This window comes from Sminthopsis crassicaudata, chromosome 6, assembly GCF_048593235.1.
Source record: "Sminthopsis crassicaudata isolate SCR6 chromosome 6, ASM4859323v1, whole genome shotgun sequence".
In the NCBI taxonomy this organism is placed as follows: domain Eukaryota; kingdom Metazoa; phylum Chordata; class Mammalia; order Dasyuromorphia; family Dasyuridae; genus Sminthopsis; species Sminthopsis crassicaudata.
Genome location: NC_133622.1, coordinates 53,389,642 through 53,453,061, shown reverse-complemented (window position 1 = coordinate 53,453,061; position 63,420 = coordinate 53,389,642). Strand labels below are relative to the sequence as shown.

The window sequence follows — 63,420 nt, the reverse complement described above, 5'->3', positions numbered from 1 at the left end:
TCCTTCCTTCCTTCCTTCATTTATCCTTCCTTTTCTCCCTTCCTTCCTTCCTTCCGTCCTTCCATCCTTCCTTCCTTTCTTCCTTCCTTCCAGTCAAGGGCACCATTATCCTTCTAATTATTCAACTTCACAATCTTAGAGCCACATTAGGTTCTTCACTCTCTCCCAATTCTCCCACACAGAAATATATCCAATCAGTTGCCAAGTACAGCTTATATCTGTCTCATTCTTCTCTCTACTCATATGATTACCACCCCAATCCATGTCCTCATCATCTCTGAATCATACCCAAACCACTGAAATAGCCTTCTAGATGGGCTCCCTGTCTCAAGTCTCTTCCCTCTCCTTTCCATTCTTCATACAATCTCCAGGTTAATTTGACATAGGTCTGATCATTTCTCTCCCTTGACCATGAGGCTCCAGGATAAAATATAGACTTTTATTCTCTTAGATATTTCAAGTTGCTTGCAAATGGACTCCAGCCTATATTTCTAGGATTATTACAGATCACGACATGCTCTCTGTATTTCAGCTGTACTGACCTTGTTGCTTTTTTCCCTCATCCTCCATTTTATGTTCCAAATTCTCTGGAATGTAGTCCCTCCTTACTTCAGTCTCTTAGAATTCCTATTGTCCTTCTAGGTTTTGCTAAAGTGGGTAACCCCCCCCCCGTCCCACAGTTATTAGGGTCTATTACCATCCATATTATTCTGTATTGACTCTGCATATAAGTATCTTAAAAGTTTTAGTGCAGTGTAAATTTTAAGAGTTTAATATTAATCATTATTAATAATAATCCTGTAAGAATTGCATTAAGACTTTGGGGATAATTTGTATACTCTTGTGTTCAACTTCATAAGCTCATAGATTGAAAACTACAAAGGACCTCAGAGCCACATAGTCTAATATCTTTCTTTCAGTTATGGAGGAAGAAACTGAGGTTCAGATAGTATTTGCCAAACATCACACACATGGGTGTAGGTGCTACTCATTCTGTTAGGCCCAGTATCATTCCAATTGATATAGCACTTTGACCTATTCTGTTTCACACTTGGGCCAATTGACTCTTCCTTAGACAATATGGTGTGCCCCTTTACTCTAAGAGTCCTCAGTATATTAAAGTCAATCTAAGTGTGGATCTTTGATCGGCTCAGGCCAAAGTAGCTCAGAACTCCTTAGCTACATCTCTACTGAAGTATAATGATTCATATCACTTTTGTAAATAATATGTCATTATAACCAATTCTATTTGTTGTTATTGTTTTATAGATCCAGAACAATGACATCATGTCATAAATATTTTTGATTACCATTAACACTGATCAATAGAATTTTTTTGGTTATAATTGCTCTGCAATCAATGGGAAAATTGTAAGTCAGAGACATCATACTGGTAAATGGAAATTGTTACTCCTAAGTAAACATATCTAAGACATACACTTAGTCATATCTTAAACAGGAGAAACTACTTCATAACAAACCATCATGACTTTTGCATCATGTTGCCTTGGCAAGTATACATGCAAAAAATAAGTGATGCCATTTCCTGAGACTTCCCTTCAATTTCCAGACATAGGACAAACAGGTTTACAAAAACCAAAAGCTTTTGTCAACGAACAGAAATTAAAACAATAAAGAAAAATCCATTGTTCAAGAGTGGGAAACAAACCTGCTACAGTGTGGGACTTATTAAGTAACTGGGCATTGGGAAAGCTTCAAGTACTATTGTTTTGATCAAAAGATTGTCCTTTTAATAAGTCATTACTTGTAGCGAGCTGTCGTCTCCAGAAGCTGCCGGATCACTCTCTGGGAAGAGATCTGCTGTGTCTTCTACTCAAATCTCTCCGACAGATTCTTCTTCCTGTAACGAACCGTTGTCTCCAGGTAGTTGCTGTTAACTCTTGTCCAGAAAAGTGACTTCCCTTCCTGCAGGGAGCCCCGTCAAGCCTGATGCAATGCAGAGTCTTCTTCTATCTCTGGATGTCCTCTCTTTTATTCTCCCAGAGAATGGGCATGGGATAATGCAAGGGCTTCTGGGAAGAACCACTTCAGCCAATGAGCTTGCTCCTTCTATCAAGTCAACCTGAGTTCTCACCTTGTAATTGTCCAACCTGAATTCTCACCTTGTCACTATCCAGACAACCTGAGTTCTCACCTAGTAATCCTAACAATTACTTGTTACTTACAGTGATAAAAAAAAAAAAAAATTAAGAGTTCCCCTCTTCTTTTCATTCAATAAATCATCTACTATGTGAGGAATCATTCTAGGGACAAAACAAAAGCCACAGTCCCTGTCTGCTAGAAGCTTGAAATTTCATAAGGGAAATGTTTTTGTTGGAGGTTTTTTGGTCATTTTGTAAAAGAACCAATGATTAGACAGGGAGATGTCTCAACAACTCATTCATGAATTGGATTTAAGGCAGAATTGCACAAAGTCAACAGTGTCATTCTCTCTTTCAGAGTCATCAGAGTCCAATGGCAAGACAAAACTTAGGATGACTAGTGATGGCCTGGGATACAATAACTTAACAACTTTGATATATGACAAGCTCTGAGCTTTTCACACCTTCATAGCCTTGGAAATAAATGCTTTTCAGCCTTCCATTCCACTGGGGGAAATCTTCACATGATTGGGGTAATTAATAATTCATCAATAGCTTTGTGGCCCATTGATTACCCTCAACCTGATGTCTGCTGAAACTGTTTACTCTGTTTACAAGCCATGCTTTCTTGGAGCCAGAATTGAGAGTTAAGTTCTAGATGGACACCAAAATGACATGAGCAACCCTGAAAAGGTCTGAGCAAATCCTCAAACCAGAGGTGTTAGTCTTCCTTGAACACTCACTCATACACCTCAGTAGGAAATAAAATGCACATTCACAAATAACTGTAATGTGGAATGGAACATGATATATCCATGAGAGAACCATAAAAACGCTGTGTGTGTGTGTGTGTGTGTGTGTGTGTGTGTGTGTGTGTGTGTGCACGTGTGCAACAGGAATAAGAAAAGGTCAGAGGGATAGGGGAGCAAAACAAATCACAAAAGAAAGGAACACATAAATGGATTTTGACATTTTAGTGGAAGGAGTACCAATGCTGATGATATTATGGATCATCAAAATCATCAATGCAACATACTGAAGTATTATAGAATATCCCAATCCATGTTCAGTTCTATTTCTATTAGCAGTAATTCAGAGTTTCTTAAGTGGTTTTAAAACCATCACCTCATCCTAGATGATAGGGGTGGAACTAAAAATAATTATTAAGTAGTCTATGCTATCAAACATATTATTTGCAAACTCTTATCATTCTTATTTGTCTCCCTTATAAACCAAATACAAAGCCATTCATTTGAAGGTTTTTCACTACTTTTGGGGAGCTTAAGGGAAATTCCAATAACAATAACAGATCTTTAAAGAGGTTGAGTGTCTGTGGGGAAAAATCTTATCTTTATGAGTGTGTATTCTATTTATTTTGTCTAATTTTCTCTCCCATATTGAGAAAAAGCAGAATTGAAGTTTTTAGCAACAAAATGTATTTGTGCAAATATAGGAAAAAATAGTTCCATACACTATGCAAAGGGAGAGTGAGATAATTTGACCCAGTTGGGAGAAAGGGAAAGTGGGAGACAGAGGGAGAAGCCGCTCTTCTTTGCAACAGAGATTTTCTTTTGGTTTCCTTGGGGAGGATGGAGTTGGAAGCTAAAAATGTATGGAGGAAAGAGAACAGGCAAAGAATGGAAGTTGAGGGAAGTAAGATGTCAAATCCGAGACTACTTGAGAACAGATTAAACCTCTTATTTTTTGTTGTCTTTATTTTAAGCTTTAGTGATTAGCTAACCCCCTTGAAATATGATATAGCATATTACTCACTTTAATTTGCTACAGAATTAAGAGACTAAAAAATAAGATGAGCAAGTTTAAAAGAAAAGCCAGCATCCTTTTCCATTTCTAATATTATCCATCTAATAAAGAAGCACTTTTCATCATTTTTACATGTCTTCAAGAAAATTTACCTTGATAACTAAATTTTTTAAAAATTTCTGTCAAAATTAGAAATTAATATTACTATTTCACCTTCCTAAGCCATAAGTTTTTTTTTTTTCCCCTGACATTGTGATGGGCTGCACCAAGTGATTCATACCTATAGTTTGGTCTCTCTTCCTGTTGACTAATGGTACATGGCTTTTCAGAAAATTTTCCTAGGATTACATCAGTTGCTATATTGAACCCAAACTCTTCACTCAGATAAAAAATAGAGCTAATCATAACAGCTATTCAATTGTATGACTTCTTTGCTTCTTTGCCATTTTAAATAGATTACTTCCACCCTCTCCTCTCTCTTTTTGAGCAGAGGGGAGGAAGTTACTCCCCAGTTTACATCTTCACAGATTGGATAACAAGAGCTCTGATATTTCATTTATGATGTTTTCCCATTTCCTTGTACTTATTTAATAGTTTCCTCCAGTGAATCAATATCCATTCTCCCAGCCCTCACCTACTTTATTGATTGATTTTTAAAATTTATTCATAAAGAATGAAAATAACTCTTCCACTCAGCAATGCTCACAAAAAATCTTTTGCTTTTTAGCATATAATTCTAGGACACTATCTTTCTTTCCGTGTCAAGCACATAGTAAGTACACTGAATAGACTGAAAATTGGACAACACCTTCATGTTTATTCTCCTAATAGTGAGTGAAAACTAGAATGGTATTCTGTTATAATTTTATTGCTTGACAATTGATAATTGACAATTAATAACAAAATTAAACAAAATTATTGTTAGAATTACATTTCATTTATTAAATGCTCATTCAAAAAGCATTCACTGAGTGAGGACTATTCTGTTTAAAGCAATATTCTAGATTTTCTTCTTGCCAAGTAGGAATTTATAATCTAGAAGTGATGCCTGTAAAAATAATAACCAGTTGAGTGGGAAAAGGATAAAGGTGTAAAGGAAGAAGACAGGGATTGTGCTCTGGGCTGGGCCTGACTCAGACCAAGGCCCTGGTAGTTCGGGTGCAGTATAGGAACAAAAGGACACAACTGGCCATTCAGCCGTTGAGATTTATCTAGCCATAGCACAAGAAGGATTTTTAACAAAGCCAGGCACTAGAGTTGATTCAGTTGAGGAAAGCCCCATTGGTTGAGTGGTCCATTGTGATTCATTTCCGAATCATCAGAAGGCCAGACAGGAGATCTTTAGGTACTCAGGTGATGAGGAAATAATGTCAATAGTTTAAGCCAATTAAATTTTATGAATGTTCTTAATTTTAAAGAAAAACTAACCTAATGTACATCGAAGGAAGGATGAAGATACTGCTCAATTACATGAGATATGTTCAAGGAAAGCTAAGGCATGAGAATTTCCCTAAGTAGTTTATAATCTAGTGAGGAAAAGAGATAGATACATGAATAATCATATACAAGGCAATATATGTGATAAGTCTCATAAGTGTAAAAATCACTGGATTTGCATTCAGAATAACTGTATTAAAGTCCCAGATAGTAAACTTACTGTCTGCATTACTTTAGGCAGGATGATATAACATAGGGAAGAGCCCTAACTTGAGTCAGAAGACCTGGATTCAAATTCTCTTATTCTTAATGATTGTCTAAGTTTAACCAAGTCACTTAACTTCCCTAATTTCCTCATTTGTAAAATGAGGGGGTTGAATCACATGACTTTTGAGGTCCCTCAATCTTTGACTCTATTAACCTTTGAAACCTTTGAGCCTCGACATAAAGTGGACAGAGTTCTGACCCCACAGTCACAAAGGCTTATCTTTCTGAGTTCAAATCTGGTCTTAGCTGCTTAGTAGCTGTGTTACTTGGGGTAAGTCATTTAAGCCTATTTGCCTCAGTTTCCTCATTTACAAAATGAGCTGGAAATGGTAAAGCACTCCAGGGTTTTTGCCAAGAAAACCCAAATAAGATCACAAAGAGTCAGATATAACTAAATGACAAAAACAACAGCAAGGACGTCATATCAGATCACTTCTAGAGCCCCTTTCAGTTGTACATTCTATGATCTTATAGTCATAGTTCAGGAATTCAGAATAGGGAGAAGTCACTTAAAGCAGGGGGTGACAAGGGATTAAAAGATCAGGGAAGAGGCACAGCTCTGAATCTCTCTTTTTTTTTTTTATTAACCAAAGAAATTGTCAAAAGACAAAAGTAAACATTTGAATAGCCATTAGTAAGCACAAAAAAAATTGATATGGGAGAGGAATGGAGCATTTTTTGGGAAAAAACAAATATTTAACCCAATGGAATAAATCGCCAATGATAAAATTTTTCTATAGTCTTATACCTACAGAGAAATCTATTTATATGTATGTATATATACACACAAACACACACATATATCTTTGTATGTTTTTATTTATATACAAATAAATGCATTTACATATATATATATTTCAAACATAAATGATTTAACAGTATTGTCTAGATCCAAAAGAAAATTCCCATGATTTAAAGGTGTTACAACCAGGTTTTGTAAGGACCTCTGCAATGTTCCCATGACCTATCTTTTTAACTTTATTTTTTACTACTTCCCATTCTATATTTTCATTTCATGTAGGCTGTACTATTCACTGTCCTTTAAGCATTTCTTATTCATTCTAGTTCTTGTGCCTTTGCTCTGGCTGTATTATTCCTCATCTAAAATAGCTTCCTTTCTTTCTTGTTACCTAATTTAGTTTTATCCATGCTTCTAGGTTTAATTCAGTTCCTACCTCTTCAGAGAACTCTTCCTTGACTATTACGTAGCACAGTGTTATCTCCTTTCTCTGAATTCCTATGGTACCAATCAATTGTGCAACTAATTTGCTACACATTCACTATCATGTATTATTTAGTTTTTCACATGGTTATGACTTGTCTTCCTAAGATCATGTCCTTACTGTCAAAAAAGTGGATGATGATTAATTACTGTAAGCTTAAGATATTTTTCTATTGCAGATCTGGATTGGAGGAACTTCTCACAAAAGCACTCACCAAGGAGTGGGGCATCTGAAAGTGAGCCATCAATCTGAGAATACAGGAAATTGGTCAGGTCTAGTTTGCTAGACCTGTATAAGAATTCACTCATATTGTGTCAATTAATCTGTGTTAATGAGTCCAGAAATTTATTAAAATGAGAGGACTACATGAAATAGTAGATTAATTGGAAATCTAATAGAGGTCAGTGCCTTTGGACAGGAAAAAAAATGAGGAAAAAAACCCCAAAACTACAGAATCCCCAGAGTTGTAAGGATCTACTCCAATTCATACATAGAAGAATTTCTACAGCATATTCAACAAGTGCTAAATCAGTCTCTGTTTGAAGCTGTTCAGTAAGGGAGGACCTGCTAAACTCTCAAGCAATCTCTTCTACTTTTGGACAATTCTATTTTTTGAAAAGCTTTCTCACCTATCAAGTCAAAATTTATTGCTTTGTACTTCTATCCATTACTTTTAATTCTTCTCTCTATGAGTAGAACAATTTTATTCCTTCCTCCTAGTAATAACCCTTTGAGTATTTGCACAGAATTGTCATGTCATGTTAAGTTTGCCAAGAAAGGCAGAAATTAAGGTAATAGAAATTTCAAGAAGCCTGGCCATGCAACCTACAAATGGAACACAGCCCAGAAATATGTCTAAAAAGCAATTTATAGAGATGGTCAACTATAAGAACAGGTGGGTAAAAAAAAAATAAGCCATCTAGATAGAAATAGTGAATGGACATAAAAATCATCGGAATATCAACAAGGAAGACGGAGACATGGGCACACAGGCTTGGAGTCCATGGGAGAATAGCTAGGAAAATGCTTCTGAAAGCTGGAGACAGGGACAAATAGCAAATGAGCTCAGAGTCATTGAGATCAAGGAGACAACTGCAAAGCACTTGGAGGATGTCCAAAACTAAAGACGGAGGGAAGGGTAGATTATATATAAGTCCTTAGCAAAATGTCTGACATATAGTAGGAACTTGATGAATGTTTATTGATTAAAGAAAGGATATCAGATATCTAGGTCAAGGACTAAGATGATTTTGAAAAAGATTAAAAATACCTGTAGGTTGGATGATTTCAGAAAGGCCTGGAGAGACTTACATGAACTGATGCTGAGTGAAATGAGCAGAACCAGGAGATCATTATATACTTCAACAAGAATACTATATGATGATCAATTCTGATGGACGTGGCCATTTTCAACAATGAGATAAACCAAATCAGTTCCAATAGAGCAGGAATGAACTGAACCAGCTACAGCCAGCGAAAGAACTCTGGGAGATGACTATGAACCACTACATAGAATTCCCAATCCCTCTATTTTTGTCCGCCTGCATTTTGGATTTCCTTCACAGATTAATTGTGCACTATTTCAAAGTCCGATTCTTTTTGTACAGCAAAATAGCTGTATGGACATGTATATATACGTTTACTTTAACATATGTAACATGTATTGGTCAATCTGCCATCTGGGGAAGAGGGTGGGGAGGAGGGGAAAAATTGGAACAAAATTGTCAGTGCTGTAAAATTACCCATGCATATATCTTGTAAATAAAAAAAATTATAATAAAAAATAAATAAAAAAGCTTTAATAAAAAAAAAATTACCTGTAGGTCATATAGTAGATAGGGCACCAAAACTGGAGTCAGGAAAACCCAAGTCCAAATCTGACCTAAGATATGTACTTGTCTATATGACTCCAGACATATTTAATCTCTCCTTGCCTTAGTTTTCTCATTGTAAAATGGGAATAATAGCACCTGTCTTCCAGAGTATTTGTAAGAATCAAATGAGATGGTAATTAACTGAAGTGTTCAGCACAATTCTTGGCACATAGTAAGTGCCATATAAAGGTTACTTCAAGTCTTATTATCTTAGTTTTTAAAAATATAATATCTAATCCAAGTATCATTGGGATGGCAGACCCCTTGGTCAAGATCTGGATGAAGGAGCTCAGTCAACAGGAATGCAAAATTAAGAAAGATGTGCACCCTATTGGTCTGACTCTCTAGCTTGGAGTGTTCAAATATGGATGTAAGAACTAAGTATTTGATAGGGAGAAAAGCCTCAGGCCCTTATCCCCTCACTAAATCCATGAATTTATGGCTTTGCTGTTGCTGTGTGGCTGCTGTGGCTACATTTCCTTCTTTCAGGTGAAGGAGGTTAAAGACAGATAGGACCTTGTAAGCCTTGAAAGTCCAGAATGAGATTCTAGGAATAAATAAGTCTGGCAGCCGGGATTCGTGCTGGAAATCACCAGAAGTTAGGTGGTCAGAAGCTAAATCTACAATAATCTGCTTGATTCCATCCAGTCATCAGTATCAGAGATGCAGAATTATGAACTGCCTCCTTTGGGCAGGAATTTGGCAGGAGGCAAATGCTGTGTACAAAGAGCATTAAGTGTGAGCCATCTCCTCATCGACCAAGCTAGCAAAGGGAAGGAAATGTATTTATACTTTTTTTTTTATACTTTTGTGCTAGCTTCCTCTCTGAAATAAATATGCCCTTGTATTTTTTTAAAATAACAAATTACACGGAAAACCAGGGATAACTAATAAGACTGTGACTTTTTAGCCTCTTCTTTAGTTTATTTTAACCCATCTATGCTACCTTCCTAATGCTTGTTAGTTTTCTAAATTACTTTTAAGACCCTAAAAAACTGTTACATGATTCCACTTTTTATTTTCTTCTGTCTACATGGAAGATGAATAATGTTCAAAGGTTGTGGTAGTGAGAATATAATGGAAGAAACTAAAAAGCTGAGTAGCAGGAGGTCTAATGTATAAAAAATAAAAGTCAATAATTCCTCATAAGGAGGATAAAATCCTGTAAAGCAGGGACTAGTTCCACCTCCCAATATTCAGAATAGGATGCAGAGGTGCTCAATAAGTATTTACTTTATGGAGAAATGCATCACGTTTAATTCCTACTACTGAAGACAAAGAATTAGGTGGTGTCATGATCCACACATGTATGAATAGCATCCTCAGATCTTCTTTGTTTTGTTAAAATTTGTTTGGGCACTGAATAGGGTGCCATGACAATGGGGTGATGATCCATCAGCTTCTGAATCAGAAGTAGTAATTCTTGAAACATAACAGAGGAATCTTCCCTCTGAGTTGACACCTGTTGTTTCATTTATTCATAATTGTCCAGAACAAGGAAATTCTTACTTGTTTACGAAAGCCCTTGTGTCTACCGAGTCCATTCACTAAGCCTTGCCATTGGTTAAAGTTGATACTTTTAGACTTGCTAAACAAGTTATGTTTTAATTGACTAAGATTTCCTCCTTCATCCCCAGCCAGCACACAGATCACAATTAATACAAGAGATGACATTCATTTGAAGAGAAATCTCAGAGCAGTGGGGAGACCGACGAATCTTCTTTTCATTCAGAAAAAAAGAATGTATAGGTAAGTGGAGTTTTACCTTTCAAACTTGGGTTGCTTTGCTTTCAAATATGCTGTTGCGCAAAGTGGGGGCATGTTTAAGAATTTTAGATTTCTCTGCAAAATGCAAACTATGTATAACTCTGTTAATTTTATGTTCAAATTATTGACATTGGTTGTTTGATATTTTGTAAACCTGTGTAGACCTGAGTGAGGGATTTCTTTGTTTGAAATTTTACCAACATAAAATGAATGAATCTGACCACATATTCTGTCATTTGGGAGATAAAATCCTAATTAAAGCAGTGTTTTTCAGATATTTGTTTTATATACACACCTAGCCTCTTTTACTCCAAATTCTTGGGTATACAAACCAATGATTTTTTTTTAAAGCCATGTGTTTAAAATGTCAGATTTAAGGTTTAGGATTCTATAATTAAGCAGATAGTATTCTATCATCATTACATTTTAGAAAATAACCACTGTTGAACTTTACTTTTGATACTGATACAAAAAAAACCCTCTCCTTTTTAACTTAAATGGGGGCTTTTATTATGAAATTATCATGAAATCAAATCATCAAAAAAAATCCATGAAGAAATGGATTATAGGTAGCTCATTCTAAAGTGTACAGCTGGCACAGTTCTTTGTATATATGAGATACTTTATTATCTTTTTTTGTTGTTGAATCATATTGAATCCATGCTTTCAAAAGAAGAGTTTAAATTCAGTACAAGAACTTGTTAACCTCATCAAAAAATACATACCGAACAATATGAAGAGTATTGGAAGATATAATATTGCATAGGGAGTGTTTGGGCATGTAAATCCAAGTGTACAAGTCATTGTTTGTTTTTCTTTTGGATCAAGTCAATCATTTAATAAGGATATCACGTTTAGTAAATCGTCTAACAACATTTGTGAGTGTATTGTACCAATTTCATTGAAAAAATCCAATTGAGCAAAATTATTATATGTTGCTGCCTTTATTTGAATCAGTTCTAGTAACTGAATGTTCCATTAGCAGCAAATGAGAAAAAAACTGTTTTGATTATATTTAGAGAAGGGCCCAAACCACTGACAATTCCCAAAGATGATGCTTATCTTTTTATCCCAAATTATGCCTAAACATTTTCCCATTCCTTTACCTTTTCTTTTTCTTGTTGTAGGATCCAAATGATTTAAGACATTTCAAAAGACTCCAGTACATAATTACATACAAGTGTATGTGTGTACAAACACACAGATAGATAGATAGATAGATAGATAGATAGATAGATAGATAGATAGATAGATAGATAGATATACACACACACACATAATACCCAGGGATATTCATAGGCTCTATACTTTTATTTGAGTAGGTTGAGTTTAGGGAAAGGAAATAGGATATTCTCTTACTTTGGTATAGTTCAGAATTTAGTTTGAAGAAAATTTCAAAGTAACCGAGCAAAAAGCATTTTATATGTCAGACCTACGTCTTTTGTATGTCTTGACAAGGCTAACCATAAAATAGTCTCTGTGTTCTATATATAAAATATTCTGTGTTCTTCCTTTCTCTCTTCACAACCAAGAGGAAACCAAAGTGTATGGGAGAATAATTATGAGTCATAAGCTTAAAAAAAATCAACTCTGAGTTTCAACTTATTCTTTCAAAATCTGACTTTATGAATCTCTTACTTTTAAAAGCCATGCACTGAAAACCCAATTGATAGCTCTTTCATTTGCCAATAAAAATTAAACATCTTTGGATTGATACAAAGAATCTAGAGCCATGAGATCTCATATACTAATGGTACACACTAAAAACCCTTGGGATTCATATTCCCTTGTACAACCTCCTCTCTACCTCAACCCCTCTTTTATTCTCAACAAAAACACATCTCTACTTTCAATGAGTTCTTTGTAACTGAGAGTGGATTGAGGAGAAGGACCTAAACAAATAGTCAATTAATCTATAATTTATAGTTTCACAAAGTTCTCTGGGATAGTGAAAGGCTAAGTAACCTGTCCATAACTACATAGCAAATAGACTTCAATGGAAATACTTGACTTTACACATGCTTGTTTTTTTTTTGGAGAGGGATGTATAACTTCTTATTAACTGATAAAAATTAAGTAGCCATCATGAAACTCAATCATTGGGCAAACTTTTCAATCTGGGTGTAGAAAGATTTCGCATAGAATAGGGCAGGAAGATTTTCTTTATTTAATTCTTCAACTATTCTTGCCTAAAATAAGTCAAAAGATCACCTTAAATCCTCTGTTACAAAATAGTTTTCAATATTAACATAGGAAAAATACATGTGACAAAAAGCTCATATGAATTCATTCGTGATTTTAAATCAAGTTGTTATTTTTATTATATTATATATTTATATATAATATTATTTATATCATATATATATAAATATATATATATATTTATATATATATGTATTGGAAGGCTGCATGTGCCAATGGATAAAAGAAAACAGGTCTCAAAAGAAAGCCTGTGACAAAGTCCCACTGTGATCCATGCTGACTATATGAGCCTGGACAGTTATTTAACCTCTTTAAACCTTAGAAAACTCTGAGGATTCAGGGAAGATGTCAACCTACATTGGATGAGGGATTTTCTTTACTGTGGGAGTTCTCTATTTAAATGAAGTCATAGTTCCCATTCCTATGTTCCTTTGTTTTATTAATCACAATAGAATCTACATACCTTAGAAACAGCAATTAGCATATGTATGAGATATATTCTTCAATTAGAGAGATGGTCATATTTATGATATTGAACAAAGTTGTGTCTTATGTTAGACACAAAAATCAAGAGGCAGCATTGCACAGTAATTGGGTGACCAACCTTAGAGTCATGAAAACCTGGATTCAAAGTCTTGTTTTTGAAAATTTGCTTGACTTCTCTATGTCCCAAGCAGCTCCTGAACTAGAAATTGAAGAGTAGATGCAAATCTTCATGAGTAGAGATTTTCTCACTCTATACGTGGAAGGTGGAAAAAGAAGGTAGAAGGGAAAGGAAATGGGATAAACATTGATATATTGCTTACTATTTGCCAAGTACTGTACTAAGCACTTTTAAAATATTATCTCATTTATCCTCACAAAAGCCCAAGAAGGTCGATGCTATTGTTTGTTCGTTTGACAATTGAGGAAACAAGTGACTTCCAAAGGATCATGCAGCTAGTAAGTGTCTGAGGCCAGATTTGAAATCAAGTCTTCTGCTTCTGGAGTTCTGGGACATCTTCAGCATCAATAGAATCAGTCATTCAGTAAAATAAAATCACAATATCTAATGTACATTTGGATTCACAGAACCATTTTAATAATTCAGTGAACAGATTGGGATCCATTGCTGTAGTCATTTTTAAAATGTTATGACCAACTTGTTGTCACAGCACCTGGTCCTCCCCCACTCCTGTCCTTACCTCTGTTCATTCTTCTCCTTCATTCTACCCAAAGAAGAAATAAGCAAAAAACAGAACAAATTCATAACTAAAAATAATTTAGACAATGTAGCCTAACTACTAGAAGAAAAAAACTGAGAAACCCAACTAAAGAGGTGATGAATTCAAAATATAGAAAAAGATATACTTTTTTTGATATAAACAATGGAAGAAATCTGCTTTGCTTGACTGTACATATTTGTTACAAGTGTTTTTCTTTTTTCACAAGGTCATAGAAGAGAGGAAAAGATTGTTAATTGAAATTTTTAAAAAACCTAAAATGTGGAAAGATGAAAGTGTGATAATTTAGTTAACTTGAAAGAAGAAGGCAGAGGAACAGAAAGGATGAAATACTATTATAAATTAATATCTGAAAATTCACTTGTTTTTTGAATTTAAAAAAACTAGAAAAACTCTGTAGTAGGTTACCTTTTCCATTCAAATGCTGTTTATTTGAGTTTTAAAAATTGTGCTTATAAGATGGTTGTACCTTTATTCTACCAGTATGTTCTAATGGCAATAGCACCATACTAACAGGTCTGAAAACTTAGATTCTATATGTAGATTCTAGCACTGGGAGTCAAGCAATCACATCATTCTAAGGATCCATTTTCTTGTTGACAAAATGGAAATCTTAATACCTTTCCTTCTTTACATACAGAATTGTTGTGAACATCAAATTGGATACCACATGAAATAGTATCTTGAAACTGTAAAGTACTCATAAATATAAGAGATTATTATCATGATTGCTATTTCTTTTCTTTTTTTTTATTCATTTTTCCAAATTTGCTATTTATTTTCAATAACGATAACTAGAATTTATAGAGTGCTTTAAGATTCACAAACACTAACATGTTAACTTATTTGATCTTCACTATAAACCTGTGAAGTAGAAACTGCTAATGTCTCTATTTTACAGATGAAGAAACTGAGGCATAAAGAGATTAAGTGATTTACTTGGCATCCCAAAATTACTAAGCATTTCAGGAAGAATTCAAATTCAAGTCTTCCTAATTCCAAGTTCAGTGTTCTATCCATTGTACTACATAACAGCTCTCAAACCCAACTACTGTTGTTGTTTTTTGAGTTTATAACAAAAACAAAAATTTTATGTAGAGTGAAAGTGAAAGGAAACTTAATTTAAAAAAAAAAATGACCTCATCTTCATTTTTTCTCAAAGTCAGATTTCTAAGATCACATTTTCATTTTTCCAGGATTCTTTTCATCCCATAAAAGAAAATGGGATGTCCTCCCATTTCAGTCTCCCAATTTAATTTAAGCACCCATATATATTTCAGAATAATTAAAATGTGAATTTAATTTACAATCCCATGCTTAAATCTGAATTTGAGCAAAATTAAAAACAACAAAAAAAGAAAAACTTATGCAATATCCCCGTTCTGCCTGAGATGTATGACTTCCCAAAGTAATTATAAACAATCACATTCATAAAGCATTACATTATGACTTGTACAATGGGACAAAACGTAGTCATTAGTACAGATGTTTGCCTCGAGATTCAGAAACAATATTGAAGAGCAATGGGAATTATGATCTTAAGGTTCAATCTGGTTATTAACAATAAGTGTACCATATATGACTAAAGGCCTTTCTTTGTTCTTTGTTGGCCTATACATTGAGATTCTTGTAAGAGTGAAGTCCCACCTCTCAAGTGTGCGGGATAAGAGCTAAACATACATATGTACATAGAGAGAGACGAAGAGAAAAAGAGAGACAGAGAAAAAAAGAGAGACAGAGAAAGACAGAAACAGGTGAGAGAGTGAATGTCATAAGATATTAGTAAAAAAAAAGGGGGGGCACTTATTTAAGATTAAAAAAAACAAGATGAATACTAGGAAAATTAAAATAATTAGGAAGTATCATTATATGCTTATAAATGATTTCTCCCAAGATCTAGTTTCCTTTTTTTAAATTTTATTTATAAATTTTTTTGACATTATATATGCATGAGTAATTTTTTAAATAACATTATCCCTTGTATTCATTTTTCCAAATTATCTCCACTACCTCCCCCCCATGACAGGTAATCCCATACATTTTACATGTGTTACAATATAACCTAGATACAATATATGTGTGTAAATGCCATTTTCTTGTTGCACATTAATTATTAGCTTCCGAAGGTATAAGTAACCTGGGTAGATAGACAGTAGTGCTAACATTTACATTCACTTCCCAGTGTTCCTTCTCTGGGTGTAGTTGTTTCTGTCCATCATTGAAGATCTAGTTTTCTAGCTCAATTTCTTTCCTCTCTGGTCTTATCTTTGCATAAGGGGAGAGAGAGAGAAACAGTTATTTTTTCAGGAAGATTCATTACCTCCCAAATAGCGTTTGCAATTTCTAATAAAGCAGGAGGGCAAGAAGCTCAAAGTATTGGAGGAGTTAGGAGATTAGCACGGTCTATAGGCAGTAATTTCCTGTTCATTTTTACCAAAGTAGCAACTCTTTAGTTTTATGTAGGGGCTTCTCAGACAGTGTTATGGAATTGCTGTTGATGCTTACAGCTTCTTGGATTTGGGTGTTTCTCACTTGTTAGAACGAAAGCAAACCAAAGCTCAAATCTCATCACCCCAGCACTACTTTTGCCAAAAACTGGGCATAACAGCAAAAATTTTCTGCTTGTTGTAGTCTAACTTTCTACTTCTCCCCATGACTTTTTTCAGAATTTCCCACACCACCAGAGATTTCTCTTTTCTTATGAATGAAAAGATTCCTAGCTAAAATCCCACCTTTTACCAGAAGCCTTCCCCAGTTTCTCTTAAATTTAGCATCTTTCCTTCTGTTAATTATTTCCTATGTATCCTGCATAGTACTTGTTTGCTTATTGTCTTCCCCTATTAGATTGTGAGTTCTTTGAAATCAGAGATTATCTTTTCCCTCTTTTTGTGTCCCCAATGTTTAGCACAGTGCTTGGCCCACAATGAATGTTTTTCAACTGACTCATTAACCTCCTGGAATTTGTAGTTTGAGATATTCTCCAATGAACAGAGATCTCTGGTCCCCAAATATTTGTGGGAATATAGTTCAGATCAGAGAAAACATGGAAGCCTTATCTAATCCAAGCAGAAGTTCCATATATCTATATATAGATATATATATCTATATCTATCTATCTATCTATCTATCTATATCTATATATTTATCAATCACAGTCTTTCCATGTGACGGTGGGGGAAAGGAGGAAAAGAGGAGAGCTAGGATGTCAAATGTTAGCATTCTGAGACTTTTCATGGAGATAAGTGATTAGACTTGTTTTTCTTGGGCCTAGAAAGGAGGAACACCAGAGTCACAATAAAAGGCAAATTTAGGCTTGATACAAGGAGTAATTTGATAACTATTAGAGCAGTCCCAAAATGAAATGGACTATTAAGGGAGTTAGTGTATTCCCTTCACTTAAGATCTCCAGGCATGAACTAGGATGACCATTTGGGTATCCTAGACAAGTGTGATCAGGTGTAAACTAGGATCTCTGCTGTCCCATTCAATTTTAAATTCAATGTTATTCTATGATTGCATAATTCTGTGTGATTAAGTAACAACTGATTCAAAGAGCCACACAAGCATGTCCCAAAATGTCTTTCTACAAGATGTAACTAACTTAAAATATCATTGTTCTGTGAATATGTTTTGCCCTTTTTTTGGCTTCTGAGAAACCTCATTTTTGCTTATGTTGTTTCTCCAAATGAAATGCCTCTGCCATTCTACACAGTTTGTCCAAATGCCATTTCATCACTCACCCCAGCCAAATGGCATCCTTCCCTCATCTGAACTCCTACCTCATGGCGCTTGCTCTATATAGCCTTTATTGTTTTACTTTGTGGGTTTCCATATAGACCGCTTCTTTTTTCTCTTCTCCTTTAGGACAGAGACTCTACCCTGTTTTTATATATTGCATAGAAAATAGTAAGGTGCCATGAAAATTGAAAGTATTCAATAAATATTTATTAAATTAATGTAAAAAAAATGAAGCTAGTCTAGAGGACCTTTGATTCCAAAAATATATTGATAAAACAAAAACCACAGGGACCATTAAACCTAAATTAATTTGGCATTATTCAGGAGAGAAGAAATGACGATCTGACAGTTGAAAAATCTGAATTCTGGAAAATAGCTCAATAGTTTATTTTTGTTTGTTTCAAGCTAGAACAAAATATAAAGTAAATTTTAAACCAGTACTAATAAATAATATAACATAAATGGATTGAAAGTATAAATTACATTCAATAGAAAGCTACTAAAACTATACTATAAACTTATAAGTCCTTAGCATGGCTGTTATTCTGAAAAAAGGAGGGGGGTTTAAAGAGAATTGTAAGCTCAAATTGAGTCATCAATGTCATGTGGAAACCCCCAAAAGACCATGTGATCTTGGATGCATTAATAGACATATAGCCCTTGAATATGAAGATGATAGTTCCTCTTCTCTCTCACCCTCCTCTCTACACTCTTGGACTACAGCAAAGAATTTCAGGCACCATAGTTTAAGAAGAACATTAAAAAGCTGGGAGGGAGAGTAAGGCGTTAATTCTATTAAATTTGAGGATTGGTTAAAGAAACTGAGTCTCTTTACCTTAGAGGAGAGTCTTTTGGGGAGTAGAATGGGATAACAGCTGTCTTGAAGAACTGTTATGAGGATGAGGAATTAGACTTGTTTTACCCCAGAGGGCAGAATCAAGAGCAAAGAAACGAACTACAAAAAGACAAATTTTGGATTGATGTTAGGAGAAACTTCCTAATGATTTTGTTGTAACCATTTCAGTCATTTCAATGGTATCCAAATCTTAATGACCTCGCAAAGATACAAGAATGGTTTGTCATTTCCTTCTCCAGTCCATTTTATAAATAAAGGAACCAAAGCAAACTAGGGTTAAGTGACTTGCTGAGGATCACAGCACTTGTAAATGTCTGAAGCCAAATTTGAACTCTTCTTCCTGATTCCAGGGCCAACTGTTCCATCCACTGCATCACCTAGTTGCCCCCCCTAACAATTAGCACTTTCCCACAGTGGAATGGTCAGGATTTGAAGTCTCACTAAAGGAATTCAGACTGTCTGAATAGTTACTCATCAGATATGTTTCAGAGAGGATCCCTTTTGGGTATGGATTGAGAGAAATAAGAATAAAGATATGATATTTTATATTCCTTTAAATACTGTTTTTAATACCTTTGCATTGAAACACCATCTGAAGATCTTTGCTAATAGAAGCTGTTTGATGAGGCCTAAGGGAACAGAATAATTTCCTAAACCAGTGAATGAAAGCTATCATTTTGAAATTAGGTAGCAATTACTGGGGAGCATCCTGAAGCTTGAATATTAATGGCCATGGAGAAAGAACTGTCAAGGCCGGTCAGCACCAACAGGCCCAGCATTCTTTCCATGTACCTTATACACAAATAATATGGACATGCTACAAGTCTGGCATCATCATCACTAGCATGATCTTAGTTGTCTACTTTGGTTCTGTGCTTCAGAGATTGCAAAATATCTTCCTCAAAAAGAATAATTATAAGGTAAATATATATAAGTATTATTACTTCCTGGAGCACTTTGTATAGATGGATTTTTCCTGCCTTCTCTCCTGCTCAGGCTCAGACAGGGTAAATCACTTATCTGTATTCAAAGGGACTAGTATCAAAATTGAGATTTTAGCCATCTCTCCCTACTCCATTTCCAATACACTCTACTGACTCTCTAACTCATACTAAGCTGCTTTCTCTTAGTAATGATAATTATACTAATTAATTCATGCTCTTTTGTCTCATCCACCTTGTGATGAAATGCAACAACCAATAAAGGCTCTGAAGTGCTGGATACAAGCCCATTTTAGAATAAAACAAAACTGCTACTGCCCCCTCCCCCATGAATTAAAGCCAGGATGTAGTAATTTTAAAAAATAAACACAATTTTAAAATATATCTTGGTTTTAGACATTACTTAATATCTTTTAAAACCTTTTACAAATTCACATTTGTTAATATATGTGTGATTATATGAGATATAAAAATTGTGAAAATAATTACATGGTTTTTGAGCACACAGATAGCATTGTAGATAGGGATCTGGGATTAGAATTAGGAAAATGAGCTCAAATCTTGTCTCAGATAATAAATACCTCCATGACCCAGGGCAAGTCATAGAAACTCTTTTAGCCTTTATTTCTTTATCTGTAAAATGAGAGGGGAGATTAACAGCTTTCTCTTCCAACTCTAAACCTATAAAACTATCATCTATAGGCTTTTCACCATCTTATAGCCTTGTTATTTCATAATCATACTATACCTTGTATGTATATATGTATATATGGTTCCCACAAGATTCATACATGAACAAGATTGTCCATGTATATGCACATAAACATGAGCATGTCTACACACTTTTATTTCTACACATTTATGTGTATGTATATGTGTGTATACATATCCACATACATATAACTATTAAGTCAGAGATTTTTACAAAATGTTAAGAACAAGTGTACATGTTGAGGACTTACTCACTTCTCTGGCTTTCTACCCCACCCAAACTACCCAGGAATTTTCTGTCTGACTCTGCCTAGTGCACTGTCACCAACTCCCTGTGGAAAATTGGCTTATAAGGTCCCACGTTTAAGCAGGTTCATTTCTGGATCAAAAAAAAAAAAAAAAAAAGAGAAACCCCCAAACCAAAAATTAAACAAAACAATAAAAAACAAAAAAAGAGTTCATAATAGAGCTCATAGAAAATAATGATACTCCACCATGAGCAACTCTCCCCCAAGGCCTATATGAATTTAGTAATTTATAGGGGCAAACTTGATAAAACTTTCAACATATGGCCAATTAGTCTCCATAGTAGCTTCTTAGTTCTTCCAATAGCTTCTTTGCTCACAGTTTTCCAATAGATGCCAGTCCTTCAGTTTTTAAAAGTAGTAGCATCTGACATTTTTGTACTTCTGCTTGATACCTTTTCTTCAGCTTTCCAATTGGTGATCTCACAGTAACAGGAATTGTACCAATGTTCTCAATTTCCTTGTCTTGCTACCTAACTCCAAACTCCTGCTTCTTGTTCTAATGTAGTAATAGAGACCCCAAAATAAATGTACTTCTCTTTAAAATAGCTCTAATTCATGTCCATGATCAGGAATACCTTGACCCTCTCATTCTCCAAGTAGATCTCAGCCACAGGTTAGGTCAATATGAATATTACAGTCTGATGTCTTTTCTCCCTTAATTCTTGGACATTGTACCTCCAGTCAATGTTAGTACGTCCCAGAAATGGAAGATTCCCATGTATCCCACTCATAATTTCCTCTACAATTTTCCTTTCTGTTTGATTCCTCTCAGGTTCTATAAGGTTACTGGTATTTCCCTTCTCCTTCCCTCATCATTCAGGCCAGGCAGATTGGCTGGTGATGGAAGGAAGTAAGCACTTTCCCAACACAGTCATGTTGGAGGGAAAAATTATTATTAGGTCAGCTATGCAAAAGTAAAATCAATGCTATTTTTAAAGTTTATAAATGCTGAATTTGTGAAATTTGTCATCCCTGAAGCTTCCCCAATTGATTGACTCCAAGGGGAATCACTCATGACTGCTTTTTATCTGAGAAATCTTTACACAAACCCATCTGGAATGTGAACCAAGGTATTTCTGTCAGCATTCCCACATGCACAGTATAAAGCACGCATGTTATCTTTAGAACCAAAGCTGCAGTCAAGTTCCATGATGCAACATTGGCAAGTGCTGCCAATGGATTCATTATGAAATTTTGTCATTTGATTCAAAAACCTTTTATTGTTGCCAAATATTTCATGATCCCCACATTGTTATTCCAGGTGGGATCACACCCATAGTTTAAGAAATTTTGTCCTAGAGATATGATAATTAAGTGGAAAAGCTTAAACATATCACAACTGTAAAAAAAAAAAAAAAAAAAAAAATGAAAGGGCTAAAGTGCAAGTGTGCTTTTGCCTGAGATCAATGGTTGCCTATCATGCCATAAAAGTTAGATATTTTCTTACAAAAATCAAATTCACTCAACCAAATCTAAAACATGATGGCCAGTTTGTAGACATTTTATCTTTTTAGTTATCAAGTAAGTCCTTAATACCTTTCCTTTTGTTTTCCTTTTTTTGATTCCTCCTTTACCATCAATAAAGCCTGACAATTCATGTGTAAATAACCTTGTTATCAAGAGAATTTTTATATTTTAGATCAGAGTCATATGTGCTTGTATAATTGTGAGATTAAGCTAATTTAGCTACCCTGCCCTCTGTTAACTGAGTCATGTGCTTCGTGGTTCAGTGAATTAAGACAAATTGGAAGCAAAGTTGTTTTTAAAGAGATTTGCATAAGAGGATCATCCAAGATACAAAATATGCTGACTCAAAAGTTTTGGGCTTTTTTTAAATCTCCAATTTAATCCTGTTCTCCATTATTCTTAATCTTGACATTGAATGTCTTTATTATTTAGATTTGAAAATACAGTTTACTACCAATTATTCAAAGTCTGATTACTTAGTTTGTACAGGATCTCGACTTTTGGTCCTAGACTTTTTTAGTCCTAGACTTATAATCGGAAAGTCTGAATCCCAACTTTATCACTAGCGTGGCTCTTTGAGCTTCAATTTCCTCATCTTTTGGAGGAAAAGAAAAAAAGAAAACAAGAGAAAACAAAACAAAACAAAACAAAAGAAATAATCCTTGCATTTGTGGGACAGTGTGATAGAAAAGATAGGGAACTCAGAAACAGGAAAACCAGATTTGATTTGAATATTGCCTCTCACATACACTAGCCTTGTGACCATGAGCAAAGTACTTAGCCTCAAGTTAACTCAAAGGCTATAATTTGCAGAATAGTTACTGGTTTGTATTGATGGAAAGTTTCTCTAACTGGAGATTGTTTTGTCATGAAAATTATAGGTTTGAACAAAACCTCAAAAAGTAAACAAAATCTTTCATTATCTACCTATTTGGAAACATCTGAATAAATCTGAAAGCAACATAAAAATGTGTTTTTGTTTTTTTCCAATTATATGTAGAAATAATTTAACCATTTTTTTTTTAAAATTTTGAGTTCAAAACTCTCTCTCTTACTTGGATGCCTACCCCCTCATTGAGAGAGCAAACAATTTGATGTGGATCATGAAAAACATAATTCCATGTTAGTCATGTTATTAAAAAAAAATACAGACAAAAAAAACCCAAAAAAATAAAGTTTTTAAAAAGTTTGCTTTGATCTGCATCCAGATTACATCAGTTCTTTCTCTAGAGGCAGGTGGCAATTTTCATAAATCCTTTGGAATTATCTTGGATCATTGTATTGCTGAGAATAGCTAAGTCATTCACAACTGATCATCATATAATATTGTGATTACTGCGTACATTCTTCTCCTTATTCTGCTCACTTCAATTTGCATCAGTTTATTTCATGACATTCATATACTATGACTTGTCCAGCCATTCCCTAATTGAAAGGTGTTGCCTTAATTTCCAATCTCTATGCAGCAGACTCTCAAAATTCTATATGAGTTTGACAGATTTTTGAGAGTCTGTTGCATAGAAACTGCTTTTTGGGCTATTTCTGTCAGAAACTGTACAGATAATGAAGAAGAAACAAAATTTAAACATATATTTAACTACTTTCAAACTATTAAAAGATTTATAGGTAAGGAAGGAGAAGCAGATGTCTAAGTGATTTGATTTTGCAACAGATTTCATTATAACCTGTTAGCATAAACTTGGCTGCAACAAATTAAAATATCATTATTATAAATATTTGCTTGCTAGATAAGGAGAAAAGATATATGTCTCATGGGTCCTCTTTTTCCAAATATTAGGGAAAACAAAGAAATCTAAGGAATTAATTAAATGAAAAAGCTTATCATCTCTAGAAATATGACTCTTTCAAGTAAAATTGAACTTGATTCATTTTAATTAGTAAAGAAGGTCTAATCTAGTAAAGGATAATTTATTTCAGCCTAAAAACCAACTGCTATCTTCATGACAGGAGAACTGGATAACATAACTCACTGGCTGATTCATCTAGCCAGAATAATATTAAAGATGTAAAAGTTTTTGGTAAATCTTATTCTGACTCTAATTCTTCAAAGACAGAAAAGATCCAAAGTAGAAAACTACATATGTGAGAGTGTGTATATGTGTTTGTATGTGTATTGTGTATGTATGTATGTATGTATGTGTGAATGCATGTATGTGGTGTGTATATTATATATATATATATATATATATATATATATATATATATATATATATATCAAGGAAGAAACTTATGACAAGGAGAAAAATGTGAATTTACAATATTTGATCTATGGTTAAAATTATTATTCCTAGGTCAGACAGGAGCCAATTACTATAAAGTGTACAAGATCAGAGCAGAACTAGCAGCAAATGTTATTGGATGCTGAGTGACTAATAGATGTTAATTCTGATATCTAGTAGTCTTCAGATTAAAATAAATTATTATCATCATTGTAAGATCTGATGAGATTATATTTTGCTTTTATTTTGTTTTTTTTTAAAAAATATTAGCATTAGATTCTCAAATAGCCTGGGATTTGGACACTAATTCATTGAATATTAACTAATTAATGTTAATAATTTATTCCCACAAACAAAATTGTTCTGAAAGAGTGGGGATATAGCTAAGTATACTGATGAAATTGAAGTGAGCCCAGCTAGACAATTATGGGACAAAGAGATATTTCAAAATTCAAAGGAAATCCAAATGTTCCAATTAATCTTTAAGCACCAGTACCAAGAATAACTCCAGAACATATTTACTGAACTTCTCTTTTACCTTTCCAAAGCCCTTTCTTTCTCTTTCATTGTGCAGTGGCAGTATTGGGTAGTGGACGGAATAAAAAATGACAACAATTCATATTTGGGGACTGACTCACCAATTATATTAAATTCCAGGAATACTGGATGGCCTGCTATGTGAATGGTCTGGGCTGGCACTGGAGAGACCAAGGCTGGTTAAAAAATATTCCACAATTAGAGTTTTACAAAAGTGGAATTGTCTGCCCTGGGAAATAGTATCTTTTTCCTCACTTGAGGTCTTCAGATTGGGAATGGTGCAGAGAAGATTTGTGCTTGGGAATATTTAGACTAGAGTAAAAGGGGAAAAAATGACTTCTCTAATCCATTCTGAAATTCCATGAAAAAATAATAATAATGACTCATTTCATCTCCTACAAGCTCAAGCCAGAAGAATACTTTGTCAGAGCACAAGGGTAGGAAGGTAGGAGGGCTGAAATAACTGCTTTTCTGAGTTGTACAAGTAAACTTTTGTTTTTGTTTTTGTTTTTTTCCAATTTAAGGCCAGGACGGGTGGCGTCAGCCACCAGATCCCTGAATCCATGTGTAGTTTGCTTTTTTGTGGTAGCTGGAGTGGTGATCTTGGCAGTGACCATCGGTCTCCTGGTCTACTTTTTATCATTTGGTGAGTATTACCTGGTATTGTTTCTTAGCCCAGATGACAAAGTCACCCTTCAGATAAAAAATTAGCAATTTTCAAATGAACTACCTGCTGTATAGTAAAACCTGAAGACAATTTTATTTGTAACATTTATTCATGTCTGCATTTCCCCACAGATGCCATTTTTCTCTCTCTTTATTACAAGTTAGCATTCCCATATTGCAGGAAAGGAAAATTTTTAATATGCTGCTTTTCTAAGAGTAAAATTTTCCTTTTTTTTCCCCTTGACTTCAGTGTTTTTAACTTTTGGTTTGATTGGTATAAGGATGAATTTCAGAGTGTCAGGAAAACATCTATTAAGTTTCAGATTAAAATAAATGATTATCATCATTGAGATTAAATCTGATGAGATTATGTTTTGACTTTATTTTATTTTTTTTTTTAAATAGTAGGATTAGATTATTAAGTAGTCTGGAATTTGGACACTAATTCATTGAATATTAACTAATTAATTAGGAAAAACTCCAATGAAGGAAACTACACTCTGAACACTGGGATGTGAGGGTCTTTATGATATTAGACTAGCTTGTGCAATCTAGCTACTTAATGTTATTTAAATGCAACTAAATGTAACTTGATCCTTTACTGATATTAGAAGTGGTACCAAATCCTGCTCTGTTGCTTCACCATTGCAAAGAAGCATCCTAGATTCTTTTTTTTTTTTTTTTTAATTTTTTTGAGGCAATTGGGGGTAAGCTCAGGATTACACAGCTAAGAAGAGTTAAGTGTCTGAGGCAGGATTTGAACTCAGCTCCTCCTACTCTAGGGCAGGTGCTCTATCCACTGTGCCATCTAGCTGCCCCTGGCATTCTGATTTCTTGAAGGCAATACAGGTAATGTAGAAGTTCTATGAAGCTGGAAAGTCATAAAAATAATAAAATTTAAATAAATCTAAATTTATTTAAAATTAAATTAAAAAATAAAATTAAAATTAATTAAAATAAAAAATTGTTTTTTTATCCACCAAGAATTCCAGTTTAGTTAAATTTGGAAAGATTTATCAACATGTTGACTACAGAGTAATTAACTATTTAGCCAAAGTAATTCTTGAAGACTATCTACCAAATAGTTGGGTATTTGGGATCCGAGTCAGTGGAGAAACCACCTACACTCACAAGATAATGAAAGTATGAAAAGAAGACATTACATGACTTTTCTCAAAAACTTTGGTCTAAGACAGGTGCCTGTTGGTCCAATAAAAGGTACTTTTGCTGAGGCTCCACATGCCCCGTCCTTCTACAAGCTCCCAATATAGGAATGTGAGTCCTTTAGAAGTATGGGTTAAAAATATATTGGAACAAAGACCTATTGATGAATGGCAGTATTCTGGAGAATTTAATAAACTTCTTTGAATTCCTTCTTATAAGAGAGATCCAATAAGTTATGCAGATGAAGACAATGTTTCTGATAAACAGATGCTTCTGACCTCTTGCATATGTGTGAAGGTGGTATTTGGAAAATAGACCAGTAGGGAAAAAATGGTTCTCACTAAAGTCATTGGCTAAATAACCTTTCTAAATCTTAGATTCTATCAGAAGATTTGTCTAAAGTACTTACATTGAGAGTCCCTCTCTGTAACTATATTTTCACTGATCAGATAGATATAAAATACATTGCTACCTTGCCTTTTGAATTAATAAGGCAATATTTTCAGAGCACTTCAATTTCCCTACTTAAAGATAATAGAAATTATATTGAAGCCAAATGATAATACTTGATTAGGTTAGAGACTTTTAACACATTTCAGTCTATCAGAGGTAGTTGATAGAGCAGTGAATAGAGTGCTATACATGTACTAGAACCCAGGAAATACAGTTCAAATCTAAATTCAAATATTTATTAACTCTATAACCCTTGACAAGTCATTTAATTTTAATAACTCAGTTTCCTCAACTGGTTATAGAAGTACAAACCTTCCCGGGTTTTTCTGAGGATCAAATGAGATGTTATTGATAAAGTTCTTAGCACAGTCACTGTCACATAGTAAGCATTTAATACATGTCTTTTGTTTCCTTTCTTTTTTTGGAGGGGGGATAAACTTGTAGGAAAAGTAACTGTATCAAATTTTACGTAAGTTTTAAAATTCTCTTTTGCAATACAGTCTTCTGATGCTCCCTTTTGGGGAGCAAGATTCAAGGATCTGGAGAAATCACTTCCTCTAACAAAGTGTAGACACTCCCTCTAACAAAGCAGACAGGCTATGTATCTTTAATTATATTCTTTGAGATTATGGAACTGAGTCATGAAATCATTTGGGTTTGTTTGGGGTAGGGAGACTCAATCATAGATTTTTCTGACTCCAGAACAAGTCATCTATCTTTTATGTTATATAAGAACAACAGTTATTATAGTCATTATTAATGTGTATTCCTATCTACTACTAATTAATGAACACATTTCTTTTCTTTATAGATCGGAAACCATACCTTTACCAAAGTAACCTTCAAATCACAAATGTAGAATACACAAAGCACTTGGATGCACCCGCTTCACAAGAATACAGAGCTTTAAGTAAAAACATTGAAAATTTGGTAAGTTTTACTTACTTTTGCTCTATTCCTTTTCCTTTATTGAAACTGTTTTTAGGGGCAGCTAGATATCATAGTGGATAAAGCACTGATCCTGAAGTCAAGAGGACCTCAGTTCAAAGGCAGACACTTAACACTTCCTAGCTATATGATTTCGGGCAAGTCACTTAGCCCCAGTTGCCACATAAACATATACCTAAAATTAAATTTTTTAAAAAGAAAATACTTTAAAAATTAACATAATCAGATTTTCTCTCCCACTCCCAACTCCATTGGGGGGGAAAGGAAAAAAGTGAAAAACAAAGTCCCTGTAAATATGCATAGCGAAGCAAAAATAAATTTCCTCACTGTCTATGTTCATAAAATATTTCTCATTTTGCAAAAAATATCTAAAGTAATGATGAATTTGAATTAGTTATCTCTCATATTGTTGGAATACACTTTTCAGATCCTGGATCAATCAAAGGTACATTTCTCTATGGCTTTACTTAATGCCCACAATGCTAATCACTCTGCTTATCTGAGAATTATAATCCCATGCACGAAAGTGCTAGAAGAGTCATTACAAAGAACCACAGAATCTCAGAGACGAAGAAAACTCAGAAGCTAGCTAGCTAACTTGTGCCTGAACAAAAACCCTCTATCCAACATGTCTGACAATTAGTAATTCACCTTTCGTTTGAAGATCAATGGAGAGAAAAGCACTGTATCCCAAAGTATCTCATCCTACCACAAGAAAGCACTAATTTTAAGGAAATTTCTCCTGACTTTGATCCAAAAATCTACCTGATTTCATCTTCATCCATAGTTCTCAGTTCTATTTTCTTGAGTCAAATAGAACAAGCCTAATCCAAAAGGCAGTAATACATTAGTTAGAGTATTACATTTTTAGTCAGGAGGACCTCAGATAAGATTTTGTGGTCCTTAGTAAACCAGTTTCTTCATCTGTAAAATTAGGGGACTGAACTCAATGATCTCTAAGATTTCTTCAAACATTAAATCAATTTTGTTGTTGTTCAATCATTTCAGTCATGTCTGACTCTCTGTGACCCCATTTGGGGTTTTCTTGGTAAAGATAATGGAGTGGTCTGCCATTTCCTTCTCTAGCTCTTTTTACAGATAAAGAGCATGAGGCAAATAGAGTTAAGTGACATGCCCAGGAAAAGACTATGTAAAAAAAATGCCCATCAATAAAACATTAAAAGAAGAATTCAGAAGAAATTTACAAGTTATTCATATGTATTGATAGAGAGATAAGATTTGAACTCAGTGCTCTATTGCACCACCTAGATGTCCTAAAAAAGTCAACAATGCTATGAAATTTATGATCCCATAGTAATCCCTCTTCCACATTACAGTTTCTTCAAATACTATAAGACTCCCATCATTCTCATACTCTCTCTTCTCTATCTCTAGACTGAATCTCACCAATTCCTTCAAATGATCCTTATACAATAAAGTCTGGAGGTTGCTCACCAATCTGATCATCTTCCTTGACATATTTTTCCTTTCTAAAATGTGGTGCTGAGAACTATGTATGTTCTGACAAATCAGGGACCAGCAATATTATTGCCTTCCTCATTATAGATAATCCCTGTCAAGATTTTTTTCAGTCCTAATTATCTTTTAATGGGTATCCCTACCAAGGCTGTATGCTCTATAAATCCAATAAAAATGTCTTTATCCAAATCTATGATAAGATGTTAAACTGCACAGAGCCAAAGACAAGTTCTTAGGGTTTTCTATTCTTCAGAAACTGGCTAGTTGACAAAACGATATTAATGAATGTTTTTTTAGGTGTGGCTATTCCATCAGTTCTGAATACATCTAATTGTATTATCACCTAGATCCACAATTCTCCATTTCAGCCACAAGTACATCATGAGAGATTTTAAGGGTTTATGTGTTTAATAATAATGTTTTTTTAAAAAAACACTAAATTTCCCAAAGTAGAACTCTCTATTGTACCATTGTACAAGAAGTACCACTGAACAAATCAACCCAATTTTATGTCTGAAACCATTTGTCTCATTTTTATACCTGTTGAACACCACCTCTCTACCAAGAGGAAAACCATCTATTTCTTCATTAATTCTCTAGAGTCAAAATTGATCTTGCAGTATTATGGTTTTTAAGATGTATTAGAATTGTTTTCTTTTCTATTATTGTGGTCACTGTACACATTATTTTTTTTTTTTGGTTCTGTTTACTTTGTTCTTGATCAGTCCATATGAATAAGTTGTCAATTTCTTCTGAATTATTCTTTTAATGTTTTGTTGGTCAACTTTTATTTTTTACATACCCTTTTCCTGATGATAACTACTATCTCATTCCCAAAGAACTAATTTATAATAGAAGTACAGCCAAGAAAAACAAAACTGCCATGTCTAAAAAAAAGTATGCCTTATCCCAGGTCTATATACCACTATTTTCCTGCCAAGAGTCAGGACTTTACTTAAGCTTAGGTAAGCAACAGGTAATAAAATCTCCAGGTTTATGAGTTTAATCATCCTGATAGTAAAGGGAAATTAGGAAAATGTGGCTTACTCTATTTTCAATGAATCTTTTATAGTTTTCTGTGATCACTGCTTCCTTATCTGCTCACTACTCATCCCTCAAATAATGCTTTCTAGCATTTAAGAACAGAAGTTGAATTTGTCATCCTATAGCATGCTGGTTCCATTCTCTTTCCTTTTAAAAAAAATCAGGAAATTGTTGTTTATTCAGCTTCAAAAATACCAGCATCCACAATTTTTCAAAGATCACTCACAACATCTTAATAATCAAATACTCCCGTTCTTCCAGTGGCCTGCAATTTACTTTGTCTGGTCTTGAACTCATGACAAGAAGTTTCTTTTAATATATTTTTGCTTATCTGGAGTTTCAGTTTTCTATCAATCTGTGATTTTCCATTTTGTGGGAGCCTCGACTTTAGAGTAGTACTATAAATCTGAAGATTAAGGTAGTTGGGGAAATATGATGGTAGTGTTTATGACTTTGAAGTATTCATGAAAGAGATTAGACTTGTTTTGGTTGGCCTGAAAGGGAAAAACAAAGTATGATTGGTAAATGTTACCAAAAAAGGGGGAAAAAATCAATTTGATATAAAGAAAAAACCCCACTAAGGATTGTAATTATCCCAAAATAGAATGAGACTCCATCAGAGATTTGTCCACAATTTTAGGTCTCTGTGGAAAGGCAGAAATGGCCATTTGTCAGGCTTTTCTCAGAGAGGATTATTGTCTGAGTACAACCCTTTTTCATTTCTAAAAACAAGCATTTCCTTTCACCATGTTAAATATTTATGAAGTCATTTTGTTCAAAGTCACTGTGCTAACCACTAAAAATACAGTCCCCTTCCTTCAAGGAGCTTATATTCAACCAGAATATGTAATATATACATAGAAAAGTACAGGGAAGATTCTAGGAAAATGGTGGAATAGGTCAGAAAATTTCAAGCTCTCCAGATTTTCCCTACAAACAAATCATATTTGCAACTTAGGGTGAACATAGACTGGTGTAAACAAGAAAACTTGGGTAGAACAGGGTCCTTCCTGAAACAACCCAAAAAGAGCCAGAGAAAGACATCGGGATGGGATTTAACCAGTATATACTGCAGAGATCTCCAGGCTAACTGTATAGAAATATTGATTGAGGAACCTTGGGCCAATTGGGTTTCAGTTGGAGCCTCAGTCCCACCCATATGAATTTTAACCTCCTGGACAATTTGGGGAATGGGGGTCTGAGTCTGGAAAGACTGAGGGAAGCTGTGCTGATTGGGCCCACCAAGGCCCAGCTGTATTGCCAAGACACAGTCCTGCAGGGGAAGAAACCAGCACAGTGGAACAGGGGTTTTACCAACTGCAGGCACTTGCAAAAGAGGGAAGCTTTTGGTTTGGGGTTCCATATTGGAGGAGTGAGCTGAAGTGAAGCTAGAGGCACCATCCCACAAAATCCAAGATTCAAGGTACTTAGACTAATAATTCTCATTAAGTTAAAAAAAAAAAAAAATAACAGGCAAAGAAAAAAAGAACCTGACCATAGAAACTTACTATAAGAATTGGAAAGAATGGAATTCATCTTCAGATAATGATAGTCAAGTAAAAAAAAGCCTCGTTTAATCCAAAGTGTAATTTTAAATGGCTACCTACCCAGAAAGAATTTATAGAAGACTTTAAAAATCAAGAGAGAAATATTGAGGAAAAACTAAAAAAAATAAGAACCATCCCTCTCTCCCCACAAAAAAGAGACCAAGAAAGAACAAATAAAATATAAAAAATAAAAAATAAAAAAAAACAGAACCAAATGCAAAACATCTTATAAGAAAAACATCAGAAATAGAGAATAGATCATAAGGAGAAATTAATTGTGCTACCTGAAACCTGTGATCAAAAAATACAATTTTTGACACAATAATGCAAGAAAATTGTACTGGAGTGACAGAATATAAGGAGAAAATAGAAATAGAAAAAGAGCATCAACTACCATATCAAAGAGATCCTTTGTGGATATCATTGCTAAATATTCAAACACCCAGATCAAAAACAAAGTTTCATAAGAAACAAAATAAAACAATTCAAATATGCTAGAGTTACAACTAGAATTGTACAGGATTTATCAGCAGCCACAATAAAAGACCACAGATGCTGGAATCATACATAATAGCAATCAAAAGAAAACTAGGCCAAAAATATAATATCCAGCAAAATTATCCATATTATTGAATGGGAAACATAGAAATTCACTGAACTTGCAGATTTTCAAGATTTTCACTCAGCCAAACCTACTAATAAACATAATAATAAGTTTATATATAATTTATAATAATAAATTATATTATTATAATAATTTAAATAATTTTTATATTATAATCATGATTTATATATTTATATAATATATATTTATTTGTGTATAATTTATATGTTTATATATTTATACATAATTGATAATAGTAAACCTAATTTTAATAATAAACCTAATAATAAATTTATTAATAAAAAATTAATATATAAGAGCTAATATCAAAGATTAATTTCAAGGAATTCAAAATGGACAAATTGTTTTTACATGAAAATGTATACCATATGTTTAAGATTGACATCAATAGTAGCTCAAAAGAAAAATTGGGGCAGAGTTGAGTATGATCATTCTAAAAATCCAAACTGTCTAGGAAAAGGTAAAAATAGTAATTATTTTATACAAATGAGGTGCAAAGAAAGAATAGACACAAAGCCTTTCAACTGGGGAGGAGAACTCATACTTCTGAAAATCAACTCATCTCAGGACTTTGTTAAATGAATGCTATACATTTATACCATGAAAGGTATAGTATCTTCCAAATTCTATAAAGAAATAAGGGGAGAAGAAATAGGATAAGATGAGATATAAAAGGAAGCATAAATTTATGACAGTGGGACAATGTGTAAAGATTAATGGTAAATGGATAAGGGGGGAAGGAAAGGGTAAATGGAGAAGCTAAAGGAGGGATCCATGGATGGGAGGAGGTTAAGTAATAGCAAGTCAAATTAAGGAGCAAAATTAAAATAGGAGAGTTAGCAAGTATAGGAAATAAGAAATACACACAAACACTACAACAAGGATCAGGAGTAGAATTTATTAGGAAAAAAGTAGGATTAGTAATCATCGATCTTAGACAAAGTCAAACCTAAAGATTCAATTAAGAGAGAAAGCTCCATTTTATGTTAACTATATTAATCATTTTAGATATATGTTTACATATCGGTAAATGTGTATTGTGTATGTGTATATTTGTATGTGTTATTATACTTGGGTATGTATGCGATAATATATGTATATATGTGGGTAGGTGTGAAAATACATACATATATATATATATATATATATATATATCTGTGCTTAACTATAGCTTGCTTGAGGGAAGTAGAGGGAATGAAAGGGGAAAAAACCAATACAGTAAAAAAGTACACAGCGGAGAACAAAAGAATAACCTACAAGGAAGCAAAAAAAAAGATGGATAAGTGAATATAATTTCTTTTGAAATGGAAATTTGTTATATGTTTTGAATCTTCCCTAATGCTCTTCTGGACACATTACAATGTTTTGTTTTGTTTTTTTTAATTTTCCTTTTCTGTCTTCCTTTTTTTATTCTGTTTTTTCTTATTTTGTATTAGTTTAATAAAAAAAAAAATCCCCCCCAAAAAGTACATACAAGCTTGTTGAGTGAGTTGAGAGTGAGAGATCATTAACAAGTGAGAGGAGCCAAAAATGCTGTAGAAAGTATAGAAAGTGGAACTCAAAGGAAATTAGGGTGTCAATGCTGCCAGTGAGTAAGGCAGGCATTATAGAAATTAGGAATAGTCAGTGCAAAAGTATGGAGAAAGAAGATGGAATGTCATGAATGAGGAACAATAAGAATGACAATTTGGTTGAATTGTAGTGAAAGGAAATAGTATGTAATTAAGCCAGAAGGGCAAGGAAGGGCTAAGTTTTAAATTCCAAACAGAAGTTTACATTTGAGGCTAAGTGAGTATTAGGGACTCACTGGAATTTATTAAGCAAGATAATAACATAGTCAGTCCTATACTTAAGGACAATCATTTTGACAGCTGTGTGAAGGATGGATTAGAAAGGAGAGAGAGTAGAACCAATATGAACAAACTGCAATAATTTGAGTGGAAGATGATTGATGAGTTTCTGAACTAGGACTGCGATAATGTGAGTGGAGAGAGGAGAAGTATATGAGAGATTTAGAAATAAAATATATAACACCTGACAACCCTTTGGATATGATTATCCTTTGGTAGAAAAAACAAAAGTCAAACTAGCTTTGAGTAGTTTTACCTCTTCTTTGATATCCATTATATTCATGCCATCCATCTCAGGAGCATTTTCCCCAATATTGCTTTTAAATGAAACATCTTTTTTATTTGCTACAGTATTTATTGTTATGTACATTTCCTTCCTATCTTTAAAGCTCTTGATGCTATTCCAACAGGACTATGCCTTGTTTTTATATCAACCCTCCATTTTCTATCTTTGATTTCCATTTCTATGTTTTTCTTTTTTGAAGTATAAGTTGTTAATGAGTTCTCCATGAATCCAAGTTTTTGGAGATCTTTTCTTCATCATTGAAATAGTATTGTGTCTTCAATCTCGAAAATGTCCTATCTCTCCTGGGCTGGTTTCCTTTGCAGATTTTTAGACTATCCAAAGCTTCTCTGAATGCTTTGAAATTTGCTCTTCTGAAATGAATTCATGTCAGACCATGCTTGATTTCCTTCTTCTCTGTCAAATAATTAGAGGATGCATTTTCCTTTTTTCTGCTTCAGAACCTAGGTTCACCCAATTAGACAGTATCAATCCTCAATAAAAATTCTTATCACTTCCACCAACTTTGAAAGATGAATATATTCCAATATGCTCACAGATCTATGATCATATCATGTAGGTAGCAACTCTAGTGCTCTAGGTCACAACTTTGTGCCCATCTCATGTGATCCTTCATTTTTCTCCTCATGGGGCTGCTCCTGGAGATTTAACCAACAGATAGAGAGCTTTCTCTTGCTCTTTTGATGTTGTATAGATACCAATGAAATACAGCATTGCAAACTGGCCAAATGATTCATTCATCTTTTTTCTGCTTTTACATGTATTTGATGATAATAATTTTTTCATAATTCCTTATTTGTAATGAGTTGTTTTCTTATGTCCACTATACTCACAATTTTAATTCCCAAAACTACTGTCAAGAAACAATTAAATTAAACTTATTACTGTAACTCATAAATGTTTCCTTTTTTGCTTTCCTTCTCCACTCATGCCCCTTATCCTATTGACTCCCTTGAACAATGTCTCTCCTTTTTTCATATACACACTTAGTAACATGTATCTTCTACCCCATATATATAGTAGAAGTTAAGGATATATATGAAACCAGAAGAAGGTACTGAAGGCTAACATGTTTTTTGCTAGGCTAATAAGAAATCAATTTGGAAAGTTCTGAAGTAAAATAGAATGATACGTGGTGGGTAACAGATAGATACATCTGATTTACATTTACACTACTGATGATTTACCTGGTCCTATAAATAAGTGAATCTGTGGTTTTATGTAGCTGTATAATATCATGGTATAAGCAGAGTAGGTGAAACATGAAAGGGGGAATTACAAGATTGACAGCTGGAAGAAAACATAGAGATCTATTCATTCTACTCATCCCTCCCATCCATATTATTTATGAGGAGAGTTTCTGAAAAATAAAATAACTCCTTCAGGATCTCCCAGATAATAAATAGCAGAGCCAGGATTTTTATCCAGATCTTCTGACTACAAATCTAGTACTTTTTTCATTATGCTTTGTACTTGTAATGACTAGAAGAGTGGAACATAATTCAAAGGTACCAGACCTTGAATGATCTCTGTTCCCACTCTATTCAGTCACTTAACCAATTGGTCACACTTAAGTCACACTATTGTTCTGCTGGGTTTTTCCCTAAGATCCTGATATCAGAAATTTGCCTCTTTAACCAAGTTGTACTGTCCATCCACCTTTTCCAACTCCCCTTCTCTTACAAAACCTGTTCAGTGGTCTCACTGTGGCCCATTTCCCTGCTCTAACTTTACTTTTTACAGGCTGGCTCCCTAGGTTAACAATTTCAAGGGTTTATTAAAGTTCTATAAAGTATCGACAATAATAAAAAATGAATTCCTGTTGAAAAAAAGCATTTCCAGAATTTGGAAGGAATTTAATTAGTCTTTTAGATACTATTACAAATTATCAGAGAATATTTTATGTACTTTGCTAAACATTCTTGAAACTGAACCACACTACTGGTTCATGTATGTCTAATGATAAATATAAAATACTTTTAAAATATAAAAAAGGACTAATATAAAGTATTTCCCTCTTCCTTGGTCAATTAAGTCAGTAAATATTCAATAAGTACTTATTACATGCTCTATACTATCCTAATTACAGGGAATATAAAGCAAGACAAAACACAGTCTACCTCATAAAAGAGCTCACAATCTAATGGGAAAGACAACATATAAACAATCATATATAAAGAAGACATAGACAAGATAAATTGGGAGTAATCTTAGATGGACGGCTCAGAGAATAAGGAAAACTGAACTGGGAAAAGCTTCTTGGTGAAGATGTGACTCATTTGTGGCCTTTTAGAAATAAATGGCTAGTATTAGTATCCATGTTTTCAGGTAGCTGTGTCAAAGAATGAGTATGTTCTGGTTGACAAGTTATTCCTAAGTAGAATGAGAAATAAGGCAATGTTTATTCCTCATTTCCATGATTTCCTCTATTCTAGACCTGCTGAGTTTCAATTCCAGGTAGCTAACATCTGATTCCTCTGGTTCAGATTTGAGATTACTGAGCCTGGGTAGAAAAAATTAATGAAACTAAGCCTTTATATGCCATGAAATGTGTGCTATAAAACCTTAAATAGACCTTTCCTTTTGTTTAACAAGTCTTCTACTCTCTACTTATTTGTAGCCTATTATAACATTCCAAACCTTCCCCTTCCATCTCTCCTCAAAATGGTGGCCTTATCTTTTACACTATTTCTCCTCAAAATATAGACTTTCACATGATTGTGCCAATGACTTAGCTTCTATTTCTTTGAGATTGTTCAGTGTAAATTATCATAATTCCTTCTCAATTTTCAAAGCTTCTCTGGATTATTACCTCTTCTCTTCCTTTAATCTCTTTCTTTTCCCCAAATTTCCCCAAAAGGTTGATCCTTCTACTCTTATGATTGATCCCATCTTTTCCTCTTTACATTTATTATTTTTTCTTATGCATTTTCAATCTTTCTTTTATATTGGATCATTTCTAGAAATATATATATATGTGTGTGTATATATATATATATATCTCAAAGCTTTAAAACAACAAAATCTTCTTTAAGAAGTTATCTTAAATAAGGGAATAATATACAACAAAACTAGAAATATGGCTTAGGGACAGATTATGAAGGGTTTTTAAAAGTTAAACAGAAGAGTTTATATTTGATTCTGGAGGCAGTAATTGAGTAGGGGAGTGACATGGTGAGAAATGCACCTAAGGAAAATCACTTCGACAGCAATATGAAGGATGTTCTGAAGTGGAGAGAGAAACAGAGAACCTAAATAGCCCTGATGTTTCTCTTTTGTCTTTGTATCCCCAGCCTAGCATAGTGCATGACACATAGTAAGCATATGGTAAATGTTGATTGATTTAAAAAAAAAAAAAAAAAAAAAAAAAAAGCTCTAATGTAGATAGACAAAATAGAAACTAACATCATTCTTTACATTTGTGTCTCTTGCACCATCAATGAGATTACTTGTTAGATATTTCAAACTGAATATGAAACTCAACTTGTTTAATGTCTATCCCACTTTCCAACAAACTAGAAATGTTAAAATTAAAAATAATTTTGTAGAAATTAAAAAATAATCCTTGCCTTGCTCTTTAACTTGTCATTTAATATTCCTGAGGTTACCCCCAACATATTGGCCATGCTAAAATAAAATATTGCACAAAGATACTTTGTACCAAAAAAGTTAACCTACTAATTATTGGATTAATGGTTTTAATTTTTTTTCTAAGCAAGATAAAACAAAAATTAAAAGTAGTCCTTACTCTCAAATACAGAAGCCATTATAATAGAGGAGGAATTGAAGAGGTACAAAATAACTATTATTATATAAAGAATGACTATATTTATAACATAAATATGTAATAAAGGTGCAAATAAAATGGATTAAAACTGTAGGAGGAAGAGATTACTTTTTATGAAAGAAATTTTAAAAATTTCATAGAAAATAGGCTCTTGAACTATTTCTTGAAGACTGAGCAGGACTTGAAAGGCCTTCTAAATATAAAGATGCAAGAAATGTTCAGAGAATAGTAAGAAGTAAAGTTTGGTACACAACATATGCATGTTAGTAGTGTGAGTTGTCTATAAAGGCAGATTGGAGTTAAGATCATGGAGGGATTTGAATATTCGGCTATGGGAGTCCAGAATAAAGAGGTTTATCTAGGGGAGGGTATGGGAGAAGGGGGGGAAATTGGAACATGGGTTTTGCAAGGGCTAATGTTGAAGAATTGACCACGCATATGTTTTGAAAAATAAAAAGGCTTTAATTAAAAAAGAATAAAGAGGTTTTAAAAAATGAAGAGGTAAGGAATTAAATTTACCTGCCTTTTTGAAAGTAAGGGTCTATGGCAAATGATCAAATGAGTTCATATATTTTTAAAATATTGCAGACCTTAAATTGCTGTGTAAATTTACCTGAAGATAAAACTGAATTCAGTATAAAAGTTAATATAACATTGTTGTCTAATTTTAAGAAAACTTGAATTTTCTTTCTCATTTATACAAATAACAATTAGATAACTAAGAACAAAAAGAATACTTTTCCTGTCTTTTTATTAGCATTACTTGGCATTTATATAGCAGTTTCAGCTCACAGTGTGCTTTCAATCATTTTAAAGAGATTTTAATTATATCTTCTTTGGCTTATTCTAAGATTTATGCATTTTCTTAAATTGTCTTAGATTTATATATTCTACCTTTATGTTCACAGACATCCTCTAATTTTCTATATTCCTGAGTTTAACTGTATTTTTCCTAGCCTTGGATTTATTAATTTGATTTCACCAAATTCCACAAAATGTTCCATTTTCTATGGAGCAATTGCAATACTTTTTTTTATTTAGCAATTTTAGTTAGAAAATAAATGCCTGGTAAAAGAAACCCTGAAATTCTAAATATAATGATGTATCACAAAGTTTTCTCTAATTTCATTCTATCCTATTAACTTGCATTTGAGAGAAAGAGAAGCAGGAAAAAAATGTTACTAGTAAAACACATTAAAATAAAGTTGTATGTTTCAATCAAATGGGACTATTCTTCCTTTAACCAACTATACTTTCCCATTTATATACCTTTACTCATTTATCTCTTCCACCTGAAATGTCCTCCCTCATTCTCCAATTTTTGAAATCCCACAGATTTTACAAGGATCAGATAGCTTTCTCCATGAGACTTTTTTCTGATTTTTCTAAGGCACAAACATGTCTTTTTTTTTTTTTTTAAACTCTTATAATAACACTGTGAATATCTATCATGCTGTACTTACCACATTCTACCAGTCCTCCAATTTTAACACTTGGGGAATATCTCCACCAAGATATTACTGAAGCAGTTCAAACTTTATATATCCTACCATTTTCCTATTCTCTTCTCACTTCTTAATTTCCCTATCTGTTAATGATACTAACATACTCCAAGTTACTTGTGACTGAAATGTTGTAGTCATCTTTGATTCCTCCCTCTTCCATTTTACTGAGGTGATACAAGACAACACTTATTTGTGAGTAACACAAAGTGTTGGGTATGCAGAAAATAAATATAAAGTAATTTGAAGAAGAATGCTATAATAACTAGCAGGGATCAAGAAAGACCTTAATATAGTAGTTAACTTGTAAACTAAACTTTGAAGTGAGTGTTAGAGAGTTCAGAATTATAAAAACAAGAAAAAGAAGAGTATTTCAGGCACAGAGGAGGACAACTTATACATGTAGTGGAAGATTTATTGTTATAAATAGCAACATCAAAAAGGCTAGTTGGATAGAATAAAGAGTAGTTGAAAGGCAGAAATGTGAAATAAGTCTGAAAAAATGAAATCACAAAGGACTTTAAAGGGGTTTGAGTTTTATTCTATAGAAAATGAAGAGACTTCAAAGAGTCTTCAACTTGTAGTGACATGATCAAATCTGTTTTAGAATTATAAATTTAATAGCTATATAGACTATGGATTAAAAAGGGAAGAGGATAGATGCAGAGAGATCAAACAGCAATTTTAGTAGATCAGAAAAGAGGTGATTAGGATCTTAATTAGAGAACAAACAGAAGGGAGGAAAGGGGAGAAATATTGTCAAGATAGAATAAGCAAGATTTCCCAATTGATTGGCTAAATGAGGGTAAGAAAGAGTGAAGAGGAGATGATCACTCCAAAATTTTGAATTTAAGTGACTGGTAGGATGCTGGTCACCCTCCATTAAAAAGAAAGAAGCTAGAAGAAAGGATAGATTTAATATGAAAAATGAGTTAGACATGATAACTTTGAGATGCAGCAAAATGGCCCTAAAGCTCAGGAGAGAGATTTGATTGAAAATATGTGGAGTTCTCCCATAAAGATAACTGAACCCACAGTAGCTAAAAAAGCTAAACATAAGAAGAGGGCCAAGAACCTGAGCACAGAGAACAAGATTCAAATGATGATCCAAGAAAAGAGCCTGAGAAGTAGTGACTATATAGATCAAAGAATTATATCACATTATCTTGATGATCCAGGAAAGAGAAAATATCTTAGATATATAAGTGGTCACCAATGTCAAAAAAGCTACAGAGAGGTCAAGAAGAATGAGATTTTAAACAAAGGCTGTTGGGTATTGCAAAGTAAAAGAGCATTGAGAACCTCAGAGAAGGTAGTTTAATCAAACTGACAATTGTAGACTTATTGAATATGTAAGCAATATGCCCAGGAGGAGATACCACAAGTCTATAGTAGTAATGTAAGACCCCAGATACAAGGGTGTCCAGGAATAAATTGAATTGAGAAGGTGGAGGCAATGGGTACAGATGGTTTTTATTAGTTTGTCTGTAAAAAGAAGAGAGAAATATGAATTAGTGACATAAACTACAGCATAATAGTGTTTCATACATATTATAAATCAATCCAATGTTAAAGTTAGTTAATTACCAATTCTTTCAAAAATATGAAAATCAAGTCGATTAATATTAACCTTATTTTTTAAAAAATCAGTCCTCACTGCCTTCAAAATTAAATCATACCCAAAAAGTTACCTTTAATTGAAAATGACATTTACTTCCATCTAGATAACATTAACTAGCCTGAGGATATCAAGTCAGGAATGATTTTTTTTTGCCATGACTGATAAAGTTAAAAATAACCTCTTTGGACATAACCTAAGAATTGCCAGGCTTTTATAAATTTTGCAGATTTCTATAGAAAAGAACAAGGAGAATCTATTAGCTATTTGAAATTTCATGTTGCTATTGCATACATAAAATCTGACATATGCTGATTTAAAAAAAAATTGCCTCCTGTAAATTTGCTACTTTTCTGTCTTTGTTAACATAATTTTTTAACTTCAATGAAAAGATAGAGACATAACAGAACTAATAGGATGACAAGACTGGGTTGATCTGACCTAGATTGTTGCAGTAATACCAAAATAACCTATTAGAAAGTAAAATATTCCAACAACCAACTACTGTTTTGTCTACATGACAAAATCCAGTTTGACAGCTTTTTAGAAATTAATTTGGCACAATATGGTAGCCTCATTTATTTGTACATGTGTGATCCCCTTTGTCACTAAATAAAATGAAATACTATGATCATTCTTTTGAGTATTTGCATGCTATGACATGCTCTATGGAAAAAAAAAAAAAAAGCAAAGACTAGTAATTGTCTCAGTTTTCTCTCAAGTTCTGGGAAAGTTTCCTCTGTCTGGGCCAACAAGGAACTGATATTTTCATCCACCCAATTAGGACATCATCCATAATGAAACCATAGTGCATTTGACTTCTCACCCTTGACAGAACAGCTTAAAACACTATTCCCTAAATTACCAAACTTGTATTGCTGGAGTTAGGCAATGAATCAAAGAACACAATTCAATTCAACAAGTAGTTATTGAGTGCTTACCATGTGCCAAACACTATGTTAGACTCTGAAACACACAAAAAAATAAGGAAAGTAGTTCCTGCTCTCAAAAAACTGCCATTCCCTGAAAGGGAAGGTTGCTTTGGAATTGCAAGCCATGGAAAAAAATGCTTCAGGTCTCATATAGAGAACCCCAAACTTCTCTCCCCCAACTATAACTCAGGCTGAACTTCTGTGCCTTTTTTTCCAATTCAATCTTCCCTTGATGTTCATCTTAAATTGAATTTGTCCCAAAACAAGGACAGCTAGTGTCTACAGCGACACACTTACTATCATCAAATCACTTACTATAGTTGTATGATCAAGGGCTACTCATTGTTTGCCTGTTTCCTTAGCTATAAAATGAGCCTGAGAAAGAAATGGCAACCCATTCTAGGATCTTTGCTGAGAAAACTCCAAATAGGGCCATGAAGAGTTGAATGCAACTGAAATGACTGAACAACAATATATACAATGTGGGGGAAGAGGGAAAAGTTGGAATAAACAGAATAATTTGCTATACCAAAAATATAAATATGTAAACATATATATATATATATATATATATATATATATATATATATATATATATATATATATATATATATATATATATATATCACAAATGAAGAAACAGACACTAAATCTTTTGGTGATGGACAAAACGTAGTAATGCATTTCAAATAGGGAAGAGGAGGAAACTGAGAAAAGTGAAAGCCAAAAATCATCATAAGACATGTTTTCATTCTATTGTCCTTTTTTGTTCATACAGATGAATAGTACTTTCAAAGCATCAAATTTAGGAAGACAATTCATCAGAGCTCATGTTGTAAGAATTCGGTGAGTAGCATTGCTTTCAAGGAGAGAGGATGCATTCACTCAAAAATATTCATTATTATGGGGCCATTAGAATGCAAGTTCTGGCAGATTCTACCAAGCTAGATGACTCTTGAGTAAAATCCAACAACAAGCCAAGTGTCTAAAAGGTGAGACTTAATGGAGTTAAATTTCTAAAGATTTAAGTCACTAGCTTAGTCAAAGAGTGCTGGATTTTCTTTAGCCACAACTGTCCAAGACCATCTAGGAAGGTATGGACTGCAATCTATGTTATAAGAAAAATTAGCTTATATTTGTATAGTTCCTTAAGGATTAGAGCTTGAATCTTACTTAAAGTGACATAACAACCTACTAAGATTCATCATTTAAAGCCTTATTATCCCTACTTCACAGATAAAAGAACTGAGAGGCTCAGTATCATACATTTAATAAATGGTGAGTTGGGGCTTTAACAGAGGTTCCCTGACTAAATCCTATGCTTTTTCTGCTATATAAACATAAGAATCCAATCTGTACAGATTATTGTTATGATTAGTGTTATATGTAAGTGAAAGTGGGCAATTACTTGCTCTATAAGAAATAATCAATTTGAAGAATACAGAGAACCACAGGAAAATTTCTATGAACTAATACAGTGAAATAAGTAAACTAGGAAAATAACATTCAACAACCACAGCAAAAATGAAAAGACCAAAGAATAAAATTTACCATTGTTTAATTGAAATGACCAAGTATGGTCCTGAAGGAAAAATTAGGAGAAAATATGTCTCCTTTTTAATACATTTTATACATATTTTCAGATTCAATTTTTGTATTGACTACTTTGTTAAATCTTTTTTTTTCTTCTTTGTTACAAAGATTGGCTCAGTGAGTGAGTTGTGGAAAGAAATGTATTAGGAAATGAAGCTAATGTAAAAACAAAAACTATCAATACATTTTTTTAAAAAAGGGATCCATAGAATTATGGACCAGACTACCAAAAGCATCTACAATTCAAAAAAGGTTAAAGATTCCTGCATTATATCACTGTTTACAATGAACTTATTTATACAATTAGTTCTTCAAATTTAGCAGCCAATGGCAAATCCCTGAGAAAATTGGATTAGCTACTGTTCAACTGTGACTGGGCATGGAGTGAATAGAAATATGGCTTAAATCTGAGATAAAAGGAAGCTCCCTAAGTGATTCTGTCCAGTTTGTGTGTGAGGCAATATGGTTCAGTGCAAAGAACACTGGATAAGTTATCCAAGCTATTTTAGCACTGGATGAAAATTAAAAAGTGTACAAACAACAATCCAATAAAGACAATAAAAATTTATATTTCTTGACCTGCTTGCATGGTTTTAGGCCGGGTGATCCTGGTGTGATTGCAGCTGTTCTCCTGAAGTTTCAATTCACAGGAAGGGTCGGGGGATCATCAATGAAGAGGAGGATCGAGCAGATTTTAAGGCAGTTACAGAATAATGCTGGGACTATGACAATTGATATTTTGCCTGCGGTAGTTCAACGCAAGTATCATGTTTCTATACAATTCTTTTTTTTTTTTTTTTTTTTTAGATCTATATTGTAATTTTAAAATTATGCAGTATTTCTGTCTTTTGGATTCTAGTTGGTCAAACTGAAGTTTCTAAAATTGTTGTTTTAGTATTTTTACCTTTTTATTGTTGCTATTGTTAGTTTGCCTGTTTGGTTTTTTGTTTTTTTTTGTCTTTCTTGTTTCTTTTCTTTGTTTTCCCCCCTTTTTGATCTGATTTTTCTTGCACAGCATGAGAAATATGGAAATATGTTTAGAAAAATTGTACGTGTTTAACCTATATTGGACTGCTTAGCTGTCTGGGGTGGGGGGGAGTAAGAGAGAGGGAGAAAAATTTGGAATACAAGGTATTGCAAAGGTAAATGCTGAAACCTATGATAATGGACGTTTTATTTATCATTAAAAAATAATTCTAGGTTGACTGTCTTTTAATAAATGTTAATTACGTTGAATTAAATCCTATTAAATTCTGAGAAGCAGATTTAGGGATTCAGGAAACTTTGAGTTCAAGTTCTGCTTCTAACATATTCTGTCTCTCACCAATCCATTCAAAGATTATAAATTTCAGAAGAGTTGTCTACCCTTGCTAGAAATGTTTACTTCACATTATAACATTAAATATTCACCATTATATTACCATTACAACAATTATAACATTCTAAATCCTATCCTCAAATAAAAAAAAATCATTGATGGGCCTTTTATTATTGATTTAATAATACACTCATGTAAATGCAATTCTGAAATAAAATATCACAAATAGCAAAATTGATTTAGAAAAGTGTATACAATCAAATTATAAATAAGTTCAATTATATTTTAAAGGACAGAAGGCTCTACTTTTTTTTTCTTTAAGGGGGAGCTTTGAAAAATGGCTTTAAAAGCTTGAAATGATACAAGTGAAAATAATGGGATAAATAATTTGTTTGGGATATAGTTCACTAAATGTACATTTCTTTAAATTCAAAAAAATTTAGATAGGTGTCTGCTTTTCATATATATTATGCATCAAGGAACCAATAAACATCCCCAAGTGATATCAATATATATTTTATTAATAACATTCTGTTGTTTTAGCCTAATTTGAAAAGATAATTTGGGGTCAAACCACATAAAATATAAACACAACCGACTTTTGATTACTTATAGGATGTATTAAGGTCTGTTGCAATTAAAAAGTTTGTGGTTTGTGGGGGTTTTTTTCCTTTGAATAATATTTTATAATGTTTAGCTTTGGTTTTTACAAGATTTTGTGGTCCAAAATTTTCTCCTTGCCCTCCTCTTCCAAAGATGGTAGGCACTTTGATGTAGTTCATACATGCATTATCCTATAAAACATATTATATTTTGTTGAGGGAAGCACACATATATCTAGAAGCTAATTCCTAGAAAACAGGAACTGAAGCAGAAAAGTAAAAGATCAGAGAGCATATGTTATTATTTTACAGGAAATTAAGAGAGTCATAGTAGGATTTGAGACTTGCAAAATGATTTATAGGACAATAATATAATTTTTGTTCATGATACCTATCCTTTCCAGTCACTGCCTTGTAAATAAAGACAGAAAAATTCTTAGATCTATAAATGCATTCTATTTTGATGTGAAATTCAACATATACAAATCATTTACTCTCTGAGCTTCCTAAGGTAAATTCAAGAGTATCATCTTTACTGAGATGAAGCTCAGAGTACTTCTAAATTATTTAGTCAGAGGGGTAGCAGATGTGTCTCCAAGGGCCTTCGGGAGTTCTTAAACTGCCCTAAGAAGAAACTTCTTTCTCATAAACCCCAAATAAATCTACAATTTAAAGAGAATTTAAAATCAACCCTTTACTGGGAGTTAGTTATAGGAAGAAAAATGCCCGCCAAAATTATTTATTTAATCAGTTATGTTCTACATATTATTTCCAAACGTGTGAGTCAATCCATTCACTATACCTCAAAATTAATCATTAGGGTGAACCTGAAGATTTGGATTAAATAAAAAAATAAAAGTACATGGGACTCTATAAAAGAGGTACCAAAGCCTTGTTTGTTTATTTAATTTCTTTTTTTTTTTTTTTTCACATCAGCTATTCCTCCTGAAGTGGCACAAGAAATTTTCATCAAAGGTAAATTTTAAAAATTTCTTGAACAGACAATGAAATATAATGAATGGAAGTTGTATAATTAATAATAAATAGAAAGGGTTTCTCTAATGGACTTTGCAAAGGTCTTCCTACCTGTATTTTAATCTAAATATGACTATCTATATGGGTGGACATAACTGATAACTACTGACACTTTTTTTCTGTTTTTTTCTTACTGACATGAGTAATTTTTTTTTGCAGCTTATAATTAATCACAACATATGTGATACTTCACTATTTTAATGACCTGAGGCTTTATCACTATAAATACATTCTCTCTCCATAGACCTCCTATCAATTTCCACATTTTTATCCCCAATATCATTATATGAAAACCAAACCTTTAGTGATAAACCTCCTTAGCTGTGCTAAGACACAAAGAATACCACCAAACTCATACTAAAAAGAAGCTTTTCCAGCTTTTGGCTGGTAAATCCAGATGGAAGATGACATTCTGCTGGAATAATCTTCAAGACTCCAGAGTCACTTTTACAATATAAATGGAGATTTTAATACATTAATATTTTAATGTTAATAATTATTAATATTAATTAATAAAATGGTAATATTTCAATAATAATTGAGCCATCTAGTTGGTACAGTAGATGGAGCATTAGTCGGAGTCAGGAAGGCTCAAGGATAAATCATAGCTATGTGACTCTGGGCAAGTAACACATACATATAATATTTTATATTAGATGTACATATATAATATATATCATGTTTTATATATACATAATATTATATATATTATATATAAATATATTATTTCTCTTTCCTTCTTGTTGCAGGACTGCCCTAACTCCAGAGACAGCTAGGTGATGCTATGGATAGGGCACTGGGCTGAATCAGGAAGTCCTCAAGTCAAATTCAGCCTCATATGCTATTATTTCTAGTACCTCATAATTCATACATCCAAGATTGATAGTTGTGTGATCCTGGGCAAGTCATTTAACCTCTGTCTCCCTCCCTTAGTTTCTTTAATTGTAAAATAATAATAATAATAATTATTATTATTATTATTATTATTATAGCACCTACCTTCTACAGTTGTAAGGGTCAAATGAGATAACATTTGTACAGGGCTTTGCATAGTGCCTGGCACATAATTGGCATTTAATATATGCTTGCTTCCTTCTTTCCTTCCACTTATTTAAGACTATCTCCAACACAACTGTTATTACACAATTCTTCATTCATAATGGGCTCCAAGCTACTCACACCTACCGCCCATTTCTCCATTGTCTTATGGATGAATTCCAACTTCAGGCCTTTGAAACCTGGAATTCCATGCTTTGCAAACATGTAATAGCACTAGAACACTAGAGCTTTGGTTTTAGTTTTGGTTTTGGTTTTTTTCTAATAAGCTTTCATTTTAGGAGGGATTTGGAGCCAATGGAAATACTACACTATTCCCTAAAAATAACATTGCATTCTCCTACTATAGTTTCTCTCAATAATGTATATACTGGTAGAAAAGCACAGCATAATCTTCACAATAAGCATTCTTCATCTAGTTGATTTTTCTTATTAGATTTTTTTGTTGTTGTTCAGTCATTTCAGCCATGTTTGACTCCTTGTGAACCCATGTAGGGTTTTTTTTAGTAAAAATACTAGAATGATTTGTGATTTTTTTTTTCTCTAGGTCATTTTTACAGATGAGTAACTGAGGCAAAGTTAAGTGACTTGCCTAGGATAACACAGCTATTAAGTTTTGAAGTTAGATTTGAACACAGAAAAATGAGTCTTCCTAGCTTCAGGTCTGGCATTGTATCAACTGTGCCAGTTAGCTATCCCATTGTGGATAGTTAGAGTGAAATCTAAATTAAATTCATATTAATTCCCGATCTTACTTTTTGACACCTATAATTCAAAGGTTCCCTCAAGAGACTTAATTTGACGGCCCACTGACTTTTACTTCTATAGTTACATGGAAGAACAGATAGAGCAAGATAGAGTCCTATAAAGTACTTTATCTATAACTATATCAATAATATTGATTTATCAATAATCAATAATAAATGATTTATTAATCTTCTGAAGATATTTCCTGAAGTTAATGATTCTTTTTTCTATCAGAATGTGGATCCCGCCCTGACCTCATGTCATTATCCTATGAAAGAATCATAGAAGGAACACAAGCCAAAGCGGGAGACTGGCCGTGGCAAGCAAGCCTTCAGCTCAACAATATTCACCACTGTGGAGCTATCCTCATTAGCAACACCTGGCTCCTGACTGCTGCTCACTGCTTTCGAAAGTGAGTTTATAACCAATAAGGTAGAAGTAAAGCAGCCATGACAAGGAACTGTGACTTAGGGTCCTCCATATGAGACTGAACGTACCAGAATTCAAGAAACTGAATGAAAACAGCCTCTTATTCCTAATGCTAGTTTTCCTTAGCATTTTATAGGATTGAAAACTAGGACTCAGCTTACTACAAAAAGTTACTGATCTCCACCAGACTAATGATATTGTTTCTGGGAGATTGTAAATTGAGTTAGTTCAGGGCTGAAAAAAGGGGTTGTGCTAAGATAATACTATGAACACAAGGAAAAGACTATGTTGTGTACCACAAAAACAAAATTAACCTAATAGATATAGATATAGATATAGATATAGATATAGATATAGATATAGATATAGATATAGATATAGATATAGATATAGATATAGATAGATATAGATAGATAGATATAAAGCTCTCTTGTATTGCCATTTAACTTTAGGACTCATCCTAAACTTGAGTGATATAGACCTAGCTAGGAGACCTAGATTTTAAAGGGAAAGTTTTCCACAGAGGTAGCAATGAGAGAGAAACAGAGACAGAGCAAAAATGGACAGAGACAGAGAGACAGACACATATAGGGAGTAGGTCTGGGAATAGTACAAATTTTGCGAAATTACAAAAATACAAATAGACCTGAAGATATTCTGAATTCCACTATATGTCTAGATTATATTGTGTGACAGTATTCCCCAACTTGTTGATTTGGTATTGAATTTGTACTCAGTCATATCTAGAGGGATGTTTCTCATTTGTGTCAGTGTTTTCTAGTGTTAGGTCCAAAGTTCTATGAGGAATAAGTGGGCAAGATCTTGCCAGGCTAGTTATCTATTAGAAAGAAGAAAAAACAGAAATGACCCCTATTAATCTCATTTATCCTTGTGAATCTGTAATTCAGAGCTGAAAATGTCATGTAAAACAGGCTTTTAGCACTTTCACATTTTCCATTATTGGTAAGAGAACTTCAATTTAAGATGCTCCTATATGATTAAGATGCTTAAGTCTAGAAACTGTAATCTTCATAGAAGCAATTACATTAAATAATCATACTGTGTCATCAAGTACCAAATTACATAGGATTCTATTTTTGAAGCTTTGGAACATTCTCTGAATCCTGTCTTCTGTTCACCTCTCTATCCCTGGAGCTAGTAAAATATCCTTTTTATAAACTTTGTTGTTGTTGTTGTTCAGTCATTCAGATATGTTTGATTCTTCATGACCTCATGGACCATTGCATAGGAGGCCCTTCTATCCTTCACTATCTCTCAAAGTCTGTCCAGGTTTATGTTTGTTTTTTCTGTATCACCATCCATCCATCTTATCCTATGCCATTCTCTTTTTCTTTTGCCCTTAATTTTTTTTTCAACATCAGGGTCTTTTCCAGAAAGTCTCATATTCTTATTTTTTAAGCTTCAGTTTCAATATGTGACCTTCTAGAGGTTAGTCTGAATTAATTTCCCCAAGTTATTTATTTTTTTAATGCAGATATATGCATGGGTAATTTTATAACATTGACAATTGCCAAACCTTTTGTTCTAATTTTCCCCTCCTCCCCCCCCCAGATGGCAGGTTGACCAATACATGTTCAATATGTTTAAGTATAAATTAAATACAATATATGTATACATGACCAAACAGTTGTTTTGCTGTACAAAAAGAATCAGATTTTAAAATAGTGTACAATTAGCCTGTGAAGGAAATCCAAAATGCAGGCAAACAAAATTAGAGGGATTTCCCCAAGTATTTCTTGATTTTATTTCCTTATAGTCCAAAGGACTCTCAAAAGTCTTCTCTAGCATAATTTGAAAGAGTCAATTGTGCAGTGCTCAACTTTTCTTTTAGTCCAACTTTCATTTTTAGTCACCTTTGTTTATTTTTAGTCGATTATGATTATATGGATCTCAACTCAGCTGAAAAGAATCCCATCATCTCCACTAGTCTTATTTTTAGCAATGCTTTCTGAGACCCACTTGAATTCATTCTCCAGAATATCTCACTCTAGATCTGTAACCATACCATAGTGTGATGTTAAGATACTAAGATCTTTCTTGTATATTTCTTTTGTGTATTTTTACCTCCTCTTTTTAACCTCTTCTGTTTTTGTTAAATTCCTACCATTTTTGTCTGTTATCACACCCATTTTGCATGTTCCCTTGATATCTCTAAATCTCTTGAAGAGATTCTCCATAAGCTACATTAAAAGACAAGGTACTAGATACTGAACTTACAACTTCGCCTGAATGTCTCCTGTGATTTGAGAATTCGCCAAAATGGGTCAGTTCAGAGTATGACCAGCCTTGTCATAAGATACATAGAAAGGAGCAGGTTCCTGGAAAGAAGATAAGGAGTCTGGAGGTTCTTTAGGAACCCACAATCCCCCTATAGCATTCCAGGCCAGTGCCCAATTGTAGGGAATAAAGTAAGTTGAGAAGATAAGAATGACAGACAATATGTGCTCATCCCCTCCCTGGGTCTAGGTCTCCAGCAATATTCTCATATCTTAGGTCCTAAACTTTCACAAGCTGATCCTGCTTTTGCCAAATATTTAATATCAGCATTTTTATTCTTCTTTTCAATCTATGCTACCTGTATTCCCCACTTTTGTTTTGAAAAATCTTTTTTCCCCTTTCTTCTTTCCCCTTCCACTTAATAAGTTGTCCATGCAATCAGGGACTTCATGGAGAGATGGAAAAAATTTATCACCACCACCAATATTTCCCTGATAAGGACAAAGACCTACAAAATAAAATAAATTTATGAAATAAAACAAAATAAAATTCATTTGAGAAATTGTAAAAAAAAAAAAAAAAAAAAAGAGGGGGGAACCACCCTAAAATTCTAAAAAGTGACCCATCCAAAATTATTTCTGGGATGAGAAAAATAACACACCAGGAATCCCTTAGGTTGCTCAATTGTTCATTATGCTCAACATCAGGTTGAAGTTACAAAATTTCCAGAAAAGTATCTAAAGAAAACCTCCGCCAATCATTAGGTTCACTTATGTATTATGAGTCGTTTTCTTCTAAGTGGCTTTACTATTTTTATGTTAAATTTTTATTAAACAGTACAAGATTCAGGGGACAAGGGGGCAGTGGAATAACCTCTGAGAGCTTTTCACTAATTTAACAAGGCCATGTTTTGTTTGGGTTTACCCAACAGAGCGACATTGTGGTATATAGTAGTAAAGTCAGGAAAACTGTTTAAGTCCTTGTTCTGGTACAACCTGGCATTACAACTCTGGGCAGATCAATAAACCTCTTTCTTCTGTCCTAGGCCATGTAACTCTGAAATCCACAACTCTCTTGAAGCAAGTTAAAACGTAATTGAAAAAATTTAATGAAATAAGTAAAATGTAATAAAACATAAATAATGTTAATATATGATTTTCTAATTGAATATGTGCCATTTGGGGCCAGTAGTCGCCCCCCCTCTTTTTTTTTTTTTTAAGAGTTTGATATCATTGTCAACTACTAACTGCATTAGTCGGGGAGTCCCTTCACCTAGTAGTTTCTTAGATCAAGAACATAACAGATCCAGCTACTATTCCTTACCAAGAAGTACTTAAGAGACAGTATGCCATAGTACAATGGTTCTTTACCTGAGATCTATAGATATAGATAGATTTCAAAGAATATGTGAAGTTAAATTAGGGAGAAAAATACATCTTTATTTCAATGCAAATGATTTCCTTCAAAATTCTATGTATTTTAGTTTGTGATTTAAAACAAATAAAGCCATTATTCTGACAAGAGACCCTTCTGAAAGAGTCCATGACAGAAAGTTAACCCTTGGTTTAGAAGTCAGAGCAATGGATTTGGAGTCAGGAAGGCCTTAGACACTTCTTCACTGTGTGACCCTGGACAAGTGATCATTTAAATCTAAATCTCCTCATCTATAAAATGTTGATGATAATATCACCTTCTGCAAAAGATTGCTGTGAAGATAAAATAAGGTATGTAAAGTCCTCACAAATCTTCAACTGGCTACATAAATGTGAATTACTTAGCTACCTGACATTGGATTTCACTATGATTTTAGTTGGAGATTATAGTTCCAAACATTTCTTCTAAAATCACTGAACTGCGCTTTCCTTGACAAGCAATTCTTTCTGGGAAGGAATTCCTTATAAGCTATCTAGTTCTGTTACATGATTATGAAATATATAGCAAGCAGTCTAAAATTATTGGGGAAAAATTGGGAAAAAATTCACATGCTCAGAAATTTGGAATGGGAGGTACTCTACAAACTCCACATTTTAGGTTTTTGATCCAAAAATATTTTATTGCATCTATTTCCATCTTTTTTCCCCCCTTAGTGTCCGTGACCCACGCCGATGGAGTATTAGCTTTGGATATTCCCTAAGTTCACCAGAAAAAAGAGCAAATGTGAAGAGGATTATAATACATCCTAATTATATATCACCAACTCATGAAAATGACATTGCACTGGTGGAGCTGAGTAATAGAGTCACCTTTACCAAGAGCATCCATCGAATCTGTCTCCCAGAGGCCAATCAGAGCATCCCTGTGGGGAGCAGTGTTTATGTGACAGGATGGGGATCCCATAGACTTGGTGGTGAGTATCTCAGGAGAAAATTGCCTTAATTTCATTTAATATTTAGGGCCCATACAGATATGGAAGAAGCTATTAAAGAAGCAATTTGACATATTAGAGAGAACAGTGGATTTAGAGACAAAAATAAAAAATAGAAATACTTCTTTAAATTTTCAGATTCTGGCTTACCTTTAAACAAATCATTACCTCTTTGGGCACTCCTTTCCTCATCTGTATAATGAGTGCTTTGGTCTAAGTGACCTCTAAGGTCCTTTCTATCCCCGAGTCCTATGTCATTATAATAGTTTGAATGCCAAATTCTCAAACTTAGAAACCTATGTCTGTCATAAAAATAAGTCTAGAATAATTAGTAAGATTCACATAGTATCATCTCAATTGATCCTCATAACAATCCTAGGAAGGAGGAATTAAAAGTATTAATAAACACATTTTAAAGAGGACTAGAAAACTGTGGCCATGAGGAAGTAAGTGACTTAGCCACAGTCACACAGCTAATAAATTTCAGAGATCATAGAATTCGATCTCAAGTGTCTCCTGATTGCAAAAACAACACTCCTTCCATTATATCCTGCTCTTGTTTCTTTAGCCCTGGGTTCTAGGAGGAAAATGCAGTAGCAGTTATGGAAACTATCAACAATTTGGAGATATGGGCAAAAGAGAAAGACGAAAGTAAACAAAGGAAGGGGAACTTCTCAGAGAGATCTTTTGGGGGAGAAATCTTCAATCATACCCACATATATCCTCAGGCTTTCTAGAAGCATCAAAGATCATTGTGCATGTATTTTATATAAATGAATTGAATACAAGAATACTGACATATTTTAAATGTCTTCCCTAATAAATATTTTGCAACTACTGTGTATATCTTACTTGTTTTAAGAAATAACATCATATATTCAAGTTTCATTGAATGGTGGTGGTAGGAATAGGAGGAGAAAGGAGAAGGAATGGTAGTAGGTAGGTAGGTAGATAGGTCGGTGGGTGGGTAGGGGGTGGTGGTAGTAGAGTAGAGGTAGTAATAGTAGTAGTAATAGCAGTAATAGTAATAAGTAGTAGTAATAGTAATAGGTAATAGTAGTAATAGGTAGTAGTAGTAAAAGCAGTAATAGTAATAGGTAATAGTAGTAATAAGCTATAATAGTAATAGTAATAGCAATAGTAGTAGTAGTAATAGTAAGCAGTAATAGTAGTAGCAATAGTTAGTAGCAATAATAGTAATAGTAGCAGTAGTAGCAATAGTTAGTAGTACTAGTAGTAGTAGTAATAGTAATAAGTAGTAGTAGTAGCAATAATAGTAATAGGTAGTAATTATAATAGTAAGCAGTAATAATAGTATTAATAGTAGTAGTAGCAGTAGTTAATAGTAGTAATAGTAATAGTAGTAGTAGCAATAGTAGTACTTATAGTAGTAATAGTAATAGGTAGTAGTAGTAATAGTAGTAATAAGAGTAGTAATAGTTATTATTAGTAGTAGTTAGTAGTAGTAATAGTAGTAGATAGTAGTCGTAGTTATAATAATTAGTAGTAATAGTAGTAGTAGTAATAGTAATAGGTAGTAGTAATAGTTATTATTAGTAGTAGTTAGTAGTAGTAATAGTAGTAGATAGTAGTCGTAGTTATAATAATTAGTAGTAATAGTAGTAGTAGTAATAGTAATAGGTAGTAGTAATAGTAATAGCAGTAATATTAATGATTAGTAGTAGTAGTAATAGTTATAGGGAGGGGAGGAGTAAGGGTAGCAGTAATAAATCTTCCATCCCATACTGTTGCCATTGAGAGACTGTGGAGACATCTTTTTCATATGAACGTCTTATCAGTGCCTTGCCTGTGATAATATCAAGAAGAGGATTTTTGCCAGAAAGTTCGAAAGTGTGCATTATTCAGTAAATCATGTTTGCAACTGTAGGGAATCCATTTTGTAAATTCGAAGTTCTCATCCTCTCCCTTGTAATCCATAGGTACAAGTGTAAATATTCTTGAGCAAGGTGGAGTTGAAATCTTGAGCAATGACGACTGTAATTCATTAGAACAATATAATGGATTGGTGAAACCCGGTATGATATGTGCTGGAAAACCTGGAGGTGGCATTGATGCTTGTCAGGTAGGTTCCTGAGTAACAAAATTATTTACATAGCAATACGTGGCACAGTATTAATGGAACAAATAAATTGCCCTGAAGTTATTCCTGTTCTCTAGAATATATGAGAGAAAGCAAATTGCTTTTACAGGTCTGTGCTACTATCCAATGGTTAGGTCACAGGAATATAAGAAATCAAGATGATATCATAATAATTGTGAAATAGTTTATGACTGGCATTTTATCATTTTCTTGATCTTTTAAAAATGGATGAATTTTGGAGTAATTAATAATAGTTTAATTTAAACGTGAAAATGTGTCTAAGAATAATTATTTAAATGACATAGATTTTCACAAAAATCAGTGATAAGATATGTAAACTCTTTCCCAAACTCCAGATGTACAAGTCTGACAGTGTATTGGTTGTTTCAAACTAGACATCCTCTAGGTACCTCAGATACCTAAACAGAGCTTATTATCTTTTCCCAACTTGCCAATTTCTGTCAAGGACATCCATCTGGGCTTCTTTCACTTTTGCCCCATATGCCCAGACAGTTGTCAAGCCTTGTGGTTTCTACCTCTATGACATCTCTGTCCCTCTTTCTCTGCTCACACACTCACTACTCTAAGTCAGATCCACCTTCCCTCTCATTTGGATTATTTCAGTAGCCTCCTATGAGTCTCCCAAGCTCGTCTCCCCTCTGCAATCCATCACACACATTTTTAAAGTTCAAGACTGACAACATCACCCATTTACTCCATAAATTCTAAAGAAGAAAAAAGATATAAAACTGCTGAGGGAATTAAACATATGGGACATAAACACAACAGAACCCAGAACATTTCTGGAGAAAGCACTTTCTTGTGCTGCTGGCTAGGAATGATGCTGTGATTACACATTACTCCAAATAAAAGTTTATCCAGTCAAGGACATCAAACTCAGAGAAGAATAACTAACACTCCTTGATGACTCTGCTGAGGCAAACTACAAACTCCATTAAAGTGTGGGCTCTTTTAGAGCAGGGAATGTTTGGTTTTTATCCATTCTTTGTGTCCCCAGCACTCAGCACAGAGCCTAGTATGGAGTATGGACTAGTACTAGTATGGACTTGATAAAGGCTGATTGCCTGACAGATTAGACCTGACACAAACAATTGAATGATCGATTGTCATCTTAGGGTATGTAACCAGAATGTTCCCATGGTTTTCCAGAGAACTATTAAAACTGATGAACACTAAACTCTTCTTGGGATTCCCAGAAAGCATATCTAGTCCTTATGAACTCATGGGGAAGTGAAGTTGTGGAATGGAAGACTTTGAGGATTCAACTAATGATTGGATAATTACTCACTGGTGAAGATATAAGATTCAGCATAGGAAGGAAGTTTTAGAAGGAAACTACTGCCCTGAAAATGGGACTCTGGAACATTGCTTAAATCATAAAAATGATGGGCTCTTGATGAAGGATGGCATGCATCTAATAAAGACTGATACATTTTATTGGAATATAGTAAATCTAATTAAGAAAATGGAGGATGGGGGAGAAAGCTGACCACAAAAATATGACAAACCTGGAACACAGAGGAAAAACAGGTACAATATTGGGGGAAATGGCAGAAGGAAGGACCAATAAATTATAATATCCGACAAATACAATATCTGCTATCTAAGAAAAGCAGGAGAAACTATAAATCCCAAAGCTTCAAGTATCTAAAGATTATTTTGAAAAATGATAATGATGATGAGAAGAAGAGGAGGAGGAGGAGGAAGAACAAAAAAAGAACAAGAAGTAAGAAGAACAAGAACATGAGGAAAAAAGAAGGGAAGAAGAGGGACACAGAGATGGAAATGACAAGACAATAAAGTTGACAATATCAAAGATGAAGGAAAAAATGAAGGTGATGGCAATGAAAAGAATGATAAGGACACCACCAATCTGCCTCTAGAAAGAACAGGAGGAGAAAAGCAAAACTTGTTTTACTTAAACAAAACAAAGTGCTTGTGATAATCTCAATCTTTTCCATAAAACAAAGCATTTTTACATAGCATTCTTCCAGGCTAGAGGCAACATAAAATCATGGGGAGAGAACCAGTTCTGATATGAAAAAGACCTGACTTCATCTCCCACCTTTGGCACACGCTGACCGTGTAAACCTGGCCAACTTCTCCATGGCTCATGTAAGGCAGTATGTTTTAGGACAGTTGCAGATCTATACTGGTAGAGGAGTTTTTACATTAAGAATTCTGTACACTGGAGACATGACAAGTCTAGACCTATATATGAACACATATATGTATACATATACATGTGCATATATGTGTCTGTGTATGTGTTATATATGTGTGTGTATGTATATATATATATATATATATATATATATATATATGTATGTATGTTCTTCTGACTCGAAATAGTGGAATACTACTGTCACCAAGGAATTAAAACTGAGGATGGCCCAAAGGACAGTATTGAGATCCTTGATGGTCATGAGCAGGCTAAAACATGTTATTAACCCAGAATTATGCAGAGGAAGTGATAGAAAGAATGTCACCAGATATGTATGACTGAAAAATGTTTACGCATGTTGTGGTAAGAGCAAATGCTCTGGTATCTCTGTAAAGAAGGGCCCAGGCACATTGAATGGGCTTTTTTATGGAGTATTTACAGGCAGACATAAACAAGAGCAATATGAGTTGAGTAGATATAGATTTTGCACCATTGGAAAGTATACCTGAATCAATGAAATCACAGAGTTCTGAAGAATGTACCAGAGGATGCATTTCACTGCTATAGACTTCAAGGAGTCTTCTTGCATGGAATATCTGCCTTTGGGTACAATTGCCAGTGTACTTGATCAAGCAAAGATCACAATTATAAGGCCCTTCAAGCTGACTATTACTATCAGAGCAGAAGTTATTAATGACGTCCACAGACACATTTCAGGGATTCTGTAAACTCAGATAAGGAAAATTATGTAAAATATATATACACATTAATATTTATTAAAGATTTATTAAACATTAAATGTAATTCATGTATTAGCTAAATTAGTAAACTTATAGTTTATTAAAATGATTATTAATCTTTAATATAATAATTAATGATTATATCTACAAATATTAGAAATATATAAATATTTAAATTAAATATATAAAATACTTTAGCATTATGGGTACTCTTCATTTTATTTTATGCATTTAAAAACATTTTTCTGAGAAGGGTTTCAGAGGTTTAACCAGAGTGCCAAAGAGATTTGTCCATGATGAAAAAAATAAAATTAAAAAAGGTTAAGCTCTTCCCATTACCATGAGATCCAGGTTCAGGATAGAATCATTGCCTGGGTCTCTTTGCCAGTGCACTTGATCAAGCAAGCAATCTCCTTAGTATCTTCTCCTGACCGTAGAGTTCTAGTCTTTTTTATGTCGTAATAGTGTCCTTGTTGGCTTCTAAACTAAGAATAGAAATTATTCTGTTTTATTTAACTCTGCCCTGTCAGATAACTTCTAGATTGCTGTTTATAGCTCTGGGCACCACAATTCAGTAAAAATATAGAAAAATAGATAGATGACCTAATATTAAAGATTACATCTTTTTTTTAAAAAGGCAAAGAAAAAAAGTATTTTTAAAAATATGATTAGGGAGAATTCTTAATCAAGCAAGGAATAAAAGTGATACAAAATAAAATTGATAATTTATATTACACAAAATGAAAAGACTACTAGAAAAGACTACTGCCAAAATTAATATATCCAGAGAATTTTCAGGTCATAATACTGTGATACATAAAATGCTTTAACATTTACAAGGCATTTAATATACATTTTCTCTTTTGATAATATTATGTACTCTATGCTAAAACCATCAATGTTGCATGTACTCTTTATTCCATCTCTCCTCCTTTTTTTTCAACTGATTGCCCTATCACCTCTGCCCTCTCTAATGTGTCTCTTCATATCTATTGGCTTCTTCCCTGCTATCTATAACCAAGCCCCCAAAATAACCAACCAACCAAGCTATCACTCTAGTTAACTATTATCCTATATTTTCTAATACCTATCTCAATTAAAGTCTTTGAAAAATCCATTTACACTTTTTCTCATTCTCATTTAAATACTTTTCATCTGGTTTCTGAACTCATTCAGTTGAAACTATTAGAATTATATAGAACTTCACTCTAATTCATAAATCACATACAGCAAATCTTCAGACCACTACAAACACAAAATATTCTTGAGAATTCAACAAATAAATTGAAGTGTGGCCCACAACTGCCTGGACACATTGATTGAAAAAATTTTCAAAGAATTTTAATATATTGCTATACCAATTCTTCAATCACCAAATTATAAAGAAAAGCTTTTAAAATTAGAGAGACTAAGCAAAAATGATTACACTCTGTTGGCACTGGTCAACATGTGTGTCATCTGTATTGTCCTGTCTGCTATAGAAAATCTTTTAAAGTAGAGGGAATCAGTAGAAACGATTACACCATGGTGGAATCAGCCTTTTACACCATTTTGTCCTGTCTATTACTGGAGTGGTCCCAAAGATCCTTTATTTGAGTCTACAGGTGACGAATTTAAATGGAAATATTCCCATTCAGTAACATAAAGCTGACATTTATTTACACAATAGTCTGCATAATATTAAATTAAATGGAATGATAGGAAATTAATATCTTTATACTATTTCTGAATTCCATTTTTTTTACAAAAAAATAAGAATAAGATGATAATCAATCAACAAGCATTTATCAAGGGGCTTACTATATGTGAGATGTTGTGCTCAGAATTGGATACACAAAGAGAAAGCAAAAACATTCCCCAAATTCAAAGAGCTTAGATTCTAATGAAGAAAACATGTACCCAAAGAAGATGGACAGAAGGTACATACAGAATAAATCCAAGGAAATCTGGGTGCTTCTGGCAAAAGACGATGTTTGAGCTGGATCTTAAAAGAAATCATAGATTTTGTGATGATTTTTAAACATGAAATAATAAAATAAAAGAATTGTACTAGATGACCTCTAAAGTCCCATCTAACTATGAGACTTGTACTGGAGAAATCAAAACCTTTCTTGCCTCTTCATTACATGTTAAGTTTCAACATTGTCAACATGAAATTATTTAAATCAGACTACAACATAAAAATCCTATACATGTTTTTTGATAATTCATTCTGTTAGTCATAAATGCCAGTTATTTGTGATTTAGAGTAAAATCATGATATTTAATTACAAATGTTGATTTTCTTTCAGGGAGATTCTGGTGGACCATTAGCGATGGCTGACTCGAGGCAGATCTGGTCGGTTTGGGGAATAGTGAGTTGGGGATATGAATGTGGCCTGCCAGACAAACCTGGAATCTACACTTATGTGCCCTTCTATCGTGACTGGATAACTCAACAGACTGGAATCTAGTATAATAACCTGCTTTCTCCTATAAATGTTGTATGCAGGGTGTGTCTGTCTGAAATGCCAAAGCCTTTTTCCCCACTCATTTTTGGTCACTACCTTAACATGGTGCTTTTATGAATTCATCAAATATTTTTACAAAATCTCTCTTCATTAAAATACTCCTTATGATAAATCCTTTCCTTTTAGGAAATGGATTTTTTTAACCCAAAATGTTGCTTTTGTAGGACTTTCTATTTTCTAAATTGATCAGATTGTATTGTCATTTCTACTTAGTCTTTCCATTTCTGTTTACCCAAGAAGACTCCAGTTCTTTCTATATAAGGAAAGTTCTGCAGTGTTGTGAAAACCATAGTGGAGGACCTTGGTTTAAATCCAACCTCTCCACCTGCTACCTGTGTGACCTTGAACATGTCAGCTAACTACTTGGAAGTTTGGCATTTTGTAAAAGAGAACATTCCAGGTCTAAATCTCAGGTCTTATACCTGCAACTTTATAAGTTTTCTGTTGCCCAAATCTAAAGCCTTTCTAAGTATTATTCAGATTAACCTTCATATCATTCCTTCATTTCCTACTGATTGATAGAACATAGTAGTAAATAGAAATTTGTTTCTGGAATTTACCAAATGTTACTTGAAAGTACTAATCCAAGGGTAATTGAATGCACTTATTTTTACAATATTTTATACCACAATAACCAAAGGAAATGAGTTTTAGTAACTACAAAAGTAATTTGATGTTTATTTTGGCACAATCATGTACTTTTCCAGCACTATTACTGTATCTTTCTTTTTTTTTCCATCTATCAAGTGTAAATAAAAATATATGACATTCCTCTGCCTTTCAAGAATTGAATGAAAGGTAGTAAAGCCCTGATCAATTTATGTACTTAAGCAATGGGTGCTCTGGTTAATTAATTCACTCTTCATCCTTTATAGGTACAATATGGTGAACATTATTTAAACTTTGAGAATTTTATAGTGTCTCTGTGGAACAATTAAGGCAATTATTTTCTTTACATAATTCTGTGAATATGTATTGTTTGTTATGAATATTTGAAAGTGCTGATCAATCAAAACTTTATTGTAAATATAATATACTTTGGATTCTAAAATTAAATGCGTCTCTCTCAAGTTCCGGTATGGATCACTAGCTACTTATTGGACATTTTGAATTAAATGGCATCTCAAACTCAATACGTGCAGAACAGAAATCAATAGCTTTCCCTCAAAATCCAGCTCTTTTCCATATTTCCTGATTTCTGTCAAGATTGAATCCTTCCAGTCACAAAGCTTCAAAACTGAAGTAATACTCTACTAATTCTTACTGACCTCACGTAGCCAACCAGTTGTCAACATCTTATCAATTTAACCTCCAATATCTTTTCTATTCATGTCCTTCTCTTCAATTACATGGCTTATAAGTGAAGGACCTGAAATCCTAATCATCCCATGCTTGGACTATCCCAATTCCCTCTTAATTGGTCTCATTGATTTCAAATTTCTCTCCTCTCTAATCTAGCTTCCATATATTTGTCAAAGTGGTATATTCCTAAAGTACAGATGTGGCTATGTCAATAAATAATAAACAAAAATAGCTCCCTAAGGTCTCTAGGATCAAATATAAACCACAGTGGCATTCACAACCTGTTCTCAATCTTATTTCAACATAATTTTTTCAGCACAGTTACACATTCCTGCCCTTCATTTACTCAGTAGTCCCACCAAACTAGACTTCTATCTCTCATATATCACACATGACATTCCATCTTTCATAAACCTACAAGACACAGGTTGTTTGCTCTCCAGTCCTAGAATGCTCTCCTTTCATCTCCATAACTAGAAATCCCTTGCTTCCTTCAAAGCTCAGGTGATATGACTCCTCCTACATGAACCCTTTCCCAATCTCTCCCCATCCTCAGCTATTATTGACTATCTACAAATTTACATCATATTTATTTTGTATATACATATATATGTACATATATA

The 63,420-nt window shown here is 33.5% G+C and overlaps 1 protein-coding gene across 1 annotated transcript; it reads left to right on the top strand.

The window, feature by feature from the left end:
- The first annotated feature begins 10,307 nt into the window (after nt 1-10,307).
- On the top strand, nt 10,308-62,565 carry TMPRSS11D (transmembrane serine protease 11D). Its single transcript, XM_074273017.1, has 10 exons — nt 10,308-10,416; nt 25,182-25,303; nt 27,752-27,870; nt 43,355-43,422; nt 44,767-44,927; nt 47,026-47,064; nt 49,162-49,339; nt 53,682-53,941; nt 55,900-56,042; nt 61,277-62,565. Exons 1-10 carry the CDS (start codon nt 10,409-10,411, stop codon nt 61,436-61,438), a joined length of 1,260 nt encoding a protein of 419 aa, XP_074129118.1. The 5' UTR covers nt 10,308-10,408; the 3' UTR covers nt 61,439-62,565.
- The last annotated feature ends 855 nt before the right edge of the window (nt 62,566-63,420 follow it).

Bases quoted from the DNA above. Each gene is read 5' to 3' on its own strand.
- TMPRSS11D (XM_074273017.1), top strand. The intron at 25,304-27,751 runs GTGAGTATTACC...TTTTCTTTATAG, and splicing joins GGTCTACTTTTTATCATTTG to ATCGGAAACCATACCTTTAC. The intron at 47,065-49,161 runs GTAAATTTTAAA...TTTTTCTATCAG, and splicing joins ACAAGAAATTTTCATCAAAG to AATGTGGATCCCGCCCTGAC.